The sequence below is a fragment of the Bos javanicus genome, chromosome 15 (assembly GCF_032452875.1).
Source record: "Bos javanicus breed banteng chromosome 15, ARS-OSU_banteng_1.0, whole genome shotgun sequence".
Lineage (NCBI taxonomy): Eukaryota > Metazoa > Chordata > Mammalia > Artiodactyla > Bovidae > Bos > Bos javanicus.
Window position 1 is genome coordinate 29623617 of NC_083882.1, and position 68234 is coordinate 29691850.

The window sequence follows — 68234 nt, forward strand, 5'->3', positions numbered from 1 at the left end:
GGCAAAAATTTATCTTACCTTCATATCCCTGGTGCCTAGCACAGTTCCAGGGACATAACTGGTATTTAATAACTATTTGCTATTTGGAAGGAAGGAGGCAAGGGAGGAAACTTGAGTGAGTTGAGAATCGAGAAACCAAGACGGAGACAGCCTAGAAAGAGTGGGTCCAAGAGAGAGACCCCAGGCATTTGTGGCCCTGGCTTGATTTCTCCAAGCCATGAGGAAATCCTCCAGAGGAACAAGAGTGCTGTGGCTTTAAATGACTTCAGCGTTGTCAATGAATCTGCTCTGCTAAAAGAGTTATCCTCTTGCTCCTGTGCTTGTCCTCCCCCTCCTCTCAGCTCCCCAAACCCTTCTCGGCGGCTGTGATGGGATAATTAGATGCGAGAGCTCAGCACAGATGATGCTCCAGTTGCTTAGCAACTAATGGTTTCCATGGAGACCCCAAAGCACAGCCTCCAGAGCAGCCAGTGAGCAGCTCGGCAGGGCAGGGAGAAGACGCAACTCTCAGCTCCTCCAGAAACCTGGGGAGGGCCAAGGGTGGGGAAGGGGGGAGGACTGAAGGGAGAGAAAGGAGGGTTTAAAGGCACAGGCCCCTCTTATCCTTTTAAAATCTGGTCAGAGCTCTGTCCTCCCCTACCCAACTCTGTCCCACTCATAATTTCAGATGGAGATGGGAGCTTAGGAGTAGACACAACATGACCCAGTCTGCAATAAACCCAACCTCTTCTCCTTTCTGCTGCTGGTTTGTGACTGAGATGGGAAGTGATCTCTCCCAAGCCCAAGTGTAAACATCCTCCTGGCTGGGGATGGGATTTGAAGAGTACTAAGAAGATCCCTCACCCTGGAATTCCACCATTTAGTCTGTTCCCTCTCTCCAAAGTTCTCAATGTGCCAAAGATCCTCTTTCATTTTGCAGAATTATAATTGGATCTTATCTAAAAGGGAACAAAAGCCAAGGCGCAGGGAAAACAGAATTCATTTCTTCACCCAAAGGCAGCCTGTGCTGGGAGACAGGGGAAAAACACCTGACCCTGATCTCCAGCAGAGGATCCAGAGTGTGTGTGTACGGCGGGGGCGGAGAAGGAGGCCATACTGAGCATCTGGTGACTCGAGTATGTGCCTCCCAGGCTAGCATCAATCAACCTTACCTGGAAGCTCGTTAGAAATGCAGAATTTCAGGCTTCACCTCAGACCTACTGAATCAGATACTGCATCTTAATAAGATCCCCGGTGATTCACATGCACATTCAATTTGGAGAAGTGCTGGTCTGAGGCCCTCCCACTCTCCGCTTTGGTCCAGGAATCTGGTCTTTATTGTCACCCCCTGCTCAAACCCCAGGACAGGAGCTGACCTTTTCACGGACACACCCTTACCAGCACCTCACTTCCCTGGTGGGACCCTGGCCCTCTTCTGGGACTGGGGGAGCCAGAGTGGCTCCAGGAGCAGAAAGACACACATAAATGCTCCCTGTGGAGATCTACGACCTCTCCTGACAAAGTATTCCATGTTCCACAAGTGGCTCTGAGTCTCAGTTTCCACATCCACGAAAGGAGCCAATAACGTCCACCGACCGGGCTGGCGGTGAGCTTGAGTGTAGAGCAAGCAAAGCGCCTGCCGGGCCCAGGAGAGGTGCTTTCTCCTCCTGTCTGTTGTCTCTGCTCACAACTCCTTCAGGGCTCTCTAACCCAGCACAGGGGTGGGAGGGCCTTTGGAGAAGTTGTGTCTCTCTTTCATTTTCTCCCTCCGTCTCTCTCTCCTTTATTCTCAAACAGTTCTGCAAATGTTGTTGACCAAGGCTGACGGTATGCCTCCCCCACCCCTACTGGGCAGGTCAGTGCCCACCTCTCCGATCTCTGGAAGGCCTCCATGGCATCCTTGGAGGATGGGAAGCCCTGTGTGCTTCCTGGCACCCATACCCCTCCCTCTGCCCCTCCCAGAGTTCAGTGCTTGGGCCTCAGTGGATGCCAAGAATTGAGGCCCTGGGCTCTGATGCCCCGACCCTGTCCTGCCGGTTTCTCTGTTTCTCTCCCGTTCCTGCCCAGCCAAGGCCCTTTCAGGAGCCCCTCAGGGTGACTCCCCTCTCTCCACACACCAGGGCAAACTCAGTACTTGCCACCCTCCTGAGAAGACCCCCACCACATGGGGGGGTGGTCCTCTACAGGCCGGGCTCCAGATGCTCTTGCAGGCGGGAACACTCATGCTTTTACATGTGGGTGTCCCAGAAGAAGGATTTTCCACCCCCACCTCAGCTCCCCTGCCCCTCTGCGGTGACTAAGCCACCGAGATCCAGCCAGGCCCTCCCCATCCTGGCCTGAGGGCTAGCTCCCCATCCTGAAAAACCTGTTTGGGGGCCTCCCCTGAGGCTGTTGGTACCCAAGGGGCAGGTTGGGCAGGATTCCCCTCGAGCTCCTCCCACCCCACCAAGACAAAATCAGGCAGCCCTAGGGGAAGGGCTTCAGTTGCCTTAGGCAGTCACAGCCCGCCAGCACCCACCCCAGCTCCCAGCCCAGCGATGGCATCTCCGTGGCCTGTGTGGACCTTGTCTTGGATCCTGATTCTGCTGGCTGTCCTGGTCCCCGGGGCTGCAGGTCTCTGCCATCTCTGGCCAGGCTGGGGAGGGGCTTGGAAGGGGGGTTCTGGAGAGGAGGAACTGTGCCTTCCAGGGCTGTCAAAGAGGGGCTGGTCTGGCCAGCTGGGGCTGGGAAACTGGTGACGGCGGTGACCAGGCATCAGTCACTGGGCCCAGGGCACATTCCTGTCCCCTTCCAGATTCAGGAGGCAGGCAGGAGTGGGGAAGAGACCAAGGCTTTGGACAGGGGTGGGGTTGGGAGCTGCCCTCTCCTAGCACCCCTGCATCTGGAGGCTTGGAGGAGTACCCAGCTTCTGCAGCCCAAGCCTGCCACCTGGTGGTCATACGGGCAAAGACTCGTGTTCCGCAAACAGACCACAGAGTGGAAGGGACTCTTCATCCTTAGAGAGGACCCCCAGGGGTGGAGTGGGGTGGCCGATCTGTTGGCGAGAAAGGAATTGATCCTCCCCTGAACTCCTTCCTGGCCCCTTAGCTGACTTCAACATCTCAAGCCTCTCTGGTCTGCTGTCCCCAGTGATGACGGAAAGCCTGCTAGTTGCCTTGCCCCCATGTCACCTCACAGGGGGCAACGCCACACTGACTGTCCGGAGAGCCAATGACAGCAAAGGTCTGCTTCTCGCTCCCAGCACCCCCTAGTGCCCATAGATCCCTTCCCAGGATACTCAGGCATCCCTCCTCCCACTCTCCCTTCCTATTGACCCCGTTTCCCCACCATCCATACTCTAAATACTGCCCTTCTCCTTGGGGCCTTTCGAGGCTTGTCCCTGCCTTTCATCACCAATTTCCCACCCAGTGGTGAGATCTAGCTTCGTGGTGCCTCCGTGCCGCGGACGCAGGGAGCTGGTGAGCGTGGTGGACAGCGGGTCTGGCTTCACGGTCACCCGGCTCAGTGCATACCAGGTGACAAACCTGGCACCAGGAACCAAATACTAGTAAGTACCAGGCCTGGGCCTGGGGCACGGGTGGGAAGGGCTATAGGAAGAGGAGCTGGGCCCTGACTTTGGTGGCGGTGGTGGTGGGATGTGGTGAGTATGGGGGAGAGAATGGGGGCACAGCTACCAGAACAGGCCTCTCCTGGGCACAGCTGTGGAGTGGGAGGCCTGGACTCCCTCATACTCTAAGTCCTGGACACTGACTGAGGATTCTCTCCTCTCCCGAACCTCACCGCAAAAGCATTTCCTACCTCGTGACAAAGGGGGCATCCACCGAGTCCAGCAGAGAAATCCCAATGTCCACATTTCCTCGTGAGTAACGTCTCAGGGCCCCAGAGCCTTCCCTGGCCCCTCTTGCCCCATCCCCCACCTGCCCCTTCCTATCCTCCCTTAGCTTCTCTTCCTTCCTCTATCCTCACACTGAGCCCCTGGCATTTTAAGTGGCTGCTGACACATTTCCCCGCACCGCTAAACTTTGTGGGTAGTGACCGTGTCCGATTAATTTCTGAATCCTCGGTGCCTCACATAGGAGATGCTTCATAAATGTTTATCTAATGATTCGTTGGTTGGTTGGATGAATACACGGATGAGGGGATGGCTGGCTGGATGAATGGATGAAGGGCTGGGCTGGGAGCCTTGGGCAGGGTGGGGGCCCTTCCTGCCTAGAACTGCCTCCCTCCTCTCTTCTGACAGGAAGGAAGGCAGAATCCATTGGGCTGGCAATGGCCCGGACAGGGGGCATGGTGGTCATCACGGTGCTGCTCTCGGTCGCTATGTTCCTGCTGGTTCTGGGCTTGATCATTGCCCTAGCACTGGGCGCCCGAAAGTGAGGAGGACAGCCCCGGGGAGCAGGCAGCAAGTCCAAGGCACTGTCTGTGTTCTCAGCCCGGGGCTCTGCGTCTGCTCTTATCTCCACTGCTGAGAAGACGGCCTGCTCCCAGGCCACAGGCACCAGGCCTGGGATCCTTCAGTGCCATCACCTCCCCTCCCTTCTCCACTACAGCCCTCTCCTCCCTCCGTCCCCTCCTCATCCCCTAAGGTGTCCCCTTGGCCCAACACTCCCTATTACTGCCCTCACCCCACTCCTGTCAGAATTGGTTTTTCTCCCATTTCACCTCTTTAACCGCTCTACCCCTGACAGACAGGAATTTTTCCCTCCCCCAGTGAATTTAGCCCCTACAATAAAGCCTGATGCCACGTTGCTGTGTGTGTTTCTCTTCAATGGGCTCCACTTTGGGCTTCCCCAGTGGCTCAGCTGCTAAAGAATCCACCCACAATGTGGGAGACCTGGGTTTGATCCCTGGGTTGGGAAGATCCTCTGGAGAAGGGAACGGTTACCCGCTCCAGTATCCTGGCCTGGAGAATTCCATGGACTGTATGTCCATAGGGTCGCAAAGAGTCAGACACGACTGAGCAACTTTCACTTAACTTTCACTATGGGCAAACGTATAGAATCTATGTCCAGGCTGCGGCTGCTCCCAGTCCTCTCTCTGCCCTGGAACCCCAAAGTTACTTTTCCCAGGAAGTAGGAAGGTGTGGATGAGATAAGAATCCAAGAGTCAGAGTTCTCAGACCCACACCTGGACTGTGGGTTTTACACCATCCAAGGGCCTTGGGGTGGGAATGAAGCCGAGGCTGGTCCACCACATGGGACCCAGAGGTCTGAGGGCCTTTGTGAAAGCCAGGAGACCAAGGAGAAGTGCTGCAGAAAGAGAGGCTCTGACCAAAAAACAACCCAGAGGGCCAGGACTTCCCTGGTGGTCCAGTGGTTAAGAATCTGCCTTCCAATGCAGGGGGAGCTGGTTCAATCCCTGGGGGGACTAAGATCCCACAACTAGAGAAGTCCAAGCACCATAATTACTGAGCCCAAGCACTCTAGAGCCTGTGCTCTGCAACTAGAGAAAGCCCTGGCTTTCTTCATCATGATGAATAACCAGCACAGTGAAGGGAAAAAAGCCAGAAGGCTACCAGAGTGAAACCCAAGGACAGGGTGCTGGAGATGGGGCAGGGAGCGGGGAAGAGGGGTTACAATTACAGGGGGAGTGAAGAACAGGCTAAAGGGCACTAGGAGAAGAGAGAAGAAGTGGAACACCCTGCCAGAGGGTGCAAAAGTGGTACTGTGAGTAACCAAGGGGAAAGAGTGGGAGTGGTCACTTGTGTTCTCTCCAGTATGTTATTCCTTCTAAGGATCAGTGATCTTTGCCTTGCTCTTAGGGTAAAGACCAAAATTTTTGTGGTGACTTTCAAGGCCAGCCCGGTGTCTGTCCCCTAACTACCCCTCAGCTCTCACTATATCCCTTCTAATGTCCTGCGTTCCCTCTTGCCTCGAGGCCTTTGCACAGACTCTTCTTTAAGCCTGTGTGCGTGCTAAGTCGCTTCAGTCATGTCTGACTCTTTGCAACCCCATGGACTGTAGCCCACAAGGCTCCTCTGTCCATGGGATTGTCCAGGCAAGAATACTGGGGTGAGTTGCCATTTCCTGTTCCAGGGGGTCTTCCCAATTCAGGGAAGACTTCCGTCACCCACATTGCAGGCAGAGTCTTTATCATCTGAGCCACACAGAAGCCCCTTCCTTAGGCCTACGCTGCTTTTAAGACCACCCCCCCCCTCAATTCCATTCTATTTGCATAGTTAACCCAGCTTCTCCAGGGAAGGCTTCTCTGACCTCCACCCCACCATTAGGTTGGGTTCTCCCATTTTGTCTTTCATGGCGTTACTATTGTTTATTACTATGTTTATGTGATTATTCAGTGGTCTTCCCTCCAGACTTTATGTTCCCTGAGAGTTGTCTCTTTGCTCCCAAGGGCCTATAGTACCTTTGTGGTGCCTGGGACATGGTGGATATTCAATACATATTGTAGAACAAGTGAGCAAATGGATGAATCAACAAGCCCCTGAAGAGAAGGTGAGGGCTAGGAAAAGTGCCAAAAATTCTGAAAATGCAATAATAAATGACACAGAGCTAGAAGATCCTGGAGAGGGAGGCAATGGAAGAGAAGAACAACAGCACTAATAATTCCACAAACACTAACTTAGCATTTATTGTGTGCCAGGTGCGAGAAATAAACTGTGAAAAGACACTCTTCCTCCCTTATGGAACTTACAGAGAATTTAGGGGAAGAGAGATTCCCCGAAGTGTGAACAGGTAAATAAAATTTCAATAAGTGTCATGATAGATGACAGGAGGTGAACACGGGACCCTCCTTAGTTTGGGTGGGTCCAGCTCCCCTGAGGCCTGAAGTCAGGAACGAGGGTCAGGGAGAATCCATCAGGTCCTTCTTCCCATCCTAACTGGACCAGCCAAGGGAGGTATGGTGCCCACTCTTCTTGTATTGTGGGCAGAGCATCAGCTGTCCTTGTTGTTCAGTAGCTAAGTCTTGTTGACTCTTTGCAACCCCATGAAGTGCAGCATGCCAGGCTCCTCTGTCTTCCACTATCTCCTGGAGTTTCCTCAAATTCAGGTCCATTGAGTCTGGGAGGCTATCTAACCATCTCATCCTCTGCTGCCTGCTTCTCCTTTTGACTTCAATCTTTCTTCAATCTTTCAGGGTGTTTTTCGAGTTGGCCCTTCGTATCAGGTGACCAATGGTGGTAAAGAATCTGCCTGTCAAGCCGGAGACCCTGGGTTGGGAAGATCCCCTGGAGAAGGAAATGACAACCCGCTCCAGTATTCTTGCCTGGGAAATCCCATGGACAGAGGAGCCCAGCAGGCCACAATCCATGGGGTCCCAAAAGAGTTGAACACGATTTAGCGACTCAGCAACAACAACAAGAGCACCAGACAGGGAACCAAACTGTGCCACACATTAGAATCATCCAGGAGATTGGAGAAGGAAATGGCAACCCACTCCAGTGTTCTTGCCTGGAGAATCCCAGGGACGCGGGAGCCTGGTGGGCTGCTGTCTATGGGGTCTCACAGAGTCAGACACGACTGAAGCGATTTAGCAGCAGGAGACTTTTAAAAATCCCAACACTCAGGCCATATCCTACACCAGAATCAGAATGACTGAGGGTGGGAGTCAGGCATTAGTACTTTTTAAAGATCCCCAGGGGATTCCAACATGCAGCAAAGTTTGGAAATTACTGATAGATACATTATTTATTTATTAATTTTCAGTTTCCCTCCTGCCTGCGCTCTGCTTCTAGAGTTCTGTCAAATGGATGTGGGTAGGGGGATGATATAAACATTTTTAAAATCATGATCATCACCATACACATGGACATCACCAGATGGTCAACACCGAAATCAGATTGATTATATTCTTTGCAGCCAAAGATGGAGAAGCTCTATACAGTCAGCAAAAACAAGACCGGGAGCTGGCTGTGGCTCAGATCATGAACTCCTTATTGCCAAATTCAGACTTAAACTGAAGAAAGTAGGGAAAACCGCTAGACCATTCGGTTCAGTTCAGTTCAGTCGCTCAGTCGTGTCCGACTCATTGTGACCCCATGAATCGCAGCACGCCAGGCCTCCCTGTCCATCACCATCTCCCAGAGTTCACTCAAACTCATGTCCATCGAGTCGGTGATGCCATCCAGCCATCTCATCCTCTGTCATCCCCTGTTCTACTTGCCCCCAATCCCTCCCAGCATCAGGGTCTTATCCAATGAGTCAACTCTTCGCATGAGGTGGCCAAAGTATTGGAGTTTCAGCGTTAGCATCAGTCCTTCCAAAGAAATCCCAGGGCTGATTTCCTTCAGAATGGACTGGTTGGATCTCCTTGCAGTCCAAGGGACTCTCAAGAGTCTTCTCCAACACCACAGTTCAAAAGCATCAATTCTTCAGTGCTCAGCTTTCTTCACAGTCCAACCCTCACATCCATACATGACCACAGGAAAAACCATAGCCTTGACTAGACGGACCTTTGTTGGCAAAGTAATATCTCTGCTTTTCAATATGCTATCAGGTATGACCTAAATCAAATCTCTTATGATTATACAGTGGAAGTGAGAAATAGATTTAAGGGACTAGATCTGATAGACAGAGTACCTGATGAACTATGGACAGAGGTTCCTGACACTGTACAGGAGATAGGGATCAAGACCATCCCCATGGAAAAGAAATGCAAAAAGCAAAATGGCTCTCTGAGGAGGCCTTACAAATAGCTGTGAAAAGAAGAGAAGCGAAAAGCAAAGGGGAAAAGGAAAGATATTCCCATTTGAATGCAGAGTTCCAAAGAATAGCAAGGAGAGATAACAAAGCCTTCCTCAGGGATCAATGCAAAGACATAGAGGAAAACAACAGAATGGGAAAGACTAGAAATCTCTTCAAAAAAATTAGAGATACCAAGGCAACATTTCATACAAAGACGGGCTCGATAAAAGACAGAAATGGTATGGATCTAACAGAAGCAGAAGATATTACGAAGAGGTGGCAAGAATACACAGAACTGTACAAAAAAGAGCTTCAGGACCCAGATAATCACTATGGTGTGATCACTCACTCACCTAGAGCCGGACATCCTGGAATGTGAAGTCAAGTGGGCCTTAGAAAGCATCACTACGAACAAAGCTAGTGGAGGTGATGGAATTCCAGTTGAGCTATTTCAAATCCTGAAAGATGATGCTGTGAAAGTGCTGCACTCAATATGCCAGCACATTTGGAAAACTCAGCAGTGGCCACAGGACTGGAAAAGGTCAGTTTTCATTCCAATCCCAAAGAAAGGCAATGCAAAAGAATGCTCAAACTACCGCACAATTGCATTCATCTCTCATGCTAGTAAAGTAATGCTCAAAATTCTCCAAGCCAGGCTTCAGCAATACGTGAACCATGAACTTCCAGATGTTCAAGCTGGTTTTAGAAAAGGCAGAGGAACCAGAGATCAAATTGCCAACATCTGCTGGATCATGGAAAAAGCAAGAGAGTTCTAGAAAAACATCTATTTCTGCTTTATTGACTATGCCAAAGCCTTTGACTGTGTGGGTCACAATAAACTGTAGAAAATTCTGAAAGAGATGGGAATACCAGACCACCTGACCTGCCTCTTGAGAAACCTATATGCAGGTCAGGAAGAACTGGACATGGAACAACAGACTGGTTCCAAATAGGAAAAGGAGTATATTGTTACCCTGCTTATTTAACTTATATGCAGAGTACATCATGAGAAATGCTGGGCTGGAAGAAGCACAAGCTGGAATCAAGATTGCCGGGAGAAATATCAATAACCTCAGATATGCAGATGAGACCACCCTTATGGCAGAAAGTGAAGAGGAACTAAAAAGCCTCTTGATGAAAGTGAAAGTGGAGAGTGAAAAAGTTGGCTTAAAGCTCAACATTCAGAAAAATATCATGGCATCTGGTCCCATCACTTCATAGGAAATAGATAGGGAAACACTGGAAACAGTGTCAGACTTTATTTTTCTGGGCTCCAAAATCACTGCAGATGGTGATTGCAGCCATGAAATTAAAAGACGCTTACTCCTTGGAAGGAAAGTTATGACCAACCTAGATAGCATATTAAAAAGCAGAGACATTACTTTGCCAACAAAGGTCTGTCTAGTCAAGGCTATGGTTTTTCCAGTGGTCGTGTATGGATGTGAGAGTTGGACTGTGAAGAAGGCTGAGCAGCAAAGAATTGATGCTTTTGAACTGTGGTGTTGGAGAAGACTCTTGAGAGTCCCTTGGACTGCAAGGAGATCCAACCCGTCCATCCTAAAGGAGACTAGTCCTGGGTGTTCATTGGCAGGACTGATGCTAAAGCTGAAACTCCAATACTTTGGCCACCTCATGCGAAGAGTTGACTCATTGGCAAAGACCCTGATGCTGGGAGGGATTGGGGGCAGGAAAAGGGGACAACAGAGATGAGATGGCTAGATGGCATCACAGACTTGATGCACATGGGTTTTGGTGAACTCTGGGAGATGGTGATGGACAGGGAGGCCTGGCGTGCTGGGATTCATGGAGTCACAAAGAGTTGGACGTAACTGAGCAACTGAACTGAACTGAAAATCATGATAATACAAACATAAAGGGCTTCCCTGGTGGTTCAGATAGTAAAGAATTTGCCTGCAGTGCAAGAGACCTGGGTTTGATCCTTGGGTAGGGAAGATGCCCTGGAGGAGGGCAAGGCAACCCAGTCCAGTATTCTTGCCTGCAGAATCCCCATGGACAGAGGAGCCTGGCAGGCTCTAGTGCATGGGGTTGCAGGGAGTCGGACATGACTGAACGACTAAGCACAGCACAGCACATTCATTCTTTGCTTCCCTGGTGACTTGGTGGTAAATAATCTGCCTGCCAATGCAGGAGATGCAGGTTTAATCCCAGGGTCAGGAAGATCCCCTGGAGAAGGAAGTGGCAACCTACTCCAGCATTCTTGCCTGGAGAATCCCCATGGACGAAGGAGCCTGTTGCACTACAGTCAGTCATGGGGTGGCAAAGAATCGGACACCACTGAGTGAAAAAGCACACAATACAAACTTAAAATTTACGACTTTAACCATCTTTAAAATACATCTGTTGGGTGCCTCGGGTCTTAGTTGCAGCCCAGGGGATCTTTTGTGAGCTCTTCACTGAGGCATGTGGGTTTCTCTCTAGTTGCCCCAGGGATGTGGAATCTTAGGTTCCCAACCAGGGATGCAACTCAAGTCCCCTACATTACAAGGCAGATTCTTACCATGAAAGTCCCTGTTTCCACATTTTAAATACTGTGAATAGGCAGTCTTGAACATGGGTATAAAGATATCTATCCAAACCTCTGATTCCAGTTCTTCAGGGTATTAACCAAGAAATGAGACAGCTAGATCATAGAATAATTCTTTTATTTTTTTCTTTTTTTTTTTTGAGAGCCTGCACCATTTTACATTCCCACCAGTAATTCACAAGGATTCCAATTTCTCCACATCCTAGTCAACACTTGTTATTTCCTGTATTTTCTTTGTTTAGTTTTATAATAGCCATCCCAATGGATACGAAGTAGTATTTCATTGTGGTTTTTATTTGCATTTCTCTACTGTTAATGATATAAAAGCACATCTTTTCATGTGCTTATTGGACATCTGTATTTCTTCTCTGGAGAAATGTCTATTCAAGTCCTTTGCCCATTTTTAAACTGGGTTGTTTGGATTTTTTGATGATTTGTGGGATTTCTTTATACATTCTGGGTGTTAACCTCATCAGAGATATGATTTACATGATATTAACATTTTCAAATGATACATTAATTTAAAAGGGGCTATAAAACGGTAGATGCATTACAATAACTTTTTATATAAAACAAAATGAAACACAGGAAAAAGATTGGAATACTATACATCAGAATGTAATTAATTATTATCTCTTGTGGATAACAAGAATGATTTTTGTTTTCTTGTGTTTTTCTTTGTGCTTTCTATATTTCCAAGTTTTCTGTATCAGGCATGTATTATTTTTATAACTAGGGAAATTATCATAAAATTACTGTTATTATTGATATTAAAGGTAGGGTGCCAGTAAATTTTTTAAAAGTTGTTGTTTTCACCATAGTTAAAACAACATTTATTGAGGGTCTCCTACATGCCAGGTACTACTCTCAAAGTTTCCAGTCTAGTAAGCAAGCAACTGGCAACACAGTACAGGGTAGATGGGCTCTGATGGGAAAACCCAGAATGCACAAAGAGGGGGCTGCCTCACCCTCTGGCCAAATATGAATAATTTAAGGATAAAACAAATACAGTAATGAATTATAATCCACTCTGTAACATATGATTTCCTTGGTGGCTCAGACGGTAAAGCGTCTGCCTACAATGTGGGAGACCCGGGTTTGATCCCTGGGTTGGGAAGATCCCCTGGAGAAGGAAATGGCAATCCACTCCAGTATTCTTGCCTGGAAAATCCCATGGATGGAGGAGCCTGGTAGGCTACAGTCCACCGGGCTGCAAAGAGTCCGACACAACTGAGCAACTTCACTTTCACTTTTCACTTTCTGTAACATAAGAATCAATCCTTTGAGTCCATACTGATAACAAACAAATATGTGATAAAGAAAAGTTCTTCTTTACAAAAGAATGTGCTGTGCTGTGCTTAGTCACGTCTGACTCTTCTGTAACCCCATGAACTGTAGCCCGCTCTGGTTCCTCTCTGTCCATGAGATTTTCTAGGCAAGAATACTGGAGTGGGTTGCCATTTCCTTCTCTAGGGGATCTTCCTGATCCAAGGATTGAACCTGCACCTCCTGCATTGGTAGGTGGATTCTTTATCACTTCGACACCGGGGAAGCTCTTACAAAAGAATGCCAACTAAAATAAATGGAGATAGAACGATAGATTTAGAAAAATCAGGGAACTCCCTGGCAGTCCAGCAGTTAGGACGCAGTGCTTTCACTGTCATGGTCAGGGAACTAAGGTCCCACAAGATTGGAGGTGCAGTCAAAAATATATATATAAAATAAAATCATTTCACACGCATCATAGTAATGATTGATTTAGGCAAGAATCATAAATGGACACTAGAATTAGTGGGTACAAATTTGATGAGAAACAAGATTTTAGATCACTTTAATATATGTCCCCACAAATTGCTTACTAATTACAAAAGAGAGGAAAAAAAAAGGTACCTTCACAGTTGAAAAACATAATGGATACCACTAATAATGAGACAAACCAACATCACGGGTCTCTTAATGTGATGTACTAATAAGGAAACATCTCTTCTCTGACATTCTGGCCAAAATTACATAATCTAGTTATGAGGAAACAGGAACCTAAACTAAAAGACATTCTACAGAATAAATGGCCTGTACTCTTCAAAATGCCAATGTTATGAAAGATTTAAGTCTGAGAAATTACTCCAGATTAGAGGCTAAAGAGACATAAAAATTAAATGCCTTGCATGATCCTGAAATGGATTCTAGATAATAAAGCAAAGTCATATAAAGCACATTATTGGAGCAATTGGTGAAATTTGAATAGGATCTGTATTTTAAATACAGTATTGAATCCATAAGGGCTTCCTTGGTAGCTCAGCTGGTAAAGAATCTGCCTGCAATGCGGGAGACCTGGGTTCGATCCCTGGGTTGGGAAGATCCCCTGGAGAAGGGAATGCTATCCACTCCAGTATTCTGGCCTGGGTCACAGAGTCAGACACAGCTGCACTCCTCTCTGCGATGGCCCACAGTCTGTCTTTGGAGTGTGCTTCTCTCTGAATCTGAATAAATCTACTCCTTACCTATCAAAACAAAACAAACAAAAAGAGATTTGGACACGATTGAGTCACTTTCACTTTCATTGAATCCTTGTTAAGTTTTTTAATTTTCTCATTTCTGATTTTCTGGTTATATAAACCAATATCTTGGTTTTCAGGAAATACACACTTAAGTATTTATGGGTAAAGGGGCAGGATGTCAGCAAATTACTCTTGAGTAGTTCAGAAAAAGATAATGTATGTCTTACACAGAGAGAAAAACAAAAATGTGATAAAATGTTAATAATTGGTATAATTGGTTAGAGGACTTAACCAATTAGGTATACTGGAATTTTTTTATCGCAGTCTTGGGACTTTTCTGTAAATTTGAAAGTATGAAAAACAAAATTTAAGAATCACCATTCCAAAAAAATGACATAAAATAATAAAAACCACCATTTAATTCCATCTCCACTTTACACTTACAGATGCGATCTTGGATAAACCATGAAATCCTCCAAACTTCTAGAAAGTAGCTACTAATACCATCACAGGATCATTCTTGATTGGTAGACTGATTTACCAAATAAAAAAAGAGCTTGGGGTAAATGTAGAGAGGAAAGAGCGCCTGGGATCCCTCCCTTCTGAATCCCCAAGGTCCCCAAACCCCAAAGTGAAAGCGTGAGGGGTTGTGGAAAAGGCGGGGTTGGGGGGGCGCTCAGTGTAGGCCCGAGAGGTCGAGGGTGTTAAATGAGGCACACCTGAGCGGGCTCCACTCAAGTCAATCAGCACCAGGGGATTTAAGAACGTGCCTCCCAGGCCTCAGCCTCAGTCTCTCCCGACTCTCTCACCCTGTGCTGGCTGGCCCTCCTCTCCTAACCGTGGACCTGAAACTGCAGCACGTCGACTTCTGGGCCAGCCTCCATGGCCAGGTCCCGGGGCTGCTGGACTGGGACATGGGGAACGAGTCCTTTCTGGCCTTCGCCACGTCGCACCTGCCCTTAGCCGAACAGAACCGTGAGTGTCCTGGACGGGGTCGTGGGGGATGGGCGCGCCGCGACGGCTGAGGGGGGCGCTCATGGGCGCGCCAGGCCCGAGGCTCCGGCGCTTGGACCTCCTCCCCGCCCGCCCTCACGGGCCCCGTTACGATGTTGCGATTCTGGACTCCTTGCCCCTTTTGCTGCGCCCCTGCCCCGCCCCTACTTTTCCCAAGAGGCGAGGGGGCCCCATCCTCGACTGGAAGCCCACGGAAGGTAGGGGCCTGCCCGAACACTGCTTTTCCACCCTCGTTCACGGGCGCCGTCGCAAAACTTTTAGGTCTCTCTTCAGCCTTTTCTCCGTGGCGCCCAGGCCGTTTGGGCCCACTACTGATTTCGATCATCTTTCTCTTTAAAAAGATTTTTAAAATCAATTTTGTCTGTGGCCGTATGCCCCTCTTAATACATTGTCTGACACCTAGAGCCGCTCAGTATTTGCTGAACGGATAGTTGACCGTTGTCTTTAAAGGGGTTCTCAGGTGTTTCTCAGGTATTGAGAGTTGAGGTAATTGCTTACTACATTCTTGATATATGACTGCCATCTATTTGGGCAGAGTAGTTGGATTAACTCATTTTCTTCCTTCAGTCCCCACCCTCTTTCCTCACTTCCCACACTCCCAATCCATTTAATGTCTTTATAGACAAATGTATCTTTGAAAACTGTTTAGCATTATTTTGCTTTTATAGGTAACCTTACTATACATAAATACTCTCTGCGTCCCCCCATTCACATTGTTTTTGAGAGTAATTTGGGGTTGCTAAATGAAGATCTGATTCATCATTTCTGATAGCTGTGTGATATTCTATCATCTGCATATATTATCTTTTTGTATTTTAATTTTCCTTACTGACGGAGACACAAACTCCATTGGAACTCCTTGTCACCATGAGTAATGCTGAACATTCCTGTGTCTTGATTCAAGAAATATTTACTTATCAGGTGACTTCTCTGGTGGTCTAGTGGTTAAGATTCCACAATTCAGGGGGCCCAGGTTCAATCCCTGGTTACTAAGATCCTGCATGCCACAGGCATGGCCAAAAAAAAGAGAAATATTAATTGAGCACCTCCAATTTTCCCAGGCACTATTCTGGACACTCTTGATACACCATGAGCAAAAGAGACAACTCTTCATGGAGCTGATATTCTACTGAGACCACACAGGCAGTTTATATTAATATGTATACACACACACACATGGTGTGTGTGTGTGTGTGTGTGTATGGGTATATATATATATATATATTATATATATTAGTCGCGGCATGTGGGATATAGTTCCCTGACCAGGGATTGAACTGGGGTCCCTTGCATGGGGAGCACCAAGTGTTAGCCAATGGATCACCACTGGACCACCAGGGTAGTCCCAGGAACATATTTGAGCACAGCTGAAGGAGGTGAGATGGTGAGCTAGACCATACTTAAGAGGAAAAGTTTCTCAAGCAGGAGAAATAGCTCATGTAAAAAGCCCTCAGAAAGAAATATGCCTGGAGTGTTTGAGGAACTCGTAAAGAGGCTAGTGAGGCTGGATCAAGGTAAATAAAGAGAAGAGTTCAGAGGGTGTGGAGCGTGGAGCAGAGGTCAGGAAGAGCCCTCTTCCCCTCTCAGGACATTAGGGTTGACTCAGTAAGATTAGTACGGTTGACAAAGTTTAGAACAGTGGAGTGACCTGATTGCCAATATAGTGAGTGACCTGTGCCATTACTTAGGGTGTTTATACTGAGTTTAATGTCCTGCCATCACTGTCAAGATTTTTAATAATTTTTGAACAAGGAACCCTACATTTGACTCCCCTGGTGGCTCAGAGGGTAAAGGGTCTACCTACAATGCAGGAAACCCGGGTTCAAACACTGGGTCGTGAAGATCTCCTGGAGAAGGAAATGGTAACCCACTCCAGTATTCTTGGCTGGAAAATCCCACGGATGGAGGAGCCTGGCAGGCTACAGTCCATGGGGTCACAAATAGTCGGACATGACTGAGCGACTTCACTTTCACTTTTCACTTGCAGATTACACAGCTTATCCTGAATGATCTATAGTCTGAAAAGATCATTGTGGCTGCTGGGTTGAAGTGTAGAGAGACTGGGAACCAAGCAACTATTTAGGAGGCTATAGTAGTAATCCAGACAAGAGCTGATGGTGGACTGGACCACCAGGGTGGTGGTGGAGGATGTGGTGAGAAGGAACCAGCTGGATTCTCTTGATGGGTTGGATGTATTATGTAAAAAAAAAAAAAAAAGATTAGAGGATGACTCTTCCAGAGCTTTTGGCTGACCAGGCTCAAGGATTGAGTTGTCTTGTACGGAGATGTGGAAGATCTGGGGAGGAAAACCAGGAATTCTGTTCTTTACTATGCCAAGGTTGAGGTATTTCTTAGATATCCAAGTAGAAATATTGAGTAAGCTGGTAGATATGTTTTAATTGTGGAGAGAGAGAGGAATTTTGAAAGTCCTTGATACACATGTGGCATTTAAGGGGAGAAAATAGAGTGAGCCCTAGGGGGCATTCCATTCTAAAGAGATTGGAGAGAAGAGAGATAACCAACAAAAACTGAGGAAATGAGGAAATGACCATTGAGAATCAAAACTGAGATTGTCTTTTCCTGGAAACCAAATGAAGAAAGTGTTTCAAAGAAGGAGTGGTTACAGGAGAGATCAGATCAGGGATGGGCTGACTTGGAGTTATCAAAGCAGAGTCTTGATAATATGGTTTTGGTGGAGTGCAACCTTAAGCATTGTGGTTTCGGGGGAGTGGTGGAGGAGTCTGATTGGCAAGGATATAAGAGTGGAAGGGAGGGGAAGTAAAGACGGAAAATACAGACAATTTTTTCAAGGAGTTCTGCCTCAAAAGCAAGCAAAAATGGAGTACTGGCCTGGCACAGAAAGTGGGAACAAGAATTCTTGTTTGTTAATATTCGTATTTATTTATTTGACTTCACTGGGTCTTAGTTGCAGTTTGCGAGATCTTTGGCCTTTGTTGACACATGCAGGATCTGTAGTTGCAGCATTTGGGATCTGGTTACCTGACCAGGGATCAAACCCAGCCGCTTGCATTGGGAGCGTGAAGTCTTAAACACTGGACCACCAGGGAAGTCCCAACAAGTTCTTCTTTTTAATAAGATCAGAGAATTAACAGCATATTTGAATGCTGATATGGTCCAGAGACAGAAATTAATAACAGAAAAGAGTTGTTGCTCTTGCTGTTCAGTTGCTAAATCATGTCCAGCTCTTTGCGATCCCATGGACTGCAGCACGTGAGACTCCTCTGTCCTTCACTATCTCCCAGAGTTTGCTCAAACTCATGTCCATTGAGTTGGTGATGCCATCCAACCATGTCATCCTCTGTCTCCCTCTTCTCCTCTTGCCTTCAATCTTTCCCAGCATCAGGAAAGAGAGGAGACAGGAATTCCCTGGCAGTCCAGTTTTTTGGACTCAGCACTTTCACTGCCAGGGCTGGATTTGCCCACTGGTCAGGAAACTGAGATCCCACAAACCTCTAAGAACTCCCCGCTGACAAAAAAAAAAAAAAAAAAATAGGTACATTGTGTATGCTTGAGGAGGCACAGAGCCACCTGTGTCAGAGCAAGGACAGAAGAGACAGAGACCTTATCCTTTGATCCGCTGAGATTACCAGTCTGTTGATCCTGTCACCATTTTTCTTGCTCTCAAAGAGTGGAGTTAGGAAGTCCTCTCTTTAACCTGGAATCCCGCAGTCAAACACAATCACTCTCTTGCGTACACCGTCAATTCCTTTGGCTCTGGAACACTTGCTACGTCAAACCACAACCCTGATTAAATCCAGCTCTTCCAAACCAGTGCTCCAAAGCCGTAGATCAGTGGATTGGTGTTATCACTGGTATCAAAAGATGGTTGGGGTTGAGAAGAAGATGGCTGGAAAGGGGAGGTGATGCAACCCTTTTACAGGGTGCAGCAATGAGGTTATGGAGAGGTTGCAGTTACTGGTTCAGGTTATTACAATGAGAAGGACTGTTTATATTGGGATGGAAGGCAAAATTTGGGGAGCAGACGAATTCAAAAAACTTCGAGGCCAGGGTCTTTGGAGAATCATCTATGTATCAGTTGAAATAGCCAAGATTTAAGGCAGGAGTAGCTTTAGTGACTGTGAGCCAGGAGCTAAATTTCTCTAAATGAGTGGACCAGAGTTTGGTAGATGATGGCAACAGTGAAGATTAGTGTATAAATTCCTCTGTTAACTAGAATAGACACACCCAGTGGCAGACAGTAATCTATAGTGCTGCTTGATTATTCTTCACCTGTACCAGTTGCTATTCAGATCTGCAGTGTAATAAAGGATCTGGTTTTACTGCATCTTTGCCAATGCTTTTTTTTGCCTGTCTTTATAATTCTTGTCAGTTCCATGTAAAGTATTATCTCATTCTTTCATTGTGTTCCTCTGACGAGTGAGGTTGAGCGTCTTCAGGTATCCCCTCCTTCTGAATACTGATTCGTATCTTTTACCCACAAACAGGTTTGTCTTAGCTTTTTATTTTTTGATTTGTAGGAGTTGTCTGTCAGAGAATTGAGAGTTTGGGAGATTATTTTTTTTCTGGTTTCTTATCTATTGATTTTTTTTCCCTTGTGAGTTTTACTGTGCAGACCCTTCTGATTTATGTGTTATAATATCTGCATTAAATGTATAGGTTAATTTGAGAATAATTGGCAGCTTTATTATTGTTTTTTAGTTGCTAAGTAGTGTCTGACTCTTTTGCGACCCCATGGACTATAGCCTGCTCTGACTTCTCTGTCCATGAGACTTCTCAGGCAAGAATACTGGAATGGGTTATCTTACCAACCCAGGGATTGAACCCTCATCTCCTGCATTGGCAGATAGTTTCTTAGCACTGTGCCACCTGGGAAGCCAATTGGCATCTTTATAATATGTATTATATGTCTTACTTTATTGAAGTCTTTTAGGTCTTCAAATAGTAATTACATTTTTTTCACATAAAGGTCCACATTATAACTTTGATTGCTATTGTAAACAGCATCTTTTTGGAAAAAAATTTATTTTCCAGTTTCTTAATGCTGGTATAGAGGAACAGTGGTGATTAGTATGTTGCTCTTATATCTATCAAACCTGCTGGACTCTTATTAGTTCTAATGATTTTTATTACTATATCAATTTTATATAGTTTTCTATGCTAATCTATTTTCCCTGTAAATGATTATAGTTTTCCTTTTTCTTTATTATATCTCTTACTACTTTTTCCTTTCTAGAGACTGAGCTTTCCAATAAGTATATCATCATTTCCCAGACACAGACCTAGATTCTTCTGTAATATGACACTCATGGGGACAATGAGGGAGACAAAAGCAGTTCCCCCTAACTGGACCAGAAGCCAGATTCATACCACACAGCTAGCTCTAATATATACCTGATTTACTCTGATGAGCCTACCATGTATCCATTCATTAATTTAAATTGAGCTCCTCCTATGTCCCAGGCAGTGAGGGAAACAGACCTGGAGACAGACTCTAAGCAAGCAGTTAGAATAAAATGTGTGCTATGTGAGTGTTTGGACAGATAGTCAGAGAAGGCTGCTTTAGAAAGATGTTTAAACAGACTTGATGGGTGAGTAGCAATTAATGAGGCAAGCAGGAAGAGGGCTTCCAGGAAAAAGGGAACAGCTTATGGGAAGACCTAGGATCTTCCTCGATAAGGTCTGTTGGAGATGGGTGGAGAGCCTGGAGCCAGGGCCTTATGGACTATCTTAGACTTCCCTGGTGGCTCAGACTGTAAAGCATCTGTCTACAATGCGGGAGACCCGGGTTTGAGCCCTGGGTTGGGAAGATTCCCTGGAGAAGGAAATGGCAACCTACTCCAGTACTATTGCCTGGAAAATCCCATGGACAGAGGAACCTGGTAGGCTACAGTCTACGGGGTTGCAAAGAGTCTGACACAACTGAGTGAGCCTGAGAGCCTGGAGCCAGGGCCTTATAGGCTATCTTAAGGAATTTAGATTTGGCCCAATGGCAATGGAAAGCCATCCAAAGGTTTACAGTGAAGGGTGGAAAAATTGGATTAACGTTTTAGGAGATCACTCAAAACTGCAATTGTTCAGTTGCTCAGTTGTGTCCAACTCTTTAGCACCTCTGGACTGCAGCATGCCAGGCTTCCTTGTCTTTCTCTCTCTCCTGGAGTTTGCTCAAACTCCTGTCCATTGAGTGGATGATGCCATCCACCCATCTCATCTTCTGTCGCCCCCTTCTCCTTATGCCCTCGATCTTTCCCAGCATCAGGGTCTTTTCCAATGAGTTGGCTCAAAACTGCAATATGATAAGTTAAAGAAAAGGTAAACAGAACTTTTAGGTTACAGGCTTGGACTGGGATGGTAGAACTTGGTGATTGATTGGGTGTGGCTCTAGAGGAAAGAGGAGACAAGAATGATTTCCACCCACAGACATAGAAAACAAGCTTATGGTTACCAAAAGGGAAGTGAGGGGAGGGATAAATTAGGAGTTTGGGATTAACAGATACATATTACTATATATAAAATAGATAACCAACAAGGACCTACTGTACAGCACAGGGAACTATATTCAGTATCTTGTAATAACCTATAATGGAAAAGAATCTGAAAAAGAATACATATATATGTGTGGTGTTGTTTAGTCACTAAGTTGTATCTGACTTTTTTGACCTTGTTGACTGTATAGACAGTTATACTTAAGGGCTAGCAGAGAAGTCTAGGCTAGAAATAAAGATATGGAAGCTTTGAGTTTATAGATGGTGACTGACTGAAGTAACAGGCATTAATGAAATGGTTCAAGGACATAATGTAGGGTGAGAAGAATGCAGAGGATAATGAGAAGGTCAGAGAGGTAAGGGGAAACCCATAGAATAAGACATCGCTTCCCAGGCAGGGCCCACAGCCACCTCCCAGGGAGGCTTCAAGGCCCAGGACTCTGGGGCCACAATGGAAATTCTAGGATGTTTTGACTCTCTTTCTTTTTGCCAGTTGCCAGATATAAACTCCGAATAGTTGAGCCACCAATGTTACCTCTGGAAAAAAAACCCAACCCTGATAAAGATGGTGAGTGAAGGGAAGTGACATGGCCCTGTGGCCTGGGTGGGACACCCAAAGTCCTTGAGCTATGGGCCACAGTCTCCTTTTTTCTCTACTGCAGGTCCAGATTTTGAGCCCAACCTGTGGATGTGGGTAGACCCCAACATCATGTTCCCCCCTGGAAAGCTGGAGGTCCCAGAACCCAGTAAGGGGAAGAATCTGACAACCACAGCTCCCTCCCCTCAGCCAGTCCCAAAAGAAGACTTTGCCAAATGTCCGGAGGCCACAGAGGTGGAGTTGCTGTCACCCCCTGGAGACCAGTGTTCCCCTTGGAAGCGGTTTGCCACTTCCCTCAGCAACTGGGAGGTAGGGATTTCTGGGGTGGGCTCTAGGCAGGGGGTAGGCCCAGGGATGACGCAGCAGAGGGCTCTGTTTTCTTAGGACTGACAAAGGGTTAATGGGTTCAGAAATTAGCTGTGCCCCCCGTCTTCTGGGTTGGGGAGAAGCCCAGATGGTGGCCCTGGCCCACCACCCCTTCCTGCCACCGCACCCCTGGAGTTGAGACCATGGAGTCAGGACCAGTTCCTACTCTGTGCTCCTCCAGCTCACAGAAGAGAAGGAGGCTGAGGACCAGGATGACCGCTCCTCTGTGGCTCTCCCGTCCTCTCACAAACCGGCCCCCCTCCAGAGTCGGAGGCTTCGGCAAGCCAACAGCCAGGAGGGGAGGCTCTGGTCCAGGCCCCCTCTCAATTACTTCCACCTAATTGCACTGGCATTAAGAAACAGTGCCCCCTGTGGCCTCAACGTGCAACAGATCTACAGTTTCACTCGGTATGTGCAGGGGGCCCTGTGAGGAGGGCGAAGGGAGGGGGCAGGGCCCTGCTCTGATACCTTCCAGTTGGCGGGGGCCCTGGGCTGCTGCCTCAGCTCCCCCATATGTATCCCAGAGGATCCCTCTCTGTCCCCAGGCTCTGGTTCCAGGTTGTCCCCGAATATGTGTCCTCACCTCACATAGACAGGATAGCCACCGCCACCCCTCACATCTAAGAGACTCCAACCTTTTTATAGCTTAGTTCTTTTTTTTTTTTTTAAGTTTTTGTTACAATATTGTTTCTGTTTTATGTTTTGGTTTTTTGACCATGAGGAATGTGGGCTCTTAGCTCCCTGATCAGGGATCAAACCTGTTCTACTTCCATTGAAAGGCAAAATCTTAACCACTGGAGCACCAGGGAAGTCCCTATCTTAGTTCTTCAAAACATATTTTCACCTGCTTCATAAATTCTCTCATCTTCCCTCTCAAGATCCCCCAGCAGTTTCTCACGTTTTCCCTTTGGACTAATCTGGCACGGCCTGTCCCCCAGGGACCCGGGGAAGCCGAGCTGAGAAAGGATTTACGTTGCTTTCTGACAGTCAGGTACCCATGAGTATGAGTTTTTCAGACCTTTTCCCTTTGTTAGAGTCAGAGTCACAGAATATTAATCCTCAAGAGGTGTCCTCCTTGACCAGGATTCCTCTGACAGGAGCTGTTGGCCTGATTTCAGCTCTGTTCCAGTTGTCAGTCCTGAGCCCTTGGAGGGAGGGAGGAAGGAAAGCGAGCCCGGGAGTGTAGGGGCAGTGGACTGAGTTCAGAGGGTGAGGCTTTTACCAGCTGCACAGCCACAGGCCTGGTTAGCACAGTGCTTCGTGGGCCAGCTTCTGCTTCACCACCTTGAGAGGAGGGCTGAGGGCTTCTGGCCCCTGGGTGAGAATGTTCTCCAGGAGAGGCATCTCCCAGAAAGACCACCCCTCTCCTTACCATTCCTCCGTGTCCGCAGACAACATTTCCCCTTTTTCCGGACGGCTCCGGAAGGCTGGAAGAATACCGTGCGTCACAATCTCTGTTTCCGAGACAGCTTCGAGAAGGTGCCGGTCAGCATGCAGGGTGGGGCCAGCTCACGGCCCCGATCCTGCCTCTGGAAGTTGACTGACGAGGGACACCGCCGCTTTGCAGAAGAGGCCCGTGCCTTGGCCTCCACCCGGCTGGAAAGGATCCAGCAGTGCATGAGCCAGCCAGGTGTGAGGCCTTGTCACACTCGAGGCCCAGGGGAGGGGACCTGAAGATCCTGACCTGAGGCTGGGTGTGCATGGAAGGAGCCAGGGTCACACCAAGGTGGAGGTTAGGGGGCAGCTTCTGGAGGAAGGGGAGAAGCCAGAGGTGTTCTGAGATGCTGGGGTGGTGCCTGCCTGAGGGGTCCTCACCTACACAAACATGGAACGTGAGGTATCAGGAGCTGAGGCAGAAACAGCTGGCGCTGCTCACAGCCCCGCAGCCTGGGGAAGTGGTGACCACACGATGTGAGAAACATGGTATGGGAGATTTTCTGCAAAAGGGGGCTTTTTCCTCTCTTGGAGACCAGGTGGCATTTGAGCTTGAGAGAGAAGTACGTACGTCATCTGCCGTGAGAGATAGGTCCAGGCTTAGGGAAGAGCAGCTGCAGGGGGCAGACAGATCCCTTTGACTTTCTTCTTTCCTTTCAGATGTGATGTCCTCACTCTTTGACCTTTAGTTCCAAGAACCAGCCATCAGCCCATGCCTTATTAAAGAATCTGCAGCAGCCTGGTGTGTGTGTGTGTGGTCTGAGGATGAGGTAGCACGGGAGGCGCAGGTCAGCTCTGAGGTTGGACATGGGTTGCCCTCAGAGCTGTTGGATGCTCCAGAGGCAATGGGCCGGTTGCCTGGTGTGCAGCAAAGGCAGCCCATACTCTTCTTTCCTCAAAGGAAGAAAATACTCAACCTTGTTCGAGATATCTTTTTTTCTTGGAAGATGGCTAGCATAAAGCAGCCAGCCCTGCAAAGGACCCCCCAAATCACCACCCACCCACAGGAGTGGATGTAATCAGCTGGGGACAGTGAGGAGAGGCCTAGGGAAATGTATCGTTTATGGAATAGTTGAAGGGAATACCTTCTGGGAGGCCACGAGGTAGCAATGAGAAAGGTGAGAGGGAAGAATTTCTTTTTGAAAACTATATTTGGCTGCACTGTGTCTTCATTGCTGTGCTTGGGCTTTCTCTAGTTGTGGCAAGTAAGGAAGGGCTGGTAGCTAGGCTGGAAAAGAATCTGCCTGCAATGCAGGAGACCCCAGTTTGATTCCTGGGTCAGGAAGATCCCCTGGAGAAGGGAACAGCTACCCACTCCAGTATTCTGGCCTGGAGAATTCTGTGGACAGAGGACTCTCACAGAGTCGGACAGGACTGAGCAACTTGCACTATCACGCTTTGTTTGCAGTGGTTGGGCTTCTCGTGGTGGTGGCCTCTCTCGTTGCAGAGCACCGGCTCTATGGTGGGCGGGCTGCAGTAGTTGTGGCTCCCCGGCTCTAGAGTACAGCCTCAGTCTTTATGGTACATGGGCTTAGTTGTCCTGTGGCCTGTGGGATCTTCCGAGACCAGGGATTGAATCTGTGTCCTGTGCATTGGTAGATGGATTCTTGACCACCAGGGAAGTCCTAAAGGAAAATAATTTATTGAGAAAAGGAGTAGCTGGGCTCAAGCCTCATTTCTCCCACTTAAGCATTAGTGGGGAGGTGAGGGGGATGGCCCTTTCATACCTCAGGGTTCAGTAGAAGCCATAGCACATGGGAATTCAGGGTCCCCAGAGGCCATAGATCTCAGCTGGGCTGAGGTGGCTTTCTGGACCGCAGGAAACTGTCCAGGGCAAAGCCAGCTGCCACCCTCAGACCTGAGCAATAGGGAGAGAAGCCAGCGGGACGGATAAGAAGGGAACAAGATTCAGAGCTGTGTCAGGATGCCACAGATGTTCCCCACAGTGCTCAAAGATCATTCTGGGTTTCCCACGGGGCTGAAATACCTGTCCTTCTGCTGTTCCCCCTTACCCCGAAGCTGGCCTGCACAGAAGTATGGCTCCAGCCTCAGACACGGTCCCAGGGGACTGGGTATCACTCCTCCCCAGAGGTGGCAGTGGGTGGTGCTTGAGTCTCAGGAAGGGCGCCCCTTGTCCGGGCAGCTCCCTGGTCTCTGTGGTTGGTCAGGGTTGAGATAGTCTCACCTCTCCTTTTCTTCCTGCTCACCTTCCTGTTTCTCAGCTCTGATGTAGCCACTTGGTTCTCCTGCATCCTCACTGTAGAAGAATGTGCCTCAGGCAGGCACTTTCTCAGTGTCTTGATGAGGAAAATGAGTTAATGATGGCTTTCTTAGCACTATACCAGGGTGGAGATCGACAGGGATGGAGTAGAGTGCTTCCTGCCGAAACTGGAACTCAGTTCTAAATAAAGGGTAGTTATTTTATTGTTTATTGTGGTGTCTAGTTAGGACACCCTCTCTGCTCCAGGAGGCTGGTGGGCTAGTAATAGCCTATGTCTACTTTCAGCACTTGGCAACTGTCAGTGGGAACTGGGACCTTGCTGTTGCTGGCAACAGTCTTGTTCTCCATCTCTGATTCCCAGCTCAGCTTCCTCTCCGCAGACCACCTGTCCTCTCTCACTGTATCTTTTTTAGCACAAGTTTTCTTAACACTTCTAAACTTCCATTTCTTTTGCATGCAAATCAGGGATAATGGAAGTACACACAGATTTTGATTCAGGAACTAAATAGGACAATGGAAAGTGTATACTCCCATGTCTGGCTTATTAACATTAACACTGAGTGCTTACAGTTGGACCAGACATCATTTTACATGCGTTTGCAGGGTTAATCCATACAATTAAACCTGGATTAAAAGCTTTAAAGAGTAGGTACTGTTAATCTCCCAGGTGGTGCTAGTGGTAAAGAACTGGCTTTCCAATGCAGGAGATGTAAGAGACGCAGATTTGATCTCTGGGTTGGGAAAATCCCCTGGAGGAGGGCATGGCAACCCACTTCAGTATTCTTGCCTGGAGAATCCCATGGACAGAGGAGCCTGGAGGGCTGTACAGTCCGTGGGATCGCAAAGAGTCTGACACGACTGAAGTGACTGAGCACACATGCACTGTTATTCTCCTCAGGTCATTGAGTGTGATGGTCATTATATTTAAGGAGTCGCCTTCATTTTCTGTCCATTTATTCAGCTCTTAATCCCTTGTAGTCTGTATCACTATAAAATCAGACTGCTTCCTCCCTCGTCTCTGAAAAAGTGCTATTCTTGAAAAGTACAAGCAGTATCCCACCTGACCAAAATCTCTACCTTGAAAGAAAGGCCCCAGTTCATGTGTGGTTTGCACATTTTTGGTAACAGAAATGAAGTCTCGCCCTGGTCACCAGTCTATCACCAGAGCCATCTCTTCTCGACCCGTTGCAGCTTTGCCTTCATTCTGGAACATGCACCAAGAGTAGTGCTAGGCCAGGGGCTCTCACTGAGCCTGGGGAGCACTGTGGTTGTGCAGTGATTTGGGGGATTGGCAGGCCCAGGAGTGTCCAATGGCAGTGTGGGAGATAGTGTCTCACCTTGAAGAGCTGACCCTTATACCTAAGGCCATTGATAATGAATGAGCTGCAAGAACCTAACCCAGTTTTACATCTAAGCAGAAACTATTTGTTGTATTGTTTTATTATACACTGACTTTTCCAGGAATGCAACTTTTATGTAAAATGAAGGAAGACTGTCCCTTTTTTCATTTGGAAGTTTACCAAGTGTTGTTTCCATTTTGGAAAATCACTGACAGCAAAGCTGCTCTGGTATTTAAGTCACCAGTACCACATCCCTTTATTGGCCTGTGTTTGTATCTGTTGTGACCACAAGGATTCTACATGTATAAACAAATATGTGGTGGTGTCAAGGTAGCCAGTATAAAGGAAAAGGATTTTCAATAATCATCTGAATGACATCTCTTAAATTTCAGCTATTTACTGTAAGAATGTGCAAATGTTTAACTGTTTCATGTTTTCAAATATAGTTTATCCATTATACTCTCATCCAATATACTCTAATTATAAATTTCTCTCCTTTTATTTTTTGTTATATTACAGAGCATTACGTTTATTTTTTTTTTTTTTATTATTTATTTTTGGCTGTACTGGGTCTTCGTTGCTGTGCACAGGCTTTCTCTAGTTGCGGCAAGTGGGGGCTACTCTTGATTGGGGTGTGTGGGCTTCTCATTGTGGTGGCTTCTCTTGTTGCAGAGCTTGGGCTCTAGGGCATACAAGTTGCAGTAGTTGTGGCTCCCAGACTCCAGAGCTCAATAGTTAAGATGCATGGGCTTAGTAGTTCTTCGTCATGTGGGATCTTCCAGGACCAGGGATCGAACCCAAGTCCCCTGCTTGGCAGGCATATTCTTAACCTTTGGACCACCAGAGAAATCCTCCAGTTTGTTTGTTTTTTAATGATATGAATAGGTAGGTTATTTTGTCAGCAAGGTTCACTTCAGGGTGGTAGAGATGGTTGTACAGGACTTCCCTGGTGGTCCAGTGGTTACGAAACCACCTGCCAATGTAGAGACACGGGTTTGACCCCCTAGTCCAGGAAGGTGCCATGGGGCAGCTAAGCCCATGTACCACAACAGCTGAAACCCACCTGCCCTAGAGCCTGTGCTGAACAAGAGAAGCCAAGGAAGTGAGAAGCCTGAGCACCTCAATGATGAGGAGCCCCATTCGCTGCAACTACAGAAAGAGAAAGCAATAAAGATGGTCTTAGAGTATTTGCTCCATTCTAGGGTGTTAAGGTGGAGAAGGCAATGGCACCCCACTCCAGTACTCTTGCTTGGAAAATCCCATGGATGGAGGAGCCTGGTAGGCTGTAGTCCATGGGGTTGCTAAGAATCGGACACGACTGAGCAACTTCCCTTTCACTTTTCACTTTCATGCATTGGAGAAGGAAATGGCAACCCACTCCAGTGTTCTTGCCTGGAGAATCCCAGGGACAGGGGAGCCTGGTGGGCTTCCATCTATGGGGTTGCACAGAGTCGGACATGACTGAAGTGACTTAGCAGCAGCAGCAGTAGCAGGGTGTTAAAGGATTTGACTTAGGTCATACCTGAATGGTCTAGTGGTTTTCCCTACTTTCTTCAATTTAAGTCTGAATTTGGAAATAAGGAGTTCATGATCTGAGCCACAGTCAGCTCCTGGTCTTGTTTTTGCTGACTGTATAGAGCTTCTCCATCTTTGGCTGCAAAGAATATAATCAGTCTGATTTTGGTGTTGACCATGTGGTGATGTCCATGTGTAGAGTCTTCTCTTGTGGTGTTGGAAGAGGGTGTTTGTTATGACCAGTGCATTTTCTTGGCAAAACTCTATTAGTCTTTGCCCTGCTTCATTCCGTATTCCAAGGCCAAATTTGCCTGTTACTCTAGGTGTTTCTTGACTTCCTACTTTTGCATTCCAGTCCCTTATAATGAAAAGGACATCTTTTTTGGGTGTTAGTTCTAAAAGGTCTTGTAGGTCTTCATAGAACCGTTCAACTTCAGCTTCTTCAGCGTTACTGGTTGGGGCATAGACTTGGATTACTGTGATATTGAATGGTTTGCCTTGGAAACGAACAGAGATCATTCTGTCATTTTTGAGATTGCATCCAAGTACTGCATTTCAGACTCTCTTGTTGACCATGATGGCTACTCCATTTCTTCTGAGGGATTCCTGCCCGCAGTAGTAGATATAATGGTCATCTGAGTTAAATTCACCCATTCCAGTCCTTTTGAGTTCGCTGATTCCTAGAATGTCCACATTCACTCTTGCCATCTCTTGTTTGACCACTTCCAATTTACCTTGATTCATGGACCTGATGTTCCAGGTTCCTATGCAATATTGCTCTTTACAGCATCAGACCTTGCTTCTATCACCAGTCACATCCACAGCTGGGTATTCTTTTTGCTTTGGCTCCATCCCTACATTCTTTCTGGAGTTATTTCTCCACTGATCTCCAGTAGCATATTGGGTACCTACTGACCTGGGGAGTTCCTTTTTCAGTATCCTATCATTGTGCCTTTTCATACTGTTCATGGGGTTCTCAAGGCAAGAATACTGAAGTGGCTTGCCATTCCCTTCTCCAGTGGACCACACAGGACTGGAAAAGCTCAGTTTTCATTCCAATCCCAAAGAAAGGCAATGCCAAAGAATGCTCAAACTACCGCACAATTGCACTCATCTCACACGCTAGTAAAATAATGCTCAAGATTCTTCAAGCCAGGCTTCAGCAATATGTGAACCGTGAACTTCCAGATGTTCAAGCTGGTTTTAGAAAAGGCAGAGGAACCAGGGATCAAATTGCCAACATCTGCTGGATTATGGAAAAAGCAAGAGAGTTGCAGAAAAACATCTATTTCTGCTTTATTGACTATGCCAAAGCCTTTGACTGTGTGGATCACAATAAACTGTGGAAAATTCTGAAAGAGATGGGAATACCAGACCACCTGATCTGCCTCTTGAGAAATTTGTATGCAGATCAGGAAGCAACAGTGAGAACTGGACATGGAACAACAGACTGGTTCCAAATAGGAAAAGGAGTACGTCAAGGCTGTATGTTGTCACCCTGCTTATTTAACTTATATGCAGAGTACATCATGAGATACGCTGGACTGGAAGAAACACAAGCTGGAATCAAGATTGCTGGGAGAAATATCAATAACCTCAGATATGCAGATGACACCACCCTTATGGTAGAAAGTGAAGAGGAACTACAAAGCCTCTTGATGAAAGTGAAAGAGGAGAGTGAAAAAGTTGGCTTAAAGCTCAACATTTAGAAAATGAAGATCATGGCATCTGGTCCCATCACTTCATGGGAAATAGATGGGGAAACAGTGGAAACAGTGTCAGACTTTATTTTTTTGGTCTCCAAAATCACTGCAGATGGTGACTGCAGCCATGAAATTAAAAGACGCTTACTCCTTGGAAGGAAAGTTATGACCAACCTAGATAGCATATTCAAAAGCAGAGACATTACTTTGCCTACAAAGGTTCGTCTAGTCAAGGCTATGGTTTTTCCAGTGGTCATGTATGGATGTGAGAGCTGGACTGTGAAGAAGGCTGAGCGCCAAAGAATTGATGCTTTTGAACTGTGGTGTTGGAGAAGACTCTTGAGAGTCCCTTGGACTGCAAGGAGCTCCAACCAGTCCATTCTGAAGGAGATCAGCCCTGGGATTTCTTTGGAAGGAATGATGCTGAAGCTGAAACTCCAGTACTCTGGCCACCTCATGTGAAGAGTTGACTCATTGGAAAAGACTTTGATGCTGGGAGGGATTGGGGGCAGGAGGAGAAGGGGACGACAGAGGATGAGATTGCTGGATGGCATCACCGACTCGATGGACGTGAGTCTGGGTGAACTCCGGGAGTTGGTGATGGACAGGGAGGCCTGGCATGCTGTGATTCATGGGGTCGCAAAGAGTCGGACATGACTGAGCAACTGAACTGAACTGAGGGTGTTAAGGCTAATGAAATAGAAAACCACCAAACCAAGGACTGTATAAGATCTAGTCCCCTGTCCCAGAGGCACTCACCCTCGGTGACCTTGGCAACCACTGAGGAAAATACAATGGAATAAGTCCCTTTCATGTCCAAACTCCAGAGCCTAGCATGGGGCCCATTAGGTAGTAAGAATGCTGTTTGCTATTACTTGTCACTAGTAACTTCTCTTAACAGAGTCCGTGTTCTCTGGAAGCACAGAGAAAAGAGCAATTAGCTTGAGAGGAACTGGGGAAGACTTCTCACAGAAGACACGAGCACAGGGTTTTTTTTTCAGGTCTGGAAAACAACAGCTAGTTCTTCTCCAGACGTGCTTAAAGGCAGCCCTGCCCTGCTGGGTCAGGGCTTTGGGCAAGCAGTAGAGGAGGCTGGGGAGGTGGGGTCGATCAGGGAAGAGAAAGTGACTGGTGCCAAGCAAGAGATGACAGACTCATGCAGATTCCCGGCTGGAGCAAGTCAAGAACTGCCTTTCTGAGACTTCCCTGGTGGACCAGTGGTTAAGACTCTGCTCAATGCAGGGGGCACAGGTTCAATCCTTGGTTGAGGGATTAAGATCCTGCATGCACGGCCAAAATAAAGTCTCCAGCCACTGGGGAAAAACAAAACAAGTATACCCCCCCTTTTTAAAAAATGTTTTTGGCTGTGCTGGGCCTTCATTAGTGTGGGGGCTTTTCTCTGGATACAGAGAGCAGGGGCTTCTCATTGTGCTGGCTTTTCTTGTTGCAGAGCATGGGCTCTACGGCTCCGGCCTCAGTAGTTACAGTGCCTGGGCTCAGTAGTTGCCTCTCCCTGGCTCTAGAGCACAGGTTTAATAGTTGTGGCACACGGGTTTAGTTGCTCCACAGCATGTGGCATCTTCCCAGACCAGGGATCGAACCTGTGTCTCCTGTATTGGCAGGTAGATTCTTTACTGAGCTACCAGGGAAGCCACCAAGTCTATTCTTTGAAAAAAAGAGAACTGCCTTTCCCTGGCCCACCTAGAGTGATTTTCTCTGGACTGTCTGGATGCTGTTGTTTTGTTTTGTTTTGTTTTTTTTAATGTGGCATCCACCAGAGGAGGGGTGGAGGGCCAGGTCATTAGTGTCATCGGCTCTGGGCCCACCCAACACGCTGCAGCCAGAGTCCCCTTACCAACTGCCCTTATCTATACAGGTCCCAGGAAGAAGAGGGTCCTGAGTCCTAAGCTCTGGTTTCAGCTGATCTGGCCTTAGCCTGCCTCACCTGTGCTATGTACACATCTTTATCCCTGTCCACATTCTTATTGATGTTTGGTTTAAGCCACAAGTGGATCCCAAAAGGCAACAGATCAGAAGGAAAGAACATACAATATAGCCTTTGTGGGAAAAGGAACTCAGAGAAAAATCTGCCTTTGCTCATTTGTTCTCTAGTAGACTATTGTACTCCTACACCTACCTCCTTTTTGTTCATTCAACAACTATTCATTTTGAGCTTTCATTATGCCAGGCCCTGTGCCAGCTGCTAGGGATAGAGTGATACCCAAAATGACTCCTCCCTCACAGATAGCAACCTCCCTCACAGTCTCAAAGGATATTAAACAGACACCCTAGTAATGTACAATGATGATAAATCTTAATAAGGTAGACTTAGGTTATTGTGAGAGAGACAATATGGATACTCAACCCTAACTGAAGAGGAGGTCAGAGAAGGCCTTTCTAAGAAAGGTATTTTAACTGAGACCTGTTTAATGAGTAGCCAGGCTGAAGCATGGTAAGGAAAAGTGTTCTAGCAGAGGGACCAGAATAGACAAAGCTCAGGAGGTAGGAACCTCCTCACTTTGGCCTATTGAGAGAATGGGGATGGGCTACAGAATACAGTAATCAAGGTGATGTTGGGAAGGGAGGCAGAGACCAGACCCTTCTAAGCTATGATATGAAATTGAGAGGTTTTGTTTTTTTCCCAAGTATAGTGGAAAGTAATTGAAGTAACTGACATAACTCCCTTTAATTTTTTTTTCTTTTTTTTTTTCCTTTAATTTTTTAAATGATGCTTAGTTATTCACCGAAGGTGGCTTGTAGGGGCAAAAGTGGAAGCAGGAAGCCTGTAGGGAGATGACTGCAGAATCCAGATGGCAACAGAAAGGGGAGAAGCAGCCCAGTTTGATGCTGTAGGGTGGAGACAGAATCAACAAGTTAACAGGATTGATTAGATGCAGAAGAAGAAAATAGTGACTCTGAGGTTTTTTGTTTGAGTGATTGGGTGAATAAGTAGCAGGTGTGAGCAGTTTTGTGTTCAGAATCTGAGACATCACCGTGGTTATGTCAAGATGATTGTTTTAAGTCTAGAGTTCAGAAGATAAGCCTAAGCTGAAGATGTAAACACATTTGACTGAAGGATATATAGACAGTATTTAAATCACACTCAATGTACTGATGTAGAAAGATATCCACAATGCATTTTTAGGGTGAAAAAAAACAAACAGCAGAAGAGTATGTTCGATATGATTCCAAATGTGACAGAAACTATGTTTATATAGATACACATATGTTGTTGAAGCAGAAAGTGCCTTGAAGAAAATAGATATTGAACAGTAATAGTCATCTTTGGGGACTGTAACAAAGAGATGGAGGCCAATCTTTTTTATTTACAACCTTGGTACAGTTTTTTTTTTTTTTTTTAATTTTTAGAATTTTAAAATAAACTTATCCACTAGGCTGCTTTGTAGTTTGATACTATTAATTGTTAGGGAAGTATTGACTGAAACTGCCCACCTTGGCCAGGCACAATGATGACCACTTGCTTAAGTTATCTCACAACAGGAGGTCCCAGTAAGGAACATGGTGCTGCCACCAAAAACTGGGAGAGTTTGGGAGGGGCCAAAAGGAGAGAGGAGATGCCATAATATTATCCTACCAACCTCCCATAATCCTTCACACTGGAATCCATGTTGGCTGAGAGATGCATGGGCCACTAGAAAGGACCCTGAGATCAAATATGGGCCAAGCAAGATGACTGGCCAGAGACAACCTGGAAATTAATTCTATGACCATAAGTGCTAGTGGTAAAAAAAAAAACCCACCTGCCAGTGCGGGAGACTTAAGAGATGTGGATTCAATCCCTGGGTCAGGAATATCCTCTGGAGGAGGGCATAGCAACCCACTCCAGTATTTTTGCCTGGAGAATCCCATGGACAGAGGAACCTGGCAGGCTACAGTCCATAGAGTAGCAAAGAGTTGTACACGAATGAAACAACTTAGCACTAGCACCATAAAACCCTGGACTGTGAGCCAGGTGGCAGAGTAGTTCTGGATTCCCTTCCCTCCTGCTCTCTGCCCAGCTGTCCCTTCCCAATAAGGTCTCTTGCTTTGTCAGCACGTGTATTTCCTTGGGCAATTCATTTCTGAATGTGAGAAAAGAGGCCACTCTCAGGCCCTGGAGTAGGTCCCTCTTTCTGCAACATAATTAGGAGGCTGTTAGCTGCATGTTTCTGAGGCTCTTCCCAGCACAGATTACCACCCCATGGGCATGTCAACACAAGTGTTCCTGGAGTTTTGATGATTTTAACTTAATTTGACAAACATGCACTGAAGACCCTTTCTGCTAGTTCTACCAAGTCAGGCACAACCAAGACACAGTCCCTACACTTGATCTTTCAACTGTTAGATTTTCAACTGACTATTGAACAAAATGACAACAAGATGAGCAAAGGATCTTGGAATTGAAAAATTAATCCTGCAGGATCCACTCTGGTAGGCTTCACAAAAGGGGTGACATTTCATTCATTCAATCATGAATTGATCCAAGAGTTTATGAATAGACTGAGATATTACTGTGTTCCGGACAAAATCACCAGCCTTACGGAAATTCCATTCTAGTTCATATTTCACAGCAGTTTCATAGTTCTATTATATGTAATAGAATTTGTCAGGCAGAGCTGGAAAGAAGTAAATTCTAGGCTGGGGAACCAAGGGCTGGAGATGCTAAAGTGCAAAGAAGCTGTGGAACTGTAGGAATATTGCCTGGAGAAGGGGAGAGGAGTGTGGGGTATAAGACTGAGAAGGAGGTTAGGAAACTTAGTGTAAAATTTTTGCTGCAAAACTTAGATACTTCCTGAAGGCAATTTAGACATAAAATTAATCAGGAAAGTAATTTTAGAGACTACCTTCAGACCAGAGTCTGGAGGATAAATGGAGGTGAAGTACACCAGACACTTGGGAACCAGACAGAAAGATTTTACATGAATCAAAACAAGAAAGGAAGGGAATTGAAATAAAGTGTGCTCTGGGAGTGTAAAAGGTGGAGAACAGATTTTAAACATCTCAGAAATCCAATAAGACAACTTGTGCAGGGTGGATGTGGGGACTAAAGGAGTGTCAAAGATAACTCACTCCAGAACTCCAGGCTTTAACTTGGTGGTATTATTTCCTGGGAGGATGAAAACAGGGAATGATCTGAGGAGGAAGACAGTGAGTTCCATTTCACACAATCTAGTTCAAATGGCAGCCCAATAAATAGTGGTGGAGGACTTTAGGGAAACAGTTTCAAAAGCCAAACTGCAGAGGGCTGAGAAGTTAGAATTTGAAGCAGACGGTGTAGACTACCTAATGCAGTTTTGGAACAAATGATGGAGACAGATGAGATAGCTGGGTTGATGGTTGGGGTGTGACAGAATGAGAGGTATTGGTAAGTCAAGAGAAGTGATAGGTTGCCATGAGAGTGTGGTGAAAATATTTCTGGGTTCCAGTGGGTAAAGCAAAGCCAAGAGGACCTAAGACCTAGACCAGTGATTCTTTTTTTTTTTTTTTTTTAACAGAGATAGGTTTTTATTGTTTATTATTATTTATTTTTGGTTGTGCTGGATCTTTCTTGCTGCATGCAGACCTCTAGCTGCAGTGAGCGGGGCTACTCTGCAGTTGTGGTACATGGGCTTCTCACTGCAGTGGCTGCTTTTGCTGCGGAGCACCGGCTCTTGGCACGTGGGCTCAGTACTTGTGACACACCAGCTTAGTTGCTCCAAGGCATATGGAATCTTCCAGACCAGGGATCAAATCCATGTCCCCTGCAATGGCAGGCAGATTCCTATCCACTGTATCATCAAGGAAGTCCTAGACCAGCAATTCTTGACTGGGCATTAGAATCACCTGAAGGGCTCATTAAACCACAGATTGCTGGGCCCTACTCCAGAGTTTCCAATTAAGTAGGTCTTGGGTGGGGCCCAAGCCTTTGCATTTCTAACAAGTTCCCAGATGCTGATGCTGCTGACCTGGAGGCCACACTTTAAAGATTTTAAAATCTTTAAACAAGCAAAGTATTTAGCAGCTAGCAAATGCTGAATAATTTTCTCAGTGAATGGATAAGAGTGCTTATATTCATTCCTGCAGTTAAAGACTAGCTGGAAGGTAGCGCCACAAGGGAGGATGGAAGATGGTGGTCAGAGAAGAACTTCAGAGTTTGAAGTCAGAGAAGGTGCAGTTTTTGGTGAAAAAAGTCCGGGATCACCCCTGCCAGGGGAGTGATGAGAAGTCAAGGAATTAAGAACTGCAAGGGTCACCAAAATGGATCACATCTAGTGAAGGCCTGAGTCTAAGGGGAAGCTCCAACAGGAAGTCAAGCTCTGAAGGGGATCTGCCTACTTCCTGGGTCTGAATTATGTAGGGTTGACTGTATACACTCAGACATTGTAACCCATCCAGGTTAATGCACCAGTACAGGTAACACACAGTCAGGGAAGCTGCAGACCCTGTGACAGCTCTGTTTGCAAGTCCTACAAGTAGAGTCTGGGCCAGGCCCCAGATATTTTGGAGGGAGCTCTAGGGTGCAGATCACAATCACAGTCTGGGGATTTCAACCCTATGAGTTCTTAAGGGAGCTAGACAGACAGGAAGGCTGTTGACTCTAGGAGAAGTGAGTGGCTTGTAAAGAATAAAGTTCCACTAGTTTAGCACGTTTATAGATTAAAGATGTCAGCAATGATTCTGAACCCCTTATAGCTTTCCCTTTACAGCTTTACAGGGGCAGCATTCAGATCGCCCCTGTCGGGGCATGGGTGTGAGTGACTAGGTCTGAGATTAGGCCATCCGCCTTGTGCTCCCAAGAGGTCACTGTGGTAAAGAGGTCACCAAGAGGTAAAGAATCTGCCGGCAATGAGGAAGACCGGGGTTCGACCCCTGTGTCAGGAAGATACCCTGGAGAAGGGAATGGTAACCCACGCCAGTTTTCTTGCCTGGGAAATTCCATGGACAGAGGAGCCTGGTGGGCTACACTCCTTGGATCACAAAAGTCGGACACGACTGAAGCTACTTCAGCACGCACGCACATAGAGTTATAGTGATCACAGAGTACGTGTCAAGTTCTGGACACATACTGAGCACCCTATAAACACGAGTTACGATTTGTTACATTGTACGGGTCCTTGTCAGTGTTCCCGATACGTTTGGGGTCTCCCTTAACTATTGCAGGCGCTCTTTCCTTTCCCAGCCAGACAGCTTTTGGCAATGCTCGTGACTGGTTGGGTTTGCGCACAGGGAGGAGCCGGGAGAAAAACGTGCGCAGCAGCGAAAGGACTTGCAGTGGCGCCTACCAGCCGCTGGGGGCCGCGGGGCCTCGGAGATCTCCCGCCCCCAGAGGTCAGAGGTCACGGGGCCGCGAAGGAGAAGCTTTGCGTCGCGGCTTCCCAGTCCTAGGCAGATGGCGCCGGCGCAGCGTTGTCCTCTTTGCCGCCAGACTTTCTTCTGCGGTCGCGGGCACGTCTACAGTCGCAAGCACCAGCGGCAGCTGAAGGTGGCTTTGGAGCGGCTCCTGCCGCAGGTACGGACGGGAGGCTGGAGGGGACCATGGACGGCCTGGGGCGGGGCTGCGGGCGCGGCTGTGAAGGCCCGAGGGGTGGGATCTGCGGATCCTGCCGGCGTCCTACTTAGCCTGTGCGCCTTGGCATCCTCTCCGCCGCAGGTGGAGGCCGCCCGCAAGGCCGTCCGCGCCGCTCAGGTGGAGCGTTACGTGCCCGAGCACGAGCGATGGTGCTGGTGCCTGTGCTGCGGCTGTGAGGTGCGGAAACACCTGAGCCACGGAAACCTGACCGTTCTGCACGGGGGGCTGCTGGGGCATCTGGCCAGGTAAGCGCCGGCCGGAACCGCATACAGTATTGTTTATGTTAATCTATAAATGAATGGAGGGAGGCTCTAGGGTGGGTGAGAGGAAGAACGTTTTTGTGATTTGATCAGATTGGATGATCAGTCATCTGGTAGGCATGGCCAACCCGAGGGGTAGCGGCCTTATGGTCCCAGTGGTCCCAGTGCTGGGGTGGCCTTGACTGGACAACTGGCTCAATCAAGGTTTCTTCCCATCACTTCTTGTCAGATTGTCACATTTTTATTGGAAGGGGGAAACTGGAGATCTTGAGGAAACTACTGTTAGTATTCTCTCAGCCTTGCCCGGAGACCCAGGTGTCAGTTTGCATTATTTATCAAATGCCATGTAATATTCTGTAATCTAACATTGAGATTACTTGTCCTCTCCATTCTCAGTCCAGAGCACAAGAAAGCAACCAACAAATTCTGGTGGGAAAACAAGGCTGAGTTCCAGATGAAAGAGAAGTTTTTGATCTCCCCCCAGGACTTTGCACGGTAAGTCATTCCTTCACATGATGAGGTAGCAGAGTGTGGATTCTTTGCATCTGTGTCAGGAGCTTCCTCTACTAATTGGACACTTTAGAAAGGACTTCGTTAGTGTCCATTGTCTTTGTAGCACTCATTATTCTAGGCACCATGTTGAACACAAATGAAATATGACAAAGTCCTTGAAAGGTTTATAATCTAGTTGGTGGGGTGGGATTTACAATGTATTTAGCAAGTAAGAGAGGCTTCCCTGGTAGCTTGGATGGCAAAGCGTCTGCCTACAATGCGGGAGACCCGGGTTTGATCCCTGGGTCGGGAAGATCCCCTGGAGAAGGAAATGGCAACCCACTCCAGTATTCATGCCTGGAAAATCCCATGGACTGAGGAGCCTGGTGGGCTACAGTCCATGGGATCGCAAAGAGTCGGACACGACTGAGCGACTTCTGTCTTCTCTTCTCTAGCAAATAGAGAAGTATATAATAAAAGCTGACCATAGTCAACTATTTAAATATGTGACAGACTACTAAGTTTCTTTAGAAATAAAAGATGCTTTTTATAGAGTGCAAAAATCTGATGCTCAACCAGTACCCACTTTTAATAGTTTTAACTGGCCTTGGAAGGCCCCAACTACCTGGAGTGTAGGAAGCTTGGCAGCACAGAGGGGGTGAGTTGTGACTGCCTCACAAAGAGGACTCATGCAGCCTCACATCACCACTTTGATTGGGACTGTATTGAGATTATGGAGAGTGGAACCCAAGGGGATCCCAAAGCCAGAGTTAAGAAAATACATGGTGTTTATCATTCCTTTCTACTCAGAGTGGAGAATAATGAGGAATTAAGAAGTACTTAAATGCCATCACCTTGTCTTCCCTGTTCAGACCGGGAGGAGATAAGAAACTGAGGCCAGGGACGCCCCTGGTGGTTCAGTGGTTAAGACTGCATTCCAATGCAGGGGGTTCCCATCGATCCCTGGTTGGGAGCTAAGATCTCACATGCTTTGCGGCCAAAACAGAAACAATATTGTAACAAATTAAAGACTTTAAAAAAAGTGGTCCACATCAAAAATTTTTAAAATTAAAAAAAGAAACAGGCCACTTACTTGTCACAGCCTGACCCAGCTCTATAGAATTTTTGGTGGATGAATAAAGGGTAGTTAGCAGAAAGGTTATAATTGAGAATTATATGGATGGACTCTCTGAACTTTTTATTTAAATATAGTTTTGATTTTTAAACTGTATAAATTTCAAGCTCACACAAGACAGGGCCAGGCCAGGCTTGACTGATTTGACCCGTAAAGATACAGATGAGCCACTTTTAGATTCAGGCAGCTTATTATTTACATAGGCAGTGAAAAGAGTAAGCCCAGAGTGCCAGCTTCCCAGGTTGTCCCACACCCCAAAAAGAACCATAGTGATACAAATAGGGCTGGGTGACTGTAGCATGAACTGTGGGATACTGTTGTTGGGGAGCCAAGACTAGACTGCAGCTCCAGGGTTTATATCTGCAGCTCTAATCTGAGAGCAGAAAGCCCCATACACCATCAGAACTGGGAGTTAATGAAAAGCTGTTTCGTAATGGCCTCCTGTGAGCAATGAGACGAATGGGAGATGGCTTCCTAGCAGTTCCTTTCAGACCTCCTGTCCTCTTGTGTTCCGGGAGGATCATGCAGACCTTCTGCCAAGACTTTGACAAGCTGCAGTTCAAGGCTTTGCCTGTAAGGATTGCCAGGGCACCATGGTAGAGCCATTCCCCTATATAAATGTTTTACATATTAAAATTAGGCAAAGACAAATCATCATATAACTTAAATTGATAACAATGACAAAAGAATAAGAATTTAAGTAACATCTTTAAAAAAATTTTTTTTGGCTGCTCTGGGTCTTGGTTGCTGAGTGTGTGCTTTCTCTAGTTGTGGAGTGGGGGTTCTCTTGTTGCAGCTTACAGGCTCCTCAGTGCTGGTTCAGTAGTTGCAGGGCACGAGCTTAGTTGGCTCGCATCACATGGGATCTTCCAGGACCAGGGATCGAACTGGTGTCTCCTGCATTACAAGATGGATTCTTAACCACTGGACCACCAGGGAAGCCCAGAATTCAAGTAACATTTGAAAACAAAAATCTATTTTCCAAGGACTAAAGAACTGCAAAGAAATCTTGAGCTTTGCTTAGTAGTCTTGTTGATAGTAGTACTGATATTATTCAGATACTTTTGTGTGTATTATAGGATAAAAACTACTGCAAATATATTGTGCCAGATATGGGACAATTTGGACATCAGAAAGGGTAATTGATTTTTTTAAGTATGGTAATGGTTTCATAGGCTGTTCCTTTTCCCAGGAAATGCATACTGAAAAATTTAGAATTAAGTCTCATGTTCTTGGGAGAAAGGAAAAGAGAACTGGAGCCAGTATGGCAGAATGTTAACAGTGAATCTGGGTGAGAGGTACATGGGTGTTCATTGTACTACTGAGATTTGGTTTCTGGGAGCCTGACACTATTCAGAATCCAGAGAAAAATGATCTACTGAGGATCTTTTCACAACTGGCAGGGACTGGGATTCTGGGGTGACTTGCCCCTTTCCTTTTTAGATTCAAGAAATCCATGGTGAAAAGTCTGGATTCCTATGAAGAAAAAGAAGATGAAGTGATTAAAGAGGTGAGTTAAAGGAAAGGCCTCTGAAGGACCCAGCCCCACCTTCTGGTACCTGCCTAAGTCACCCCTCTCCCACAGATGGCAGCTCAGATCCGAGAGGTGGAGCAAAGCCGGCAGGAGATGGTTCGGTCTGTCTTAGAGGTTGGTTTCCCTCGGAGGAGCCAGAGCAGTATCCAAATCCACTGATTCCTGGTTCTCCCAGGTCCAGCATTTCAACCTACCAGCTCTTCTGATGAAAAATTCATGGACTCCATCTGCTTGTCTTGAATTCCCTTCCCTGCCCACCAGGGGGCAGGCCTTATCAGTGGAGAAAATGTGGGCATGGCTGGGAGGGAGGGAAGTTGCCAGATGGGGCAGTATCCTCAAATTTGTTTACTTATGGAGGTGGGGAGCATGGCCTAGGCAAATTCTTAAGCATTCTAGACACATTTATTTTTCCTGAATCAAACTCAGCCTCAGACAGTGCCAGACCCAGAAGAGGGCTCTTCAGCACCTGGAAGCCGGAAAGGGACAAACAGGTAAAAGACTGTTAGGAAACCTCTTATTGGACATTCTGATACCTCTTAGAACGTTCTGTAACTGTGATCAGGACATGGAAACAAATCTCATTCTTGCTGTCCTCATGGCTAAAGGACCTTGTCTGCCAGCCTGGCTCCGGTTTGTCTTTTTCAGCCAAGTAGCCTCCACCTCACAGCAGCCCTCATACTTGGACCTGCCTCCAGCCCCAGAGCTTGACTGGATGGAGACAGGACAGCCTCTGACATTCATTGGCCATCAGGTACAATGGGAAAGGGCTAATGCCCCCTCGGTTCCAGGACACCCATCTCCCCTGGCTTTTTTTTTTTTTTACCCCCAGCCACCCCTCCCCTGGCTTTTCTGTGTATTCTGACCATTCCTGTGTTTGCAGGCCTTTCCCTCTTGCTGCCCTGTTCCACAGCATCATGTGCTCATTCCTCAGCCTCCATGGTATCCACACGACCCCCACTGTCACATAGGAGCGCCAACTCCCAAATCATCCCGTGCAGAATCCAGTTCCAGCTCAACACAGGGACACTTACAGATACCCACAGGCACCTAACCCCCACCACTCCTTTCTAGTAACTGTAGACAGATTATCACCTTTTTTTCATCTCTCACATTCCCTCAATGAGTATGCCCACCTCCTTTTTTTCATCTCTCTGATTTGCTCAGTGTGTATGCCTTGTCTCCTGAATTTGGCCTCTATTTCACCTTGGAACAATCTCTACTCCTCCTGCAATCTTGTGCCAAACACGAGAAATAACCTCATCACCTGCTATCTTACATCCTATCCTCCAGCCTCCTGCTATGCTCTTTACTTTTGAACATCTATTTGCTATTTTTTTTTAAACTGGGGGATAATTGCTTTACAATATGTGTTGGTTCCTGCCATACATTGTGAGTCAGCCATAACTATGTCCCCTCCCTTTTAACTTCCCTCCCACTGTCTTAAATGACATGTCTTCCTTTCCTCCTCTACTTACCCATACCTTCCCCTTCAGCTGTCACTTTTTCATGGAAAACTTATAAATGTATGTCATACCATGTAAAAAGCTGTGAATGTAATTTGTGTAATTCATACTTAGTTCTCTTCCCCAGTAATATGTACGCTCTGTGAGGAAGGGGTTTTGTTTACCTACCATGTAGTAGCACTTTATTTTGGGACATCTCCAGCCTGAGCCCTTGAGTCTGGTGGGGACGAGACTGTCCTTCAGTTATTTCCTACGCTCTGTGAGGTTTAACATAAACCCAGTGCAGCATCAGCATTGTGGCAGTGGTTCCATCCACCTCCTATACAATTTCTTCCTCTAGGCTGAGTATCCTTATCATCTCTTGGCTTTCTTATAATTTTCCCATTTTCCACTACAGGATACACCAGGAATTGGTAACATACACTCAGGTAAGGCCCATGGCAATGTTTCTCAAACTGTAAGAGGTTTTTCTTTTTGAGTTGTAGGTCTTTCACTGGTAGGAGGGTACCCGACACATATGTCAAATGCATCTAACTCAGAAAAGTAACAAACATACATTTACCTGTTTACCAGATTTTCTTACTTTCATATTTAAGGTGTTTTAAAGTTAGTAAATGTTGGGACATGGTAATTCTTACATGGGTTTTTGTTCAACCTCTGTATTTCTTAAAATAATACTTAATATTTTTATATTAAAGAGAAACAAGAACTATAATTCTTTTATAGCAAGAATGCATGCAGTTGTGGAGACAAAATAAGGGTATCAACTAAATAGGGTCCTACTGTATAGCACAGGGAACTGTATTTAATATCTGAAATTACTTGCAGTTGAGGGTCAGAGTCTCTGTACCTTACATAATGCCCACCATAGCATTAGACCTGCCACAGCCAGACAGCCTCTTTGTGTTTCAACTAAGGGAAAAAATACTTTGCCTGAAAAACACTGCAAAACTTTAGCTTAATAAACATGTTTTTCAAAAAAAGAAAAGCATCTGATGAAGAACCTGTATCTTCAATATATGAAGACCTCTCAAAACTCAGCAGGCTTCCCAGGTGGCACTACTGGTAAAGAACCTGTGTGCCAGGGCAGGAGATTGAAGAGGGATGGGTTTGATCCCTGGGTTGGGAAGATCCCCTGCAAGGGTCATGGCAGCTCACTCCAGTATTCTTGCCTGGAAAACCCCAGGGACAGAGGAGCCCAGTGGGCTACAGTCCAGAGTCAGACACAACTCAGGCAACTTAAGCATAGCACAAAACTCAATAAAGGCATATAAAAAGTTGGTCATCAAAACAGCTATAACTATGGACTTATCTGGTGCTTCAGTGGTTAAGGGTCTGCACTCAATGCACGGGGTGTGGGTTTGATCCCTGGACAAGGAATGAGGTGACCATGTCACACAGCAAAAAAAAAAAAATGTATGTATGCAGAACTCTTCAGAGAAGGCAATGGCACCCCACTCCAGTACTCTTGCCTGGAAAATCCCATGGATGGAGGAGCCTGGTAGGCTGCAGTCCATGGGGTTTCGATGAGTCAGACACACCTGAGCGACTTCACTTTCACGCATTGGAGAAGGAAATGGCAACCCACTCCAGTGTTCTTGCTTGGAGAATCCCAGGGATGGGGGAGCCTGGTGGGCTGCCGTCTCTGGGGTCGCACAGAGTCAGACACGACTGAAGCAACTGAGCAGCAGAACTCTCATAGACTGCTGATGAGAATGCAAAATGGCGTAACTACTTGGGAAGAGTTTAGCAGTTTCTTTAAAAGTTGAAAAAATCTAAATGTGCCCCAACAAATCTGAACAATTCAAAGGATACTCAACAAGGAAGGAATGACTGATACCTGCAACACACAATCTCAGAATAACTGCTAAAAGGTAGACAAGAGTGCACATTATATTCCATTTATGCAAAATTATAGAAGAGGCAAACTAATCTATAGCAACAGAACACACATCAGTGGTTGCCTGGGCCTGGGAAAGGGGTATAAAGGAGGTGTGCTAAAAAATAATTTAAAGGGGCACAAGGATACCCGGTGTGATTTTACCCCAAACATTTCAAATTCTACACTTTAAATGTGTGGTTTGTTTATGTCATGCCTCCAATAAGCTTGCTGCTGCTGCTCAGTTGCTTCAGTCATGTCTGACTCTGTGCGACCCCAGAGATGGCAGCCCACCAGGCTCCCCCGTCCCTGGGATTCTCCAGGCAAGAACACGAGTGGGTTGCCATTTCCTTCTCCAATAAGCTGAAGCCCCTCTAATTCCCATGGTCCATAACTCAAGTGTTTTCATTTCTGCTTAAAGGGTCTTCCTTTTCCAGGTGCCACACCTCCCTGGATGGTCCAAGATGAGGACTGTAGCTCTGGGAACCAACAAATAGGACCCTCCTATGAAGAGTTTCTTAAAGAAAGTAAGTTAATACAGGAATGGTGATGGAGGCTTCCTACTCTGTAAGTCTTCCTACTCAAATAAAACTGCTCATTGTAGAGGAAAAACAGAAACTGAAGAAACTCCCACCAGACAGAGTTGGGGCCAACTTTGACCACAGCTCCAGCACCAGTGCCGGCTGGCTGCCCTCTTTTGGCCGGGTCTGGAATAATGGACGCCGCTGGCAATCCAGGTACCAGCCCAGTGTCAGGACCTCAACCTGCTCCCCCCATGTGGAGATTTCACTCTTTGTGCTGCTAACCTTTCATTTCTTTTCAGGCATCAATTCAAAACTGAAGCTGCAGCAAGAAACAAACAGCAGTCACATAAAGGAAAAACGCTAATGGCTTCCTGATGTATTTCCAACCACCATAAAGTTCAAAGCCAAGGCAACAAATCTGTCATATGCTATTATCCTATAACTACCTTTCTTAGGAACCAGACAAACCCACTTATTTGATGTAATAAAGTTTTATTTTTCAAAATGTACAGCTGGTGAGACCTGTTTAAAAAAAGAAAAAAAAAAAAAATCAAATCAGAATGACAGACCCTTGTGAAGGGGATGTGTACTTCGTATAGGAGCCCCAGGTTCACGAATCTTCACCAGCTCACCTGTTCATGCATCTTCACCAGCAGCTGGGGCATCTCCACCCTTGGTGTTTCTGGTGTAAATCACTTGAGCTCTGTGCTTTGAAACCAATTTAATAAGTCCTAGGAAGAAAGGACAAAATTTTCACACAAAAGTACTATAAAAACTCAACAAACTAAAAATGCTCAATTTAAGCATGACTTTAGGAGACATGCCTACATTTCTTGCTGATAATCTAATCGGACTCACCCCTTAAAAAGAAGGGACTCATTACCTGCTCTTGGGATGGCTACCCTCACAACACTTTACTGTAATCTGAAAATCACTGTTTCCACTGTTAGGCACTACCAATAGTCTAGATTACATGCTAGAATTGTATTGCTAACTTCTAACCTACTGCATTTAAAATGGCTAACACGGTCAGCCCAAACTAAGGTGCAAAAAGCATACAAGCCAGTACAACACACTCTCCTCTCACCTTTACTAAGGAGTTCCTGAAGGGCTGCTCTGGCCAGGGAACCACGAATCTTCAGTCTCTCAGAGACGACAGCTGGAGTTATAAGCTTATAGTTGGGAACTTCTTTACAGAGTTTGTCATATGTTGCTTTGTCAAACAAGACTAGATTATTGAGTTTGTCCCGAACTTTGCCTTTGGACCACTTCTGCTCACCAAAAAAAGTAAAAAAAAAAAAAAAAAATCAGTGCTCTCCAAAGAACCAGTATTTCCCTTCTCCGGAACAACCTGACTCAAAGAACTGTTACACGGTTGCACAGCTATACAAGAGTGGGTCTGTCCCTTGGCTGCAGAAACCTATAAAATTCAGAATCTGCAAACACTCAGCAAATTAAGGTTGAAATAACTATAGAGCCAAGTTCAAAGTAAAAGAGACTTTGGTTACTGCTGAAGGCGTTGGAGACACTACGTTGGTGGGAAAATAAACTATCTTTGAGGCTTTCGGATATTGGCTGAGCCCCACTAGCCCAATTAAAGTAGCTCAGTATACACTTTGTCATTTCCGAGTAGCATATACACCCCCGTTCTTTATGAGAGTCAAAACCAAAACGGTGATGTGAGTATAAATTCTTATTAACCTGACTCTAAACCCCACAACCTTACAAGCCATTTGCTACAGTATACGGAAATGAGACTAGACGTCCCCAATATCCCTCACCGTTTGAGGAGCTTTACTCCTACCTTCTTTTTGGCCTTGCCCCCAGATTTGTTCACTGGATCTTTGTCTTTCTTGGCCGACTTTCCGGCATCTTTCTTCTTCTTGTCGTCCTTGGGCGGCTGTAGGAGAAAAACCGGAATGCGGCCAGGTCACAGGCAGCCCTCCACGCTCCCGCTACTCCTTCGCCCCCCACCCTGCCTAGACTCCACTACCGGAGCACATGGGGCAAGCTACAGCCCTCCCATCTTCACACGTGGCCCGACAGTTATGTAAGCCCTCCTCCGATGCTGCCCCAAACGCGCGCCGGCACCGCCCGCTCCCAGAACCACGCCAGCTTCCCCTACCCCAAGCTCACCATAGCGAAGCCCGGAGAGCAGCTGCAGCCACTGCAGCCTCGCTAAGATGTCGGACAAAAAGGAAATGCGCCCTGCGAGCAAGCCCAGAAACCTCCGGCCGCAGCGATTGCTTCCGGGACAAGGGGCGGAGCCACGCACAGGAAGTTCGGAGAAGCAGGTCGGGCTCAGACCGGAACTGGCTGCCGGAAGTAGGGTCAGCCTCCAGAACGTCACACTCTCGGCGTTATCCCTGGCTTTTCGATTTTGCAGCCAGTTGAGAGGTTATATTTTATACTTTCCTGGCGCTAAGATCCGGTAAAAAGGAAAGGAGAACAATTTTATAGGTCCCGGAAGCTAAAGTCCCTGTGTTAGTGACACCCAGGCGTGCTCCAAGTGCTCAAGCGCCTCAGCGGGCCCCGCGGGCCTGGGAAGGGAAGCGAGGCCTGGAGCGCCGAGGGCGGGCCCCGTGCTGCGCGTCCGGGGCGGGGCCGGGAGGAAGAGGCGTATCCTAGTCCGGCAGCCTCGGCGGCAGCTATGGCGATTTTCAGTGTTTATGTGGTGAACAAAGCTGGCGGCCTTATTTACCAGTTGGACAGCTACGCCCCACGGGCCGAGGCTGAGAAAACTTTCAGTTACCCGTTGGATCTGCTACTTAAGCTGCACGACGAGCGTGTGCTGGTTGCTTTCGGCCAGCGAGACGGCATCCGGGGTGGGTTAGGCTCGATCCCGGGGCGCGGGGGGGTGGGGGTGGGGAGGCCGGGCCAGGTGCTGCCTTGGTGGGCCGCTATCTCTGGGCGAGGGAGCGGATGAAGTTGGGGCCCGGGTAATTTGTACCGTTGGCGGGATCCGCAGTCAGGCTTGGTTGACGGTTAGCTTCGCCATTGCAGTGGGCCACGCAGTGCTGGCTATCAATGGTGTGGACGTGAATGGCAAGTATACGGCCGATGGGAAAGAGGTGCTGGAGTACCTGGGCAACCCTGCTAACTACCCGGTGTCCATTCGATTCGGCCGCCCTCGCCTCACCTCCAATGAGAAGCTCATGCTGGCCTCGATGTTCCACTCGTAAGTCCCACAACTCTTCCTAGATTCTGTCCGTCTACTCTTGGCTCATAGGCTGACTGGGTTAGTGTAATTCTGCGCTCAGAGACTTGCTGACTGGCGGTGCTTACCTTTCTCTAAAAAAGTAACACAGTCCCTCAGCTGTGTCCCACGCTTTGTGACCCGCCCCCCCACCCGCCATGGACTGTAGCCCACCAGACTCCTCTGTCCATGGAGTTCTCTAGACAAGAATACTGGAATGGGTAGCTATTCTCTTCTCCAGGGGATCTTCCCTACCCAGGGATGGAACCTGGGTCTCCTGCATTGCAGAGGGATTCTTTACCATTTATTTGAGCCACCAGAAACGCCCCATCTACATAAATCCATTCCATAATTGTGGGAGATTTTATTCCTTGGCTAAACCTTTGCTTGTTTTTCTGATTGAGCTTGAGTAATAGAAGAAAATTCATATTTATGACTGGGGTCAGAGCAGTCCTTATCAATTGGCCAGGTGAGTGGAGTCCATCTAGTCATACCAGGAGTGACCTGAACATAACTATAATTTTTTTTAAAGTAAATTTTCTCAGGGCCCGCCAGTTAGAGCATTTGAGGGGAGAAATCCACTAAGGTAACCCAGAACTACTAGCCATAGGTAATTGGTCACAAACCCAACAGTTGGGTTGATTTCTGAAACTAGCATAGGATCATGCCCACGATAGAAAAACATTTGATTTGTATGCCAAGGTTCATGAAGTCAAGAAAATATAAATGATCGTACAAGTCGTGTCAAGGATTTGGGGCAAGTTGTCCACCTCCAGTGTCTTCTGTTCTTGGTGTGAGTGTAGGGTCCCATCAGCCTTCTCTGCCTCCTCCTAAATCATCAGTTCTGTGTCATGAAAAGAATTGATCCAGTATGACTAGGCTTTAGGTAATGCTGGCAGTGGTGTGATTTTGTTTGCCTAAGTCACCTTCTCTTTCCTGAGTTTTAATGTGTTCATCTTTAAAGTAAGGTGATTAAATGATCTTCAAGATCCTTTTCTGCTGTCAGTTGTATTATAAGATGGGTTGGATATGCATAGTCAGCTGGTGGGTAAACATGGCACGTAATCCGAGTGTTAATTTTACCCAAAGTTTTCAATGTATTATGTTTTGTAGCAAAGTATGAATGTAAAATACATGCAGAATTCAAATGGATTCTTAGGAAATTTTGATACTGCTGTTTCTATTTCAAGTTGTAATTTAAGTGTTCAGAAGATAAGGGTCACCTCGGTGGAAAAGTTTGAAAAGCACTCCTCCCGTATAGCGATGAGGTACATTCCCAACTTTGCCTTTCTTGCAAATAGGCTGTTCGCAATCGGCTCCCAGCTGTCTCCTGAACAGGGCAGCTCAGGCATTGAGATGCTGGAGACAGATACATTCAAACTGCACTGCTTCCAGACACTGACAGGTACGCGCTTCCAAACAGGTCAGAGACATGCGATGGGTCTGGTTGGAGGAAGGCATTGACCAAAGTTGGCTCTGGTAAGCAAGGGGGTGGTGGTTAGCCTTTTCTGGGACAAGTGCACAGTTATTTGTTTTGTGAATCTAAAGCCAATATTTAATCTTGACGGCAGTTTTGTCCATGCTCAGCCCTCGTTATCCTGTGCGCAGATAAACTCACCTTAGTGTTCTCTCAAGTTGCACACATTTTGGAAGGTGTAAGTGTTGTTCCAAAATGAAACTGGAATGCCAGTTGAAATGGCCTTTGGATCCTGAGTGGCATGTCCTCACTTCGTGAAGGCAGAGCACTGAAAACTGCCTGAGTTTGTTCCCTGCCTGGCGCTTTCTGCTGAGGGGCACCCAGGCCAGAAGTAAGCGACAGAGCTAGAACCCAAAGCCTAGTCACTCAATCAGCTGGGTGGTGCTATAAAGTCATTTCACTTCTCTGCTCTCACCTGTAGATTCAAAGGCTTGCTTTTCATGTTTTATGGGGCAATAAGGATAAAATAAAAATGAGCATATAAAGTGCTGTACAAACAGGACAATATTATTTGCTGATTCTCTACCCTTTGGTAATCATTCATGGTCCCTCTCCAGGGATAAAGTTTGTGGTGCTGGCGGATCCTAGACAGGCTGGGATAGATTCTCTTCTCCGAAAAATTTATGAGATTTATTCAGATTTTGCCCTGAAGAATCCATTTTACTCCCTGGAAATGCCCATCAGGTAAGCCGTCCCAGTCTGTAGATTCTGGTCAAAGCCTCCTTGTTTCCTTTCCCTGTATTTTCTTCCCCAGTGTCATTTTGAAGTGTAATAGAATTATTTTTAAATAAAACAAAAGTAACTAGCCTTTCACTTACTTATTCTTTGAGAAAGCAAGGACTGTCCTTGAGGTTCATGGCCTTCAAGCAGAGTTTCCACTGGCTGTGCCTCTGTACCCACGGCGGGGAGAGAGCCAGGCCTAACACTTGTCCTTACTTGTGCCTCCTGGGCCTGGCGTAGGTGTGAACTGTTTGACCAGAACCTGAAGTTAGCCCTGGAGGTGGCAGAGAAGGCTGGAACCTTTGGACCTGGGTCTTAGGCTGAACCTGCAGTGGACCCCACCAAATTCTTAAGAGATCCTACAGCAGGAATCCTGCGGTTTCCACTTTGATGGAGATCCTGGCAGCATTGTTATTGCACTTGAAAATGGGAGGATGCTGAGCCTGATGACATGTTCTGATCCCGAGCCTTAATACCATTCTCTCTTTCCTCCTATATCTATCATGGTCCTACTTCCCAACTCTATACAAATTATTTATAGGAGGTAGGCCCATAAATGTTGTAATAAACATTCCTTTGAGCTCAGTGTTTGCTATCCTAATTGCTGGTTTGGGGGAGAAAGCCTCAGAAGGGGAAACAGGAATGATAAGGGAATTCAAGGAAGCTGAGATACTGTGTTCCAGTAGAAAACAAAACAAATATATATTAAGTGAATGAATGAACATGGGACTTTGAAGCAGGAGTCTTGGATTGCCACTGACTTCCTGGGTGGTGTAGTGATGATAATGAAAACGATGGAACATTTATCAAGGGCTCACAGCCAGGTTTTACTGCTTTATTTCACTTCATCCTCTCCCTTAGCTCAGGATGTTCATCCTGTTTGTGTTACAGATGAGATTTAGCAAAGTACAAACTCTCTGCTTCGAAGTCTCAAAGCTAGTTACCAGCAGACCTTGAACCTAGACTTTCTGACTATACTGTTGCCTCCCTGCAGCAAGTTATTTAAACTGCCTGACACCCAGTAGCGTCATCTCCCAAACGTTCATTGAATTCTGCAGTATGAAGTTGAAGGCAGAAGAGGCAGGAGCTTAAAGGAGTCCATTTACCCTTCAGCTTTCCTATTCCAGGGGAATGAAGTCTCTCTTGGGGTAGAGAATGCAGGTATTAAGGGAGTATTTCCCAAAGGAAAGCTATCTCTGGCTTGTATTACACCTTTTGAAAGAATGATTCACTGACAAGGTTAGTATCAAATCTAGTTTTAATTCTCTATAACAAATCTTTCTACCCTCCCACCTGTTGTACCCTTTGTATTGGTGAGAGTGACCCTTTGGCCCTGGAGTCCAAGGTATTGGCAGGAGCAGTTGCCCCCCTGCTGAGGCCTTCTGGCAGAAGTCTTGGGCCATGGCTGCCCAGCCGCGGCAGGCAGGAGATGCCTCACCTCAGGTGAGGATGGGGTGAGATGGAGACAGGATGGGGTGAGATGGAGACAGGATGGGGTTCAGGAGAGGGAGAAGGGTATAGGAGACACTCTTAAGTGCAGGGGCTTCCTATTTGAAGGCAGGAAATAGGAGCTAATAGAGTCCAAGAACAAAGGTCCTTTTAAATAGAGATGAGATGAGCTGGGACCTCATTAACTACTGATAACTTCCTAGTGCCACGTAGATAAGGGAAAAGGAGCAGAAAGGGGAAGTCAAAGGTGTTAGTCAAGACGGCCCCCTCCCTCCTTTCCCTCCCTACCCCCACGGAGGGGAAAGGCCACAAGTAGGACAGGATGCTCCGAGCCTGCGCTGTCTTCACTCAGCCTTCTTGGGCACTCGGCCCATCTTGGTGCGGATGTTTCGTAGAAGGAAGAAGGCACCTGTGCTGGCCGCACAGATCACCTCAGCCACCCAGAAGGCTGTGCTCCAACTGTAATGTTTGGCAATGGTGCTGAAGGGCAACCCAGCCAGAAAGCCTCCCACTGTCATGGAGGAGGAGAAGAGCCTGTGTCACTGTGAGGCTGGAGCCAGAGGGGCTTAATCCAGCCCCTCGCTGGCCTGAGTGCAAGGCATCAGTGGGGGTATCACTTACCATTGGCCATGAGTCCCACAATGGCATGGGAGGTGCCACACAAGTTGGGAGGGGCGCACTCATTGGCTATAACTCCAAACAAGGCAATGGGACCATAAGAGGAAAAACCAAACACAGCTCCCAACACCAGGATCCAGAGCTGTAAAGGCAGTGCAGGGTGGCAATTAGAGTTTGAGAAAGACTGCCACCTACCTGCCCCTGCCACAGGAGAGAGTGCTTGGCCCTGGGAACAAACAGTTGTAAGGAGAGAGTGGCTCCTGCATACAGACCACTTCCCAGTACATGTGACTACAGGACTGGAGGAGCAGGGGCCACACTGAACCGACCTAGGGGCCTGTGTGGGTAGGTGAGGGAGGTACGGAAGCCATCCCTCTTGAGTTAGATGCTGTCCCCTCTCAAGATTTGTGCAAGCCAGATTGGCTAGGGACGAGGCAGAGCGCGGTAGGATAAAGGTGAGACACACCAAGAGAAACCAGAGATAAAGATGGAGCACCTCATTCTCTGTAAAGCCTGTGATCTCAGCAAGAGGGTGAAGAGCCGGAGTCCAGAAAGCAGTATCCTAGAGGAGCACAGAGTGGAGAAGAAACCAGGCCCAGAGTCAAGGAGGGGCACCAGAGCATAGAAGAGGGGAACTGAGGAACGAACCGCTGAAAAGGACAGTCCGAGAAAGGCCAGGGAGAGGGAGACAGAGTCAGTGGCCCTTGCTTTCTCATCCTTGTCCCTGCTGTGAGCCAGGCCCTCTTTACCTTGGGGGAGTCACTGGTCACAGTGGCCCGGAAGAGGTACATGGACGCCGTCATGCCAGCCATCATGAACAGGAGCAGGCCATGGCGGGGATTCCCGTAGATGGACAGCCCTGCCTGTGGGCACAGTCCTGGCAATGTCAGGCCCCAGGAGCAGCAGAGAACCCCCACCCCTGGACTCTGACACAGCAGGCCTGTGCTGGCTGGTCTTTGGCAATCCCACTGCAGTTCTTGGCCCAGGGCAGCTCTGGGAGGCCCTGAGACCTGCTTATTATGTTCTGAGGCCAAACTCCACAACATCCCTTCCTCCACCTGGGGCAGGCTCGAGGACATGGGCTGGCAGGCTGCACCCAGTTTTCCTGGGGCTGTGGAGAAGCTAGGCAGAGAGAAATGCTAGCTCTCCTTGACATCATTTAACTTCATCTCCACATTCTTAATGAAGAAAAATATCCTGGAAACATTCCCACTTCAGCCAGCCTAAACCAGCACATGCCAAGCTGCATGTGCCCCAGGGCTCCCACTTCTGGTGTCCCAGTCATGCTGGGAAGATTTAAAGGGACCCTCCTCCTTCCTGTCCCTTCTGCCCACTCACCTTGGCCATGGCCCGGTCTGACAGGTAGCCAGCTGCGATGCTGCCTACAAGGCCCCCAACCTCCAGGGCACTCATGTAGGAGCTACCTGCAGTGAGGAGTTGCAGTGGGAAGAGGGAAAGGGAGGGTGGAAGGGCGTTACACCTTGGGGTTGTTCCAGACTGGCTTAAACCCAGAGATGCACAGGGTCCCCAAGAGTGACTGACTATGGCTGCCTGAGTAGTATCTGGCCTCAGGAAAGAGGAGGGGGGATAAAGGGAACTGGGCCTGAATTTCCCATCCCCTGCGTTGGCTCCTGCTCCCTAGGCCTGCCCCATCCCAACACTCATCTCACCCACAAGGGCAGACTGTCCTCTCTCCTGGATGAGGAAGAACTGGCCCCAGTCAGTACAGCACGTCTTTACTCCAAACACCACAAGGTAGCCGGTGGACAGCACCCACAGGTAAGGGGTCAGCAGCAGCTCCTGTAAGGTACTCTCCTCCTTCGAGGATCCTGGGGGTGGGAGGAGGCCAGGCCTCAAACTCTGCTCCAGCTGCCCTGCCCACCTCAAGCCCCCACCACTCATTAACTAGCCACAGGGACAGAGTCCATCCACAAATACAAGGATCAGCACAAAGGTACCCCTTCACCTACCGTTCTGCCCTCTCCCCTCCACTGCAAGTCTTAACCAGTGAACGATAATGTGAGAACCAGTGAGGATGGAGGAGGTACCCAAGACACAAGCTTAGGATGCTGTCCACACAAGGAACTGGCTTTGTTATAAGGAAGGACCAGGCTATAACGTGAGTCATAGCATTTGTTGGCTCTGCCACTTGGCTGGTACTACTGTCTCAGGATAGAGTTTTACTTACGCCCCACCCACTCCATCAGCATCCCTCCCCTGACATCCATTGGCTAGCACAGGGCCAAGCATACAGCTATCTTCAGTGAAAGTCTGCCAGGTGAATGATAAAGGAAGGTTCCCAGAGGTTGGCTTCAGTGGGTACTCACCCTTCTTGCCCTTGGAGGGAGTGGGGTCCAGGTTTTGGAGTCCAACATCAGCAGGTTCATTGCGGATGAGCAGGAGACAGAGGAAGGAGACGGCTACACACAGTGCCCCAGACAGGGCCAGCGTGGCGCGCCAGCTGTAACTCTGGGCGAGGATGGTTGCCAGGATGGGGCCCAGCCCTCCAGCCAGGTTCATGCTGGTTGATAGGATGGCCCACCAAGTGCCAAACTGAGATGGTTCAAACCACTGTGGGGCAGAGAGGAACAGAGTAGGTGCCCAGACTCCAGTCCATACGGAAGGTGGGGTCAGGTGGGACAGACCCAGGAGCTCACATTACAGGAAGGAGGCAGAGGGCGCTTCTACTTGGCAAGGCCAATTCCCTCATCTGCCACCTGATCCCACCACATTCAGCCTCCTAAAATATCTTGACAAGCAACAGGAGCTGGGCTGAAACTCCTGAGGAACCTGCTCTGGGGTGGAGGTGCTGGCGCGCCCATGTAGTCTTTAGGTGTCCTCTCTGCCAACCTGAACCGGCTCCTCGGAAGCACTCACCTTCCGTAGGACCTTGCCACATGGGGGCCAGCCCAGCCCCTGTGCCAGGCCATTGAGGAACCAGAGAGCAGCAAAGACAGGCACTGCGGAGCTCCAGGAAAAGACTATGTTAACCAGGCCAACCAGGAGGAGCCCAGAAGAGAAGAGCCAGCGAGCACTCATCTGGTCAGACAGCACCCCGCTCACAAACTTGCTGATGGCGTAGGCAGCGGACTGGCTGCTGGTGATGAGCCCTGCAGAAGAGGAGAGCAGGGAGCAGGACAGCTGGGGGGTTAGGGATGGGGCAAAGGCACAGGAGGGTGGAGGAAGTCATGGGGTCAGGTGTGCAGAGGTGCCTGGCAGGGTGAGACAGGTTCCTTCCAAGAGGAAGGATTCCTGACATTCATTCATGGTGTCAGGCTGTTCCTTCTATCTCTCCATTAGCATTAGCCCCAGGCTGACCCATGACTTTTCAGCCTCTTGGAGAGTTCTAGCAGCAGCTGTCAGGGGGCAGGACAGCCCTCCTCCCTGTGATTCTCAAATACTTGATTTCCCCCTTAGGGCCTCTGGCAGTTCTCTTGCCCCATCTCTGAACATGGGGCAAAGGCTTAGAATTGGAGTCAAGGACCTTATTCCTCCTGAAGGGATAGTCTGCTAGACCACATGGAGTCATTGTGCCAAATCCCCGGTTCCCAGTGCTCACAATGTCAGCAGCCAGCACTTACCCTGTGGTCTAAGCCTGCACCCACAGAGATGCAGAAACTGCTCCGAGTCCCCCTAACACACAGTGTCTCTGGGACACCTGTTGGTCACAGGCACACATGCACACACACATCAGAAACGCAGCCGTCAGACATGCATAGACCATACCCACAGTCCTTTACCTGTGCCCACTGACATGGATCTCAGAGCTTCCTCATCCTGCACATGCACTGTCCCTTGGGCTCAGCTGTGCAGACGATCCACACACATTCCGCGCCTATACCCACCACACTGCACAGACACCTAGCTTGTCCTACTGGTCCTGTGTTCCTGGGCCTGGGACTCACCCAAGTCATCTTTGTCCAGAGGGATCTCCTCCACCAACGACGGCATGACAAAGGAGAAGGTCTTGCGGTTGAAGTAGTACAGGCTGTAGCCTCCAAACATGGCCGAGAAGATCACGGTTCGGTAATACCCGTAGCCTCGGGCTGCCATGGTGGCAAGGAGCAGGCCCTACTGGCTGGGACACAAAGTCTCTGACCACGTCTGGGGCTGGCGGGCTCTCAGTGCCAGGTCTGCTGAGTTAGGCTTTTTCTGCTCCCTCCTCCACCCAGCCTCCCAGGCTCCCTTTATAGCCTCCTTCTGGACAATCATTAAGCCTGGGGCGGCTCCTAGGGAACCCGGTGTCCTGAGGGAGACAAGAAAATAGGAGATTACTGACGCCCAGGCTGTGGGGGCTGGAGGGGGTTCGGGAGCGAAGGCAGTGTCCCTGACCTGGGCCAGCACCCGGTGTCCCCAGGATTTCTTTCACGGCGCTTCCGCCTCCGCGAGCCTATGAGACCAGCGGTGATTAAAGACTTATCTTAATTACTTTTGTCTCCTTGCGCCCAGGGGAGGCAGGGGTGGAATGATCCTGCCGGCTTCCTCAGCCACTTACCTCATTCATTTAGGGAAAGTTTATTGAGGGATTACTGGTTGCGAGGCACTGCACTAGGTGCTGGGTTAGTTTCTACACATACACATTCAATCAGACACGAACTCCAAACAACCTCTCTTCCAAGTCTTCCAGGGTTGAGTTCAAGCCCTGTAACTCCCGATGCTTCTTGGCACACGGTGGGGTGTAACTGTTTATTGATAGTTGCAGACCTGTAACCAAGGGGAGGCAGGAGAAACTCCCCAGCTCAAGACACAGTGTCACATCGAAAGCCCCGCTAGGGGCTGAGGTCTGATCGCCTTTACCCTTGACGTCAGTATGGGCTCCGGTCTGGCAGGCTGGGGCTTCAGGGACCGTGACCTGACAGCCCGTGGGCGGGAAGGTGCAGCGGAGGACTCCCGGCATAGTCCCCAAGCGCCCCGCTTCCCAGGGCCCCGGCAATACGTCCCTGGCTTTTCAGCTCGGTGGGGAAAGCAACTGGAGCAGAAGGCGTGGGCGCAAGCGGAGCAGTTGGCCGCTCGGAGGTCCCAGAGGCCCCTCGCTTCGGCGGCCGAGTGGCTCGGCCTGACGGGGTGGACCCGAGTGGTAAGAAGGGGAAGGAGGGAGCGAGGCCGCGTGCTCTCGGCACCTGCCCAGCCCCGTGTCCTCAAGATACCCAGGACACCCGACTCCGGCTGGGAATGGACGAGGGCTGGAGTGGTGCGGAGACCCCAGGACTCGTGTAACACAAAGGAGCCGGCGCCGACTGGTCCCAGATAGTGCTTTGGCGGCCCCTCGACCCAGCGAGTGCCCTCACCCCTGAACCGGCAGCCGCAGAAACAGCTCCGTGTGGGGTAGAAAGTTGGGCCTCCGACAAAAGAGCCCCAACACCTGAGACTCGCGCTCCAGTCCCGCCCTCAGGAGACGCCCCTCCCCCGCACACCGCCCCCTACCTGAACAGAGGTGGGAGCCGGAGTAGCAAGGGGCGGGGCCGGCCGGGCCTGTCGCGCGCATGCGCCCGCGCCCTGAATGGGGCGGGGCCTCCGCCTGCGACTTGCAGTCCTGAGAGTCAATCCTGCTCTAATGGTTTAGGTTTAATCTTGCGGGTCACCCGGTCCTCGGACTAGGACAGCGCCGCTTAGGGGCTGGAGTCATATGTTCCCTTCTTAACAGATTGGCTTCGAGAAACCATTTTTCAGTAAGTGCCTCCGGCTACCAGTCACTGTTCTCACAGTCTGGGAAATGTCTTGTGTTTTCTGTAAGAAATTAGTGCAGGCCTCAGTAAGCACAATTTGAACATTTATCTTGTGGTCAGACTGTTGGGGACATAGTTAAAATAGCTGGAGTGTTTAAAGTGTGGACCCTGAGTAAAGCTTAAATTCGAATTCCGGACCCACTACTTGGATCAGCGTGACCCTGGGTAATTAATAATCTCTATGAGCCCCAGTTTATTACCAACCTCATAGGGTGATTGTGAGGGTTGAACAGATTTAGAGCTCCGAAAATTTAGATAACTGCTTTCACCGAGTATATAAAAGAATTGCTGAAATTATTTTAAGTGCTTCAAAGTTGAGAGTAAAGCTGTGTTTTGTTTTGTTTTTTAATCAATTATCTATTTTTTGGCTGCTCTGGGTCTTCAGTTGCTGTGTGGGCTTTCTCTAGTTGTGGTGAGCTGGGTCTACTCTCTCATTTTTGGTGTGCCTGCTTCTCATTGCGGTGGTTTTGCTTGTTGCTAAGCATGGGCTCTAGGGTGCATGGGTTCAGTAGTTGTGGCGCACACAGGTTGCTCCATGACATGTGGGATCCTCCTGGACCAGGGGTCGAATCCGTGTCCCCTGCACTGGCAGGTGGATTCTTAACCACTGGACCACTAGGGAAGTCCCAAGAGTAAAGCTCTTTTAGAGTGATGTTAAAAACACAGCAGCATGTCCAAAATTGAGTTGCTTATGCTAAGCCCCACATCACCAAAGGGAGACTTCATTACAGTTTTGCCTCTCCCAGAAATGGGATCGTAATAAGTTAATCAGGAGTTGCCTGATCAGTACTAGTTATGTCATCTACCTGATAGATCCTCTACTATTCCCTAAAGGAAAGTAACCTGGTAATAACCAATCTGCTTTTTGCCTAGTTTAATTCCTTGTTCCCTTAATTTCTTGTTTCTTCTACCTATAAAAGCCTTTCATTTTGTACAGCTCCTCAGAGTGCCTTTCTAAGTGCTAGATTGGATGTGTCCTGATTTATAAATTGTTGAATGAAGTCAATAAGATCTTTAGAATTTACTCAGTTGAATTTTGTTTTTTAACAGCAGGAAAATGATCAGGAAAGGGAGGAGGTGGAGGAGAGCCAAGATAAGATAGGACAGTTTGTGGCTGAACTTGATTAATTGAGCAGATATCTACTGAGCCAGAGCCTAGAGTATATCAGGCACGGTGCTTTCATGAGGTAGAGCCCAGGGCCAGGAAAACGATTCTCTCCAAAACCAAGCCATATCAAAATCTGTACTTCACCTAGCAGACAGGGAGCCATTGTTCCCCCCTCACTTATTGTTAAGGTATAAAATACAAAAGGTATGAAAACAAAAAAAAAGTGCAAATCTTAAGTGTACAGCTCAATGTTTTGTTTTTTAAAAACATACGTTAATGCCCTTGTAACTACTGCTTAGATTAAGTTAACTTTCCTATCACTTTATTTTGGAAATGTTCAAACCAATAGAAAAATTGCAAGAATACCCTTCACCTCTCAAATGTTAAATTTTTTGCTATGTTTTGAAAATCTCCGTATAACTATACATGTGTTTGTTGTTGAATCATTTGAAAGTTAGTTGAAGGCATTGTGAAGCTTCACCCCTCTATATTTTAGCCTGTATTGCCCTAAGAACAAGGGCATTCTCCTATATAACTAACTACAATGCTCACTTTCAAAAAAATGTTTTTGTTAATATATAGTCCACATTTAAATGTCTCCAATTTTTCCAAAGATGTCTTTTAGAGCTTTTTTAAAATCCAGAATCCAATCAAGGATTATATGTTGCATGTCAGTCACTCAGTCCAGTCACTCAGTCATGTCTGACCCTTTTCAACCCTATGGACTGGAGCACGCCTCCCTGTTCATCACCAACTCCCAGAGTTTACTCAAACTTATGTCCATTGAATTGGTGATGCCATCCAACCATCTCATCCTCTGTCATCCCCTTCTCCTCCTGCCTTAAATCTTTCCTAGCATCAGAGTCTTTTCCAATAAGTCAGTTCTTAGCATCAGGTAGCCAAAGTACTGGAGTTTCAGCTTCAGCATCAGTCCTTCCAATGAATATTCAGGACTGATTTCCTTTAGGATGGACTGGTTTGATCTCCTTGCTGTCCAAGGGGCTTTCAAGAGTCTTCTCCAACACCACAGCTCAAAAGCATTAATTCTTCGGCACTCAGCTTTCTTTACAGTCCAACTCTCACATCTGTACATGACTACTGGAAAAAACAAAGCTTTGACTACACGGACTTTTGTTGCCAAAGTAATGTCTCTGCTTTTTAATATGCTATCTAGGTTGGTCATAGCTTTTCTTTCAAGGAGCAAGCATCTTTTAATTTCATGGCTGTAGTCACCATCAGCAGTGATTTTGGAGCCCCCCAAAATGAAGTCTGTTACTGTTTCCCCATCTATTTGCCATGAAGTGATGGGACCAGATGCCATGATCTTAGTTTTCTGAATGTTGAGTTTTAACCCAACTTTTTCACTCCACACTTTCATCAAGAGGCTGTTTAGTTCTTCACTTTCTGCCATAAGAGTGGTGTCATCTGCATATCTGAGATTATTTATATTTCTCCCAGCAATCTTGATTCCAGCTTGGGCTTCATCCAGTCTGGGATTTTGCATGATGTACTCTGCATATAAGTTAAATAAGCAGGGTGACAATATACAACCTTGACATACTCCTTTCCCCATTTGGAACCAGTCTGTTGTTCCATGTCCAGTTCTAACTGTGCTTCTTGACCTGCATACAAACTTCTCAAGAGGCATGTCAGGTGGTCTGCTATTCTCATCTCTTGAAGAATTTTCCACAGTTTGTTGTGATCCACACAAAGGCTTCGGCATAGTCAATAAAGCAGAAGTAGATGTTTCTCTGGAACTCTCTTGCTTTTTCGATGATCCAACAGATGTTGGCAATTTGATCTCTGGTTCCTCTGCCTTTTCTAAATCCAACTTAAACATCTGGAAGTTCATGGTTCACATACTGTTGAAACCTGGCTTGGAGAATTTTGAGCATTACTTTACTAGCATGTGAGATGAGTGCAATTGTGCGGTAGTTTGAGCATTCTTTGGCATTGCCTTTCTTCGGGATTGGAATGAAGACTGACCTTTTCCAGTTCTTTGGCCACTGCTGAGTTTTCCAAATTTACTGGCATATTGAGTGCAGCACTGTCACAGCATCATCTTTTAGGATTTGAAATAGCTCAACTGGAATTCCATCACCTCCACTAGCTTTGAATAGCAAGGAGAGATAAGAAAGCCTTCCTAAGTGATCAATGCAAAGAAATAGAGGAAAACAATAGAATGGGAAAGACTAGAGACCTCTTCAAGAAAATTACAGATCCCAAAGGAACATTTCATGCAAAGATGGGTACAATAAAGGACAGAAATGGTATGGACCTAACAGAAGCAGAAGATAGTAAGAAGAGGTGGCAAGAATACACAGAAGAACTGTACAAAAAACATCTTAATGACCCAGATAACCACAATAGTGTGATCACTCACCTAGAGCCAGACATCCTGGATTTCAAAGTCAAGTGGGCCTTAGGAAGCATCACTATGAACAAAGCTAGTGGACGTGATGGAATTCCAACTGAGCTATTTCAAATCCTAAAAGATGATGCTGTAAAAGTGCTGCACTCAATACGCCAGCAAATTTGGAAAACTCAGCAGTGGCCACAGGACTGGAAAATGTCGGTTTTCATTCCAATCCCAAAGAAAGGTAATGCCAAAGAATGCTCAAACTACCGCACAATTGCACTCATCTCACATGCTAGTAAAGTAATGCTCAAATTCTCCAAGCCAGGTTTCAACAGTATGTGAACCATGAACTTCCAGATGTTCAAGCTGGATTTAGAAAAGGCAGAGGAACCAGAGATCAAATTGCCAACATCATTGGATCATTGAAAAAGCAAGAGAATACCAGAAAAACATCTACTTCTGCTCCGTTGACTGCGCTAAAGCCTTTGTCTATGTGGATCATAATAAACTGTGCAAAATTCTTCAAGAGATGGGAGTAGCAGACCACCTGACCTGCCTCCTGAGAAGTCTGTATGCAGGTCAACAAGCAACAGTTAGAACTGGACATGGAACAATGAACTGGTTCCAAGTTGGGAAAGGAGTATGTCAAGGCTATATATTGCTATATTATTTAACTTATATGCAGAGTACATCATGCAAAATTCCAGACTGGATGAAGCACAGGCTGAAGTCAGTATTGCTGGGAGAAATATCAGTAATCTCAGATATGCAGGTGAGACCACCCTTATGGTAGAAAATGAAGAGGAACTAAACAGTCTCTTGATGAAAGTGAAAGAGGAGAGTGAAAAAACTGGCTTAAAAGTCAACATTCAGAAAACTAAGATCATGGCATCCGGTCCCATCAGTCCATGGCAAATAGATGGGGAAACAGTGGAAACAGTGACAGACTTCATCTTGGGGGGCTCCAAAATCAATGCAGATGGTGACTGCAACCATGAAATTAATGCTTGCTCCTTGAAAGAAAAGCTATGACTAACCTAGATAGCATATTAAAAAGCAGAGACATTACTTTGCCAGTAAAGGTCCATCTAGTCAAAGCTATGGTTTTTCCAGTAGTCATGTGTGGATGTAAGTGTTGGACCATAAAGAAAGTTGAGTACCAAAGAATTAATGCTTTCGAACTGTGGTGTTGGAGAAGACTCTTGAGAGCCCCTTGGACAGCAAGGAGATCAAACCAGTCCATCCTAAAGGAAATCAGTCCAGAATATTCATTGGAAAGACATGCTGAAGCTGAAACTCCAAAACTTTGGCCACCTGATGCAAAGAACTGACTCATTGGAAAAGACCTTGATGCTGGGAAAGACTGAAGGCAGGAGGAGAAGGGGATGACAGAGGATGAGATGGTTGGATGGCATCACTGACTCGATGGACATGAGTTTGACCAAGCTCCGGGAGTTGGTAATGGACAGGAAAGCCTGGGGTGCTGCAGTCCATGGAGTTGCAAAGATTCGGACATGACTGAGCAACTGAACTGACTGACTGGAGTCTTAGTATTAGTGAAGTATGGACAATAAATTATCTGGAAGATATCAACAACATTATGGACTTGCTTCCACAATAAAGTAGAAAATCATGATGGAGAAGGCAATGTGGCTGGAGATAATGGTGGTGATGAGGAGGAAGAGGATTCTCCTGACTCTGAAAGTCCAGATGATTCTGAAAGTGACTCACAGTCAGAGAAACAAGAATGTGGTGAAGAACTCCAAGCTACTGATAGCCTCAATGAAATGAAGAATCCTCAAAACAAGAGATGCTTAAAGCAACTATAAAATGATGTTTGTTCAATTCAGTCATTCAAAACTCCCAAACACTTAGTCTTTGTATTAAAAGTAGGACTTCCCTGTTGGTCCAGTGGTAGAGTCTGCCTGCCAATGCAGAGGACACAGGTTCATGTCCTAGTTTGGGAGGATTTCATGTGCTGAGGGGCAACTAGGCTCATGCTCCAAAAGTACTGAAGCCTGCAAGCGCTAAGGCCCCTTGCACATGAGAAGGACTGCACTGAGAAGCATGCGCACTGCAACTGGAGAAAGCCTGTGTGCAGCAACCAAGATCCAGGAAGTGAAAGTCGCTCAGTTGTGTCCGACTCTTTGCAACCCCATAGCCTATACAGTCCATGGAATTCTCCAGGTCAGAATACTGGAGTGGGTGGCCTTTCCCTTCTCCAGAGGATTTTCCTAACCAAGGGATTGAACCCAGGTCTCCTGGATTGTAGGCGAATTCTTTACCAGCTGAGCCACAAGGGAAACCCAAGAATACTGGCGTGGGTAGTCTATCCCTTCTCCAGGGGATCTTCCTGACCTAGGAATCGAACCGGGGTCTCCTGCATTGCAGTCGAATTCCTTACCAACTGAGCCACCGGGGAAGCCCACAGATCCAGCGAAACAGAAAATAAATGAGTTTTTTAAAAATAAATAAAAGTAAGCCTTACCATTACAATGCACAGTGGAAGACTGCTCAAAAACCACAGAGCTTTGTATTATAATTTTAAAAGTCCTTTTAAAATAATTATAAAGACTTTTCTTTCAGATGCGATGGGTCACACTGTTATGGGTGTGACTGCAAACACTGTTGTAAAGAGTAAGCATTGTACAAAATAAGAAATAAATACAATACTCAATTTCCTTTCTTATTAGCATCATCAATTACACTTTTCTACCCCTTCAAATAGAGTTATGGAGTTTGGGGGAAGACACTAATTTTTTGTTTGTAGAAGCTCTTTTATATTTTTTTGTTCCTTCATACTTTTCTCTTATAAAAAGTTCATCTGGGACTTCCCTGGTGGTCCATTGGCTAAGAGTCTGAGCTCCCAATGCAGGGGGCCTGGGTTCAGTCCCTGGTCAGGAAACTAGATTTCACATACCACAACAAAGACCCAGAGAAACCAAATAAAATAAATTATTTTAAAAAGTTTATCTGATACTGTGATGTCTTCATGATAAATATTCTTTTTTAATATTTTGTTATAGTAGAATTATTCATCATGGATGTTTCTGCTACTAATAACAGTCTAAATTAATGCTGGCAAAAGATTGAGTGTGTCGACTGAAAAAAAAAAGCACAACCCAAAAGCTGAGAATTGTGTTTCATTTGGCCAACTTTGCTGAAGATTTAATCCTGGAAGACAGTCTCTCAGAGCTATCTCAGATAGCTATCTCAGATAGCTCTGAGAGACTGCCCCAAAGAGATGAAGAAGAAGTCATGTTATATAGGAGTTTTTGCAACAAAAACAAGTAGTCCAGAACATCAAAAGATTACTGTTAAGTAAACCAAAAACAGATATCTCAAGTTAATGAATTTAGCACTTCCCTATATATGGGAAGTTGTAAGAGTCTGGGCTCATTGAAATCATTTCTTTCCTATGCACATTAACTATTTGGGCCAGTATCCTATTTTACTCCACCCTAAATCCCCTTAGACAGCAAGAGATCAAACCAGTTTATTCTAAAGGAAATCAACCCTGCATATTCATTGGAAGGACTGATGCTGAAGCTGAAGCTCCAATACTTTGGCCACCTGATGCAAAGAGCAGACTCATTGGATAAGACTCTGATGCTTGGAAAGATTGAAGGCAGAAGGAGAAGGGTTGACAGAGGATAATGTGGTTGGATGGCATCACTGATTCAGTGGACATGAGTTGAAGCAAACTCCAGGAAATAATGAAGGACAGGGAAGCTTGGCGTGCTGCAGTCCATGGGGTTGCAAAGAGTTGGACACAACTGAGCAACTGAACAACAAAAAAATTCTCTCAGGGTGCACAGGTGGGGTTGGCTGCAGTGGCTGAGGGGTTGATGACTTCAACATCCTTTGTTTACTGAAACGACATTCTTCATCCATAGATACTCAGTTTATTCTTGCAGATTCAACTCTAGTCTTTTGAACCAAAGCCACAGGAGAGCAAGTATTTTCACAGCTAATAGAATGGCATTGCAACTGTCGTATGTTCAGAATGATGTGATCCCAAGCAGGCTTTATATAATTTGAATTGTATTATACATTAGATGTTTTATAAAATTTGGCCAATTTTTACAGAAGAAATTATGTCTCTGATACTTTGGGCCTATCTATGTAAAACTAGCTTTTTTTTTTTTTCTTTTTCTTTCTGCAGAGCTTGTGGGATCTTAGTTCCTCTAACAGGGATTGAACCGAGGCCACGGCAGTGAAAGCCTGGAATCCTAATCACTAGACCTCCCCAAACTAGATATTTAAAAAAGTAATATTAGTGACCAAATTTAATTTTCTTCCTAAGGCCTAAATAAAAAGAAATCAGTTTCCCATTAAAGAAAGAAAAGGAAGAGAAAGAAAGAAAGATGGAGTAGGAAATGGCAACCCACTCCAGTATTCTTGCTTGGAAAATTCCATGGACAGAGAAGCCTAGTGGGCTGCAGGCCATGGGATCACAAAGAGTCAGACTAAGCAAGCATGCAAAATCAATGTTTCAAAACACTTTATTATCTGTTTCAGTCCATTTGAGTTTAGGTTGAGGATGTAGATGCCACTTCTAAAAGGAGATATAATAAACATGTTTTTTAAAAAAAGAAAAAGAAATTTTCATGACTTTAATATTTTTCAAAAGTCTAGGTTAGTTGTTTTGCAAGAATGTCCCTCATATGAATTTGTCTGCTTGTTTTTGCAATACAGATCATGTTAAATAATTTTGGCAGAAGTGCTGTATAGATGGTGATGTGTCCTCAGTGGACCACACATCAGGAGGCATGTGATAAATTTGATCATTTATAGTTAAAATGACACCCACCTGATTTCTATGCTGTAAGAAGCTTTTCCTCCTTGTAATTAGTCATCTATGGGACCATACTTTGATACTACAGATGTATCCTCCTGTTTCAACAATTTGTCACCCAGTGGTTTCAGCATCCATTGATGAATCTTGCCTGAATCATTTATTAACACGGGTGGTTGCAAGTTGGAGGTTTTCTCATTCTATCATTCTTTTTGTATTTATGAATTAGTACCCACTCCAGTGTTCTTCCCTGGAGAATCCCAGGGACAGGGGAGCCTATGGGGTCGCACAGAGTCAGACACGACTGAAGCGACTTAGCAGCAGCAGCAGCAGTCTCCTGTAAAGACCTTGTCCCCCTCCAACCCTGAAAAGATTAGGATCAATGTGGATTCCCAGGTTTTTGTATTTGCTGTATTATATTCCATGCTACAATTATCTATGTCATGCCATGTGGTGCCAAGTCACTTCAGTCGTATCTGACTCTTTGGGACCCCATGGACTGTAGCCCACCAGGCTCCTCTGTCCATGGGATTCTCCAGGCAAGAACACTGGAGTGGGGCCATGCCCTCCTGCAGGGGATCTTCCCAACCCAGGGATCGAACCCATGTTTCCTATGACTCCCGCACTGTAGGTGGATTCTTTACTGCTGAGCCACCAGGGAAGTCCACCATTATTTTTATTAATGCTCAAATTGTCCCACATTTGGCCAGAGGGAGCCCCATTTCTTTTTAACTTTTCAATTTTTTTCATGTTATGCATTATCTTTAGAGCAAATTTGGAAGACACCAAAAAGAAGTTTTAAACACTAGCTGATGATAGTCATGTAAAATTGAGTGTTTCTATTTTTACTCTTTTCTATATACATACATATGTATACCTTAGCATATATAAATATAACCCTATAATTTTCCCTATTGAGTTGAAATTGCCCATTTACTTGTTAGCCTCCCCAACTACATACATTCCCTGAGTATGGACGATGGCCCCTTCACCACAGTGCCCAGATAGTATTTGATACAAAGCACTACTGTCATAATCTGTAAATTGCTAGATAAACAGTTGCTCACACCATCTAAATACTTTTATATCTTGATTTTTTTTCCTATTAAAACATAAACATGTTCTATAGAGTTAAGACTTTTGAGCTGAGTTGAATGAAACAGAAAAAACTAAGAACCAGCTTGTGGGGATTCCCCGGTGGTCCAGTAGTTAAGCATCCTTCTTGCTAATGCAGGGGATGTGGGTTGGATTTCTGATAAGGGAACTAAGATTATGCATGCCAACTCAGCCCAAGTGCCACAACTACTGAGCCTGTGTACTCTAGAGCCCATGCTCTGCAACAAGAGAAGCCCAAGAAAAGTCAGGAAAGGAAATAAGAAGATGACGTCCCCCCAAAGTAAGCAGGTTTTCAGTTCAGTTCAGTTCAGTTGCTCAGTTGTGTCCGACTCCCTGCGACCCCATGAATCGCAGCACGCCAGGCCTCCCTGTCCATCACCAACTCCAGGAGTTCACTCAGACTCACGTCCATCGAGTCAGTGATGCCATCCAGCCATCTCATCCTCTGTCGTCCCCTTCTCCTCCTGCCCCCAATCCCTCCCAGCATCAGAGTCTTTTCCAATGACTCAACT

The 68234-nt window shown here is 46.8% G+C and overlaps 6 protein-coding genes across 14 annotated transcripts; 4 read left to right on the forward strand and 2 right to left on the reverse strand.

Moving 5' to 3' along the window:
* The first annotated feature begins 514 nt into the window (after nt 1–514).
* On the forward strand, nt 515–4727 carry UPK2 (uroplakin 2). The gene is made up of 5 exons (XM_061440521.1): nt 515–2592; nt 3067–3201; nt 3388–3526; nt 3768–3838; nt 4220–4727. Exons 1-5 carry the CDS (start codon nt 2517–2519, stop codon nt 4354–4356), a joined length of 558 nt encoding a protein of 185 aa, XP_061296505.1. The 5' UTR covers nt 515–2516; the 3' UTR covers nt 4357–4727.
* A 9601-nt stretch (nt 4728–14328) lies between these two features.
* FOXR1 (forkhead box R1) lies at nt 14329–24049 on the forward strand. The gene is made up of 5 exons (XM_061440522.1): nt 14329–14639; nt 21636–21710; nt 21805–22049; nt 22288–22514; nt 23498–24049. The coding sequence occupies exons 1-5, from the start codon at nt 14579–14581 to the stop codon at nt 23778–23780; spliced, it is 891 nt and encodes a 296-aa protein (XP_061296506.1). The 5' UTR covers nt 14329–14578; the 3' UTR covers nt 23781–24049.
* A 13561-nt stretch (nt 24050–37610) lies between these two features.
* Nucleotides 37611–45664, forward strand: CENATAC (centrosomal AT-AC splicing factor). The gene is made up of 11 exons (XM_061440531.1): nt 37611–37808; nt 37950–38113; nt 38525–38623; nt 41199–41265; nt 41341–41403; nt 41716–41780; nt 41935–42040; nt 43150–43180; nt 45069–45158; nt 45236–45368; nt 45455–45664. The coding sequence occupies exons 1-11, from the start codon at nt 37689–37691 to the stop codon at nt 45528–45530; spliced, it is 1014 nt and encodes a 337-aa protein (XP_061296515.1). The 5' UTR covers nt 37611–37688; the 3' UTR covers nt 45531–45664.
* Nucleotides 45493–47383, reverse strand: RPS25 (ribosomal protein S25). The gene is made up of 5 exons (XM_061440534.1): nt 47292–47383; nt 46960–47055; nt 46243–46426; nt 45788–45886; nt 45493–45677 (listed from the first exon to the last, which is right to left on the reverse strand). The coding sequence occupies exons 1-4, from the start codon at nt 47292–47294 to the stop codon at nt 45792–45794; spliced, it is 378 nt and encodes a 125-aa protein (XP_061296518.1). The 5' UTR covers nt 47295–47383; the 3' UTR covers nt 45493–45677; nt 45788–45791.
* Nucleotides 47384–47779: 396 nt separating this feature from the next.
* On the forward strand, nt 47780–51133 carry TRAPPC4 (trafficking protein particle complex subunit 4). 2 transcript variants are annotated; one of them, XM_061440532.1, is made up of 5 exons: nt 47780–47980; nt 48159–48333; nt 49653–49756; nt 50386–50512; nt 50789–51133. In XM_061440532.1, exons 1-5 carry the CDS (start codon nt 47806–47808, stop codon nt 50865–50867), a joined length of 660 nt encoding a protein of 219 aa, XP_061296516.1. In that variant the 5' UTR covers nt 47780–47805; the 3' UTR covers nt 50868–51133. The 2 variants fall into 2 exon arrangements, with proteins under 2 accessions (XP_061296516.1, XP_061296517.1); XM_061440533.1 differs by lacking the exons at nt 47780–47980; nt 49653–49756 and having other exon boundaries at nt 48198–48333.
* A 655-nt stretch (nt 51134–51788) lies between these two features.
* On the reverse strand, nt 51789–58123 carry SLC37A4 (solute carrier family 37 member 4). Of its 8 annotated transcripts, none has more exons than XM_061440524.1 (11): nt 58040–58121; nt 57111–57319; nt 56521–57005; nt 55493–55725; nt 54943–55186; nt 54286–54444; nt 53954–54039; nt 53365–53478; nt 53112–53177; nt 52619–52757; nt 51789–52508 (listed from the first exon to the last, which is right to left on the reverse strand). In XM_061440524.1, exons 3-11 carry the CDS (start codon nt 56666–56668, stop codon nt 52342–52344), a joined length of 1356 nt encoding a protein of 451 aa, XP_061296508.1. In that variant the 5' UTR covers nt 56669–57005; nt 57111–57319; nt 58040–58121; the 3' UTR covers nt 51789–52341. The 8 variants fall into 8 exon arrangements, with proteins under 8 accessions (XP_061296508.1, XP_061296510.1, XP_061296507.1 ...); XM_061440526.1 differs by lacking the exon at nt 58040–58121 and having other exon boundaries at nt 56521–56861; nt 56948–57005; nt 57111–58017; XM_061440523.1 differs by lacking the exon at nt 57111–57319 and having other exon boundaries at nt 56521–56861; nt 58040–58123.
* Between the last annotated feature and the right edge of the window lie 10111 nt (nt 58124–68234).

Bases quoted from the DNA above. Each gene is read 5' to 3' on its own strand.
- UPK2 (XM_061440521.1), top strand. From the start codon at position 2,517: ATGGCATCTCCGTGGCCTGTGTGGACCTTGTCTTGGATCCTGATTCTG. The intron at 3,202-3,387 runs GTCTGCTTCTCG...TTTCCCACCCAG, and splicing joins GAGAGCCAATGACAGCAAAG to TGGTGAGATCTAGCTTCGTG. The intron at 3,839-4,219 runs GTGAGTAACGTC...CTCTTCTGACAG, and splicing joins CCCAATGTCCACATTTCCTC to GAAGGAAGGCAGAATCCATT.
- CENATAC (XM_061440531.1), top strand. From the start codon at position 37,689: ATGGCGCCGGCGCAGCGTTGTCCTCTTTGCCGCCAGACTTTCTTCTGC. The intron at 38,624-41,198 runs GTAAGTCATTCC...TTTCCTTTTTAG, and splicing joins TCCCCCCAGGACTTTGCACG to ATTCAAGAAATCCATGGTGA. The intron at 41,404-41,715 runs GTTGGTTTCCCT...AATCAAACTCAG, and splicing joins TGGTTCGGTCTGTCTTAGAG to CCTCAGACAGTGCCAGACCC.
- SLC37A4 (XM_061440523.1), bottom strand. From the start codon at position 56,668: ATGGCAGCCCGAGGCTACGGGTATTACCGAACCGTGATCTTCTCGGCC. The intron at 53,479-53,953 runs GTGAGTGGGCAG...CTGTGCCCACAG, and splicing joins CAGACCGGGCCATGGCCAAG to GCAGGGCTGTCCATCTACGG. The intron at 52,758-53,111 runs GTGCTCCATCTT...CTGCCTTTACAG, and splicing joins CAGGCTTTACAGAGAATGAG to CTCTGGATCCTGGTGTTGGG.
- RPS25 (XM_061440534.1), bottom strand. The intron at 46,427-46,959 runs GTAGGAGTAAAG...TTTGGTGAGCAG, and splicing joins GGGGCAAGGCCAAAAAGAAG to AAGTGGTCCAAAGGCAAAGT. The intron at 45,887-46,242 runs GTGAGAGGAGAG...CTTTCTTCCTAG, and splicing joins TCAGGAACTCCTTAGTAAAG to GACTTATTAAATTGGTTTCA.
- FOXR1 (XM_061440522.1), top strand. From the start codon at position 14,579: ATGGGGAACGAGTCCTTTCTGGCCTTCGCCACGTCGCACCTGCCCTTA. The intron at 14,640-21,635 runs GTGAGTGTCCTG...TCTTTTTGCCAG, and splicing joins GCCCTTAGCCGAACAGAACC to TTGCCAGATATAAACTCCGA. The intron at 22,050-22,287 runs GTAGGGATTTCT...GTGCTCCTCCAG, and splicing joins CTTCCCTCAGCAACTGGGAG to CTCACAGAAGAGAAGGAGGC.
- TRAPPC4 (XM_061440532.1), top strand. From the start codon at position 47,806: ATGGCGATTTTCAGTGTTTATGTGGTGAACAAAGCTGGCGGCCTTATT. The intron at 48,334-49,652 runs GTAAGTCCCACA...TCTTGCAAATAG, and splicing joins CTGGCCTCGATGTTCCACTC to GCTGTTCGCAATCGGCTCCC. The intron at 50,513-50,788 runs GTAAGCCGTCCC...GGCCTGGCGTAG, and splicing joins TCCCTGGAAATGCCCATCAG to GTGTGAACTGTTTGACCAGA.